The 72,089-nt window shown below is 36.7% G+C and overlaps 1 protein-coding gene, 1 long non-coding RNA gene and 4 pseudogenes across 2 annotated transcripts; 1 reads left to right on the top strand and 5 right to left on the bottom strand.

Moving 5' to 3' along the window:
- Positions 1-664, bottom strand: part of LOC148586055 (expansin-A9-like) — a 2,163-nt pseudogene extending 1,499 nt beyond the window's left edge.
- LOC148586054 (uncharacterized) lies at positions 594-1,796 on the top strand. The gene is made up of 3 exons (XR_015911834.1): positions 594-704; positions 1,443-1,493; positions 1,622-1,796. It is a non-coding gene; the product is annotated as an uncharacterized LOC148586054 (long non-coding RNA).
- An 859-nt stretch (positions 1,797-2,655) lies between these two features.
- On the bottom strand, positions 2,656-4,213 carry LOC132191580 (uncharacterized; annotated as a pseudogene).
- A 1,508-nt stretch (positions 4,214-5,721) lies between these two features.
- LOC132177133 (expansin-A9-like) lies at positions 5,722-14,281 on the bottom strand (annotated as a pseudogene).
- Positions 14,282-24,328: 10,047 nt separating this feature from the next.
- Positions 24,329-26,880, bottom strand: LOC132173608 (zinc finger BED domain-containing protein RICESLEEPER 2-like). Its single transcript, XM_088515229.1, has 2 exons — positions 24,507-26,880; positions 24,329-24,369 (listed from the first exon to the last, which is right to left on the bottom strand). The coding sequence occupies exons 1-2, from the start codon at positions 26,878-26,880 to the stop codon at positions 24,329-24,331; spliced, it is 2,415 nt and encodes an 804-aa protein (XP_088371355.1).
- Positions 26,881-49,986: 23,106 nt separating this feature from the next.
- Positions 49,987-65,323, bottom strand: LOC132189435 (protein FAR1-RELATED SEQUENCE 4-like; annotated as a pseudogene).
- Positions 65,324-72,089: the final 6,766 nt, after the last annotated feature.

Below are 72,089 nucleotides of genomic sequence, written 5' to 3'. Positions count from 1 at the left end.
TAACAACGTTGGCCGGCCATGGCAACATTTGGGCCTAGCTACTGCTATATATAGTTTATGTTTGGGAGTTGGTAGAAGATTATGTTTGTCCATAGAATTTTACAATTGGCCCAAATATTTTCATCCGAGTAATGTTACATAACACATTTTTATTTCAGAACGCTGATGTAGTAATTACAACTAACCATTGAATTTATTTATTTTTAATAAAGCTGATTAAATGGTTGATTAGAAATGGCAAGTTAACATTGTGAGATAATTATGAGATAAAAATGTGATTTGTAGTATTACTCTTTTCAAAATGAGGAAAAATGCCTACGTTATGTAAGAGAGAAGACCATTTCCTCTAATTCAATCTAAACTAATGTGTTCAAAATATATGTGATTTTAGACATTTTAAAAAATGCTCGTGAGAATCACTTGTTCTAATAAAAATATATGTCCAATTTGCCAAGAGAAAATAAGGTGAAGGAAAGAAAAGAACATACATTGTGTTGTTTTCGAGGGGTTTTATTTATTTATTTTATGTAAAGGAAATGGAGAGAAAAGAAAGAGAAGAAAATAATTGCAGTCTTTTGCAGATTGAGCTTGTTTGAAGGGCTTCTACAGTGCTACTGCAGACACATCATAATCAGTTGGTAACTACCCCAGCTGCTAGACCCATGTTGACAGTTCTTAAGGACAAGCTGTCTGCAACACTCAAGGTAATCATAGGCTTAGAGTTTTGTACAAAAAAGTTTTACAAGGTGAATGTTGTTTTTAGTATTTATACAATGAGAAATTATATGTTTAATCTGCATTTTATTACACATGTTAGGTGAAGGGCTTGAACAAACTTGTCTGTGGGGTTGCCAATCTCCATATTACACAGTCTTGGTCAATCTTTGTTGGTGTAAAATATGTAATTCATTAAGTTCCAATTTGTAGTCGTTTGTCTGTAGGGTATAACTATACTAGCGCAAGGAAGCAACAATGAAACCAGAAATGGGTGTTTTGTCTGATGCATAGACTGAGCCAAACAGGAAATCCATCGTAAACAAGTGTTTGTTCTTGCCTTGCCCTACTCCAGCATGGTTACTAACACCATTACTTTACTAATCTTGATGTCAAGGTTTCTTTCAAAGGTTTAATAAACATTAAAGCCTCTCATCACTTTTTATTATTAACTGACTAAATTTACTCCTAACTTGACATGTAACTGGTCACCCGGCCAAAACAAGGAGAAAAAACATTATATAGCCATTTAAGATATATGCAACAAGAACACTAAAACTGGTGTACATATAACTAACATGCAATAAGTGTGGAGATGGGAGGTGATTTTTGTTATTGTTTAATTATATTTATATATATTGATTCGGTATTATTATGCATGATATGATAAGAAAAACAGAGAAACTTAAGATGTATCCTCGACAAGATGATGGTTGAATTTCTGTCAGGAATGCAAAGATAGAATTGGTTTCAACCTTGCAGCTATGGATCATGTCAAGGTTCGTGTATTTGTTCATTGTCTCTTGCCTATATATTGTATTCAAAATGAGCTGCTTGGTCTAAAATATAAATGAAAAGAAATAAATAAATGACATAGCTAGGTTGATTTTCCAATTTGATATTTCAGCAACTGAGGGCTTCAATTTCTGATGAACTCTTTGGAGATGCAAAATCAAAGTTACTAGAGATCCGTGCACGATATTCAAAACGTTTAGATGAAAGGTTAGAGACGAGAGAAGAAAAACGGAAAAAGAAGAAACAAAAGAAATCAAAGTGATATGCATGCTTGGACATGATTTTGAGGCAAGGCAGGGTTCCAGATTCCTTGAAATATAATATCATCCTCAGCTGAACTATGACTTTGTGAATGCAACAAGATTGGAGTCAAACATCTTGGTTGAAAGCACATTTCTGCATGCATTGATAGTATGTATTGATGGGGCAGTTAAATTTTGATCCAAGTATAGTCTTTTGTTATTTATTTGTTTTACGATTGATCCGTATAAATAGTTTTTCTCTTTTGTGTGTTTTTTTTTTACGATTAGTAATTATTATTTTTTTCCTTCAATTTTGCCATGTAGATTGACTCCTATGTGTGGAAAATAATGGCTGATTATTTTATTAACTCTTGAAATAAAGATTACAATAACAGTAGAAATAAAAGACTAATTCAACTTAAAAACTACTCATGACTGTTCTCATCAGACTTCAAGACAAACTCCTGACCCAACTGAACTACCCCAAGCTTAAAGGGATAAACTAAACGAGCTAAAGCAATCTCAATTGCTTAGCTTTATTGGACTCAACAACCAAACTTACTTGTACGTGTAGCCATTATCCACACAACCATGTAGTGTTATGGATTTAGCACTTCATTACTTATTTTTTGCACACACTCGGAATTCACAGCGTGGACGGTGAACTTGCATTGAGTGCACTCAAGGGCCATGCCGTCGAATGTCTCGCCACACGCATCACATGGAGGGGAGTACTCAGTCGTTCGAACCAAAGTGACAGGGTGCTGGTGGTATTCATCATATTTGAAAATACTTCCAAACTTGACGTATGGATATTTTCCTAAAACGCATTTGAGATGAGCAGGAAAGTCACATTTTGCACAATAATAAAACCAATGCTTCGGATCCCTCTCTTTTTCGCAAATTAGACAATAATATTCTTTGGAATCTTCTTCAGCAACGTAGGTGAGTGCAAGAAAATGTTCATCATATTTATGCCTAGCTATGAGTGAAAGTGTTGCACATTCAAAACCCAAGGAGAAATCACAAGTAGTGCATACAAATACCCCATCCTTGGGTAGCCCATTATCGTGATCACAAGCACTGCACTTTTTATTAGACCTTGCAGGAAGGAAGAGTAAGTGTTGGTGACCATCATGTTTCAGGGTTTTTGGAATTGAACAACATTTAACGTCAAGATCATATGTACACGTGTCACATTTATAGATGAAGCCATGACGAATATGGCCACAAGCGAAACAAAAGAAACCTCCACTAGGATAAGGTGCCACTGGGAGGAGGGTGAGCGTGTGTTGATGAAGTATGTGTTTCTTGGTTTTTGGTAGTTGAGCACATGTAGTTTGAAGAAAGAAGTTGCATTGCATACAGTTGTAGAATGGGGCCGAGATTATAAAATGCATGCAACCATCACACAGCTTATCATGCAGGACTTCATCATGGCTAAGAATTAAATTATGTGGATGAATAAAATGTTGTATATCACTTGGGTTGATGATCTTCTCCATAACATCAACAGATTTCTCAGGCAATGACGACTCCCATCTATATGCCTTTGCGCAATATAAATGTGTCACAAAATCACATTCCTGACAAGAGAATGCTGCATACTTTGTCTTCACCTTTTGACCACATAATTTACAAACTACTTTGTTAAAATCCTTGACTCGACGATGAAGGGAATAGGTAAGAGTGAGGGTGTGATTGTGTCTTGAAATTATCACCGTGTGTGGAAATCCAGCACATTTGGAGTGAATGAAGAGTCGACATATGGTACATAATGAGGCAAAGTCTGTGCCTTCCCGACCACAGGCCTCACAAGTGAAGTGGATCTTCTTAAAGAACGGGAGGAATGCGTGTTGGCAGTCGTCGGTATTATTAACTTGACTCTGGGTAGCACATGTGATGTCAATTACAAAATCGCACTCCTCGCAATGCTAAAAGATATATGCTTGTACCACAGCTTTTACCACAAGCATTACAATTACCGGAATATAAACTTGGCCGCTGAAGAATAACGATGTGGTTTGGGTGTGAGGGGTGGAGCATCTCGCGGGGCAGCTGGGCGCATGATTTGTGAAGCTGGAAGTTGCATTCATCTGCAGAGCATTTGTATCCGGGACCTCTACTTTCTCCTTGCACACCATGCAAACAACTCCCTCGCCATCATTCTTTAGCTCTTCTGTGAAGATCAACTGCTCATGCCTGCGACTGAAATGAATAAAAAATGTTGACTCGTAGAGCTGAGTACTTCCGAAGCATGATACATGCAAGAGGAATCGGCAGTCTCTGCATTTGAAAGCGAGATACGGTACAATCGATTCCTTGCAGCCCTCACAAAGAAGTTCCTCCTTGCCATCATTTTTCACCTTTTCTAAGAACTTCAATGCATGGAAACCCCCGCTGCTTGTGTGGTAGAACGTTTGCAGTCTCAAGATCTCTCTTAAGAAAGGTTCAATCTCCATCTCTAGCTTTCGCACGCGCAAACAACGGAGTGGTAAGTGGTGAGTGGCAAGTGTTTGGTCGTCAAGAGGGAGCTCAAATTAGGTGGTAAGATTTTTGGCAGCTTGTGATAAACACAAAATATTTTGCATTTCCCCAACTCCACTACTTTATGCCCAAGAAGCTTCAAGGCGATCAAAGCAAAAGATTCGCATTTTCCAAAGTCCAGTACTTTGTGCATGCCAAAGCAACTTCATAGAGAAAAAGAAAAAAAAAAAAAAAAAAAAAAAACAAGTTGTGTATATATGCATTAAGTAATAAAATTCTAAACTTGTAAGCAACGCAGATACACATATATTGTGAGGAGGTGCAAGCATATTCTGATTTTGACTGCTTTTTTGTTTTTACAACTCCAAATTTATATTTTCAATTTCTATCTTTCATTCTCCGTTTTTTTTTATATCTTCATTTTATGCGATTACCGTGGCGTTTGCTTTTTACAAGGAAAAGATTATACCTTTGGATTTGTTGAGCCATATATATTGACAACTCTCAAATTAATTAGTTTCATAATTTCTATTTCTTTCCGATAATTCCATGGTATATCTATCTCATATCTTATCCTGCTATATATTGCCAAAATTCATGAACACAACTATATTTTCTGAATTCCAGTACCCCTACGTGGCACTTCAAGGAGAAAAAAGCAAAAGATTTGTACCGACCGAATTCCCACCCCTTTGTGCCAAGCAACTTCAAGGAGAAAAAGAAAAAAAAAAAAAAAAAAAAAAAAGCAAAAGATTTGCATTTGCCAAATTCCACCACTTTGCGCCAAGCAACTTCATTGAGAAAAAAGCAAACAGATTCTCATTTGCTGAATTCTACCCTTTTGTGCTAATTAAGCAACTTAATTCCGAGAGAAAAGAAAAAGTAAAAGATTTACATTTGCAAAATTCCACTCATTAATTTGTGCCAAGCAACTTCAAGGAGAAAAAAGCAAATTAAAGATTTGCAGTAGTGGCCGAATTCCATCACTTTATCCAAGTAACTTAGTTGGAGTTGAAAAGGAGAAAAAGAAAAAAATATTTAAGTCGCATATATATATATATATAGGCAGCAAGTAATAAATTCTAAACTTCTAAGCTACATATAGTCATATATATCTTGTGAGAAGGTGCAAGTATATTGCTTTTTTCTTTTTACAAGTCCAAAATTTTCTTTTTAACTTGTCGTAGTTTGCAAAACAAGTCAGATTCTTGTATCATGACAAATAAATCTATAACACATTTTATTCCCAGCAAACACAATTAGTGAAACCATGATTTGGGCCTGAACAGGATACCAGACCCCACCATTCCGGCTTACCATAGTCCTCTCTTTTCTCAAACTGGATGATTTAAGATTCACAATCCACCCAAGTTTGAAATAACACATTATATATATACTGTGTGAGCCTCGCTCACTGATTTATATTTTAATATAAAATTCATAACATTTGTTCTTATACTAATTTTCAATTACCACACCTTATCCAAAAATTTAAACAAATAGATAAAAATAAATTTAATCATTTAATTAAGAGTCGATGCAGCAAACTTTAAGCAAGCAAGAAGGAGAAGTGATCAAACAAGAAAAACTGCTGATGATGAGCTTTAACGTATTCTACTTGAAGTTCTTGCCCTTGAAAGTCTGACCAAATTGCCAATTCTTGGGGGCAATGTGCCACGAGGTTGAGTATCTCCCATCACTTGCTCTAACCCTGAAGGTCAATGACTCCCCTGCCATCATTGCATTGGTTTCCCACTTCTGACCCCAGTTTCGCTTCATTGCTGTCCATTTCAGCTTCCGATGACCCTTCACTTGCAAGCCTATCACATCTCCAGCTCCCCCAACATTCCATACTGCCACTAGGTTGAAATAAGGATTCCCTGTTACGGTGAATCGAATTCCACCTTTCTTGTTGCATGGAATGCTGCGCAGTATATATAAATATAGTTCTTCAAACATTTAGAAATCTTCCAATTTAGGAAATTTGAGCTTTATTTGCTATATATGATGTCATATGTAAAACACTAGTCCTACATTGGGAGAATGAATAGCTCACATCGAGTGAGTAGATTATAAATGAAATTGGTTTCTTACTATGTGAAATTAGACTTTATAAGTAATTCTAGGAAACTCCAATTAATTGCAATTTGACTAGTCATTTTTCAGTGATAATGCTAACTAGGGTTTTTCCTTGGTCATTCCAAATGGTATTTGTGAAATCACCACCCATCCTAAAGCTTAAGCTAATAGAAATGTATGAACTTAATTATTTAGTTTATATTATATTACTTTCTCTCAGGTTTGGGATTGAATTCTCCTTTAATAAATGAAACTTAACACATGAAATATTTAATTGAAATGTGAGGTAAATGATATGTTATACAAATAGGGGAAAAATACAGAAAACGAAAATGCTCCTAAGGTGTGTTACAACGTCATACAGGAGTACTATCGTCTCTGCCTAGTCTCTCTCTGCGGAAACTAGGGCAAGGGGTATAGTCTTTTACTCTAGGCAGGGTGAAGGGGTAGTTTGGAGGTAGGGAAGGATGGGGGATGACTTGGAGACACTGTGCGGAAGGTTTTCTCTCATAGGGGGGGAAAAGGTAGGCATAAAAATCTTGGAAGGAGAGGTTGCAGCGGACCGTGAGAAGGGCGAGCGATGTCTAGTGGGCAGAATTGGTGATGCACGAAAGGTTAACAAAGAGGCCTTTAAAACTGTTCTCTCGAGGATCTGGCGGATCTCAGGGACTGTTGTGTTTAACGAAGTCCAAGATAATGTATGGGTGTTTGAGTTAGAAGACATTGACGATAAGAAGCGGGTGATGGAGGGGAGACCTTGGTCGTTTGATCGTCAAATTCTGATTCTGAAGGAGTTCGACGGAAATGTTCCTCCGACACGGATGCCTTTCACTCACTCTCCCTTTTGGATTCAAGTGCATGACATGCCATTAATATGCATGAACAAAGGAGTCGGCTTGAAGATTGGTGAATCTCTGGGAAAGCTAGAAGATGTTGATGTGACCGGTGATGGAAGTGGGTGGGGAAGGTGTTTGCGAATTCGGGTGAATATCGACTTACGAAACCCTCTGGAACGAGGTAGGGCATTAACGTTGGGAGGGAAAGATCATTGGGTGACTTTCAAATATGAGAGGTTACCTCATTGTTGTTTTGATTGTGGCCGTATCCTGCATGGGGTGCAAGGATGCACGGTAAAGAAATCACAGAGGCGTCATGAAACTGAGGGGCCAAAACCGTGGGGTATATGGCTTAGGGCGAAGGAACTACGGTGGAGAATGGGTGGGGAATTAGGAGGCGAACATGTTCACGGGGCGGCCCGCCCAACTGACGGAGCATCCTGGAGAAACGATAATTCTCGTAAGGGAAGTCCCGTTGGTAGCGGAAACCCTAGTCGTGGAGGCAGTTACGGAATTGGAGAAAACGGTGGAGAAAGCGAATCTTACCATAAAGAGGCTAGGAGTGTTGAAAAATTTAATGAGGAGGCAGATTCTTCGGCGCAACAGCTGGATGATTTGCTCCTTGAGCTGGAGGAGAATCTGACTACAGATTCGTGTCCTCGTGGAGAAGGAAGGAAGGGCGGTGGGCACGTGGAAGCTATGAATGAAGACCTGTGTAATTTTCTGCATGCACCCATGCAACAGAAAGTCGTGCAGGGCCCTGGGGGAGTGCCACGCTCGCCTATAGCAGAAAAAGGGGAGGGGAATGGCACGACAGTGCAAAGGACAATGGTGATGAACGAGGAGAGTTATTTGGCAGTTCCTAATAGGAAAGAGACGGAGGGTGTAGTCAATACAATAACTGAAATGGTGATGGTAGAGGAAAAGGAAAAAAGGTCAGCTCTGGAGGGGGGGTCAGTGAGAAAATGGAAACAAAAAGCCAGGGGAGCTCCACAACAATCTAGACATCATCCCCAGCCAGGTATGGTTGAGAAGAAGAGGAAAAGTTCTACGGATGATATAGGCCATGGGGTGACGAAGATGAGAAGGAAGAGTAAAGAAGTACATTAGCCTGTACATTAGCCTGTTGAATAGTAAAGAAGTACATTAGCCTGTTGAATAGTAAAGAAGTACATGGCGGGAAAGACTCATTGAGAAGGAGGAGTAAAGAAGTACATTAGCCTGTTGAATAGCCCCGCCATGCCCAATGAGTCTCATTAGCTGGAACTGCCGAGGGCTTGGGAACCCTCAAACAGTTCGTGACCTTAGCCACATGGTTAGGGAAAAGAAACCCAACATATTGTTTCTAATGGAAACAATTTGTAGTAGAAAGAAAATGGAATGGATTAGGGTCAAACTTAGGTTTGTTGGATTATTTGCCGTTGACCCGGTGGGAAGGAGTGGTGGAATAGCATTATTATGGAAGGAAGAGCATGAAGTGGAAATACAAAATTATTCACGAAGGCATATTAACGCCATTGAGAAGAGGAATGAAGATGGCTTTATTTGGAAACTAACCGGATTCTATGGTAACCCGGATAGTTCAAAACGGAAGGAGTCGTGGGCATTGTTACAGCACTTGAAATCCTTCTTACCGGAGGCATGGATGTGTGTGGGTGATTTCATTGAAATCACCCATCAAGAAGAGAAGACGGGCGAAGCTAGACGACGTGAGACCCTCATGGCAGATTTCCGGTCAGCCTTGGAAGTGTGTAATTTGGGGGACCTTGGCTTCATAGGACCACGTTTCACTTGGTCAAATAGGCGTACGGATGGTGTCTTGACCCAAGTACGTCTTGATAGAGCAGTAGCTAATAGTAAATGGTGCCAACGGTTTGAAGAGGCAGAAGTTTACGTATTTGCAGCACGAGCATCTGACCACAATCCACTAATGGTCCAATTTGAAAAGAAACAACCCCGAAGCTATTCTGGTGCAAAGGGCTTTAAATTTGAGGACCAATGGTGGTTGGACCCAGATTGTGGAAATATAATAAAACAGGTTTGGGCTGGTCCGGTCTTGCATGGGGGAGGAATGACGGAAGTACAAAGCTGTTTGGAGTAATGTCAAAACCGACTTAAAAGTTGGAGCCGTCAAAAATATGGCAATGTGGCAAAGAAAGTAGAAACCAAGACCAAACAGTTGACTCAATTGCAACAGGGGGGCAGACCTGAAGATTAGGAGGAAATCAAAAAGTTACAGGCAGATATTGATCAGCTCCTAGAACATGAGGACATCAAGTGGAAGCAGAGAGCAAAACAGCACTGGTATCAGAAAGGGGATAGAAATACACCCTTTTTCCATGCATGGGCCAGTCACTGAAGAAGGATTAACTTTATTAAGCGGGTTTGTGATGAAGAGGGACGTGAATGGACCGAACAGGACGATGTTGGGCAAGCCTTTGTCAATTATTATCAACAGCTTTTTCATACCACTGGTCTAAGGGGTGTGGAGGAATGTTTGGAGGGGCTAGAAGCACGGGTTACCCCCGAAATGAATGGGTGGCTCTTGCGTCGTTTTGTGGCGGAAGAAGTAGACGTGGCTCTTGCTCAAATGGGCCCTTTGAAATCCCCTGGCCCAGACGGATTTGCAGCATGCTTCTACCAAAAATCGTGGGATATTCTCCGATCTAAGGTATGTGGTGCTGTGCTTGAATTTTTGAATGAGGGTATGTTTACTGATGAGATTAATGGAACTTATATTGCATTGATACCGAAAATAAAGAATCCTTTGCATATTATTGACTTTCGGCCTATTAGTTTATGCAATGTCTCTTATAAGCTTATTGCAAAGGTGCTTGCGAACCGTATGAAGAAGGTATTGGGAGATATCATATCTCCTAATCAGAGCGCCTTTATCTCAGGAAGGTTGATCACGGATAATGTGATTATTGCCTTTGAAGCCCTACATACGATGGATACACGGTTAAAAGGCAAGGAGGGCTATATGGTGTTAAAATTGGATATGAGTAAGGCCTATGACCGTGTGGAGTGGGGTTTTCTGGAGGCTGTAATGAAGAGGATTGGTTTTGCACCTAGATGGGTGCAATTATTAATGACCTGTGTGAAGACGGTGAATTATTCAATTTTGATTAATGGAAGGCCATACAGGAAAATTACCCCTTCTCGTGGGTTGAGACAAGGGGATCCGCTTTCACCGTACTTCTTTATCCTATGTGCAGAAGGATTAAGTACAGGGCTCAACAAGATGGAACAGGCGGGTGGAATTACGGGATTGCCCTTGACACGAGGAGGAACACGGTTGAATCATTTATTTTTTGCTGATGACAGTCTCCTTTTTTGCAAGGCGGACATGGTGGAATGGTATTGTATTCAAAAAGTGTTAAATGATTATGAACAAGCCTCTGGCCAGAAGTTAAACAGGGGGAAGACATCACTGTTCTTCAGCCGTAACACTCCAATGGATGCTAGAACACAAATCATGTCAGTTGCGGAAATAAATTCCACACAAAGATATGAGAAATATTTGGGGCTGCCGGCACTGATTGGTAAATCAAAAGTGTCGTCTTTGGCTGGAATTAAAGGGTGGATCTGGGAAAAAATGCACGGTTGGAAAGAAAAATTTCTCTCGCAAGCCGGAAAGGAGGTTTTATTGAAGGCAGTTGTGCAAGCGATCCCGACATACACTATGAGTGTGTTCCTGCTTCCCAAAACTTTATGTAAGGATATCAATTTGATGATGGCCAAGTTTTGGTGGGGGCATAAATCTAATGACAAAAAGGTGGCTTGGATGAGTTGGGAGAAAATGAGGAAAGCTAAGGAAAAGGGAGGAATGGGTTTCCGAGACTTAGAATGTTTTAATATTGCTTTGCTTGCAAAGCAAGGGTGGCGATTAACTCAAAATCCAGACTCTTTTGTGGCCAAAATTTTAAAGGAGAAATATCACCAAAATGGTACTTTTCTAGACACCCCGTTGAGCAAGAAGCCCTCATATGTATGGAGGAGCATTTGGCATGCAAAGACTTTGCTTAATGAAGGATTGGTGTGGCGAGTAGGGAATGGAAAGGGGATTAAAATTTGGGGGGATAAATGGTTATTTTCCCCAACGACCTATGCTATTCAATCACCGGTGCGTATTTTATCTGAAAATGCAAGAGTAAGTGCTTTAATTGATCAGGAGCTGCAATGGTGGAACATTCCTCTTATTAAGGAGATCTTTTTGGATGAAGAAGTACATCAAATCTGCAGTATAGCAATCTGTCCACAAACTCAGCAAGATCGGCTGGTATGGTCTGGTACTAAGAATGGGCTCTTCTCGGTCAAAAGTGTGTATCACTTGGCTATAGATTTATACAATAGAGGTGCAGGTGGTTGTTCTAGTGGGGATAAATTGGCACCTTTCTGGAAACGAATTTGGTGTATCTCTGCTCCAAGTGTGGTTCCGTTGTTCATTTGGCAAGCCTGTAACAACATCCTCCCTACTAAAGGAAATCTTTTTAAGCGGAAAATAGCCACGGATCCCTTGTGCCCGATTTGTTGTATGGAAGAGGAGACAGTGGGTCATGTCCTTTGGAGCTGCCCGGCGGCGCGTGATGTATGGATGGAGGGCAATGTTAAAATTCACAAGAGTAGCAGTGACGAGGATACCTTCTGCCATATTCTTCAAAAGTTAAGTGAAAGACTTACGGGGGATGATTTTGATTTGGTTGCCTGTGTTGCTCGACAGATATGGCTGAGAAGGAATAGGGTGGTTTTTTAAGCCCAGTTCTCTCCTTCGAAAACGGTGTTTCAAGCTGCCTGCGATCAGATGGAATTCCATAAGCAGGTTACAGAAGGAGGAAAGGGGGAACCAAAAGTGACCTGTGGAACAGAGGAAGAAAAATGGAAACCGCCACCTAGGGGAACCTTGAAAGTCAACTGGGATGCGGTAGTAGATGCTGGAAAGAAGTTGATGGGAGTTGGAGTGGTGGTTCGTGATTCAATGGGTGGTGTGCTAGCGTCCAAATGTATGACGAAGGCCTTTATTTATGATCCAGGTGTGGCGGAATCCATGGCTTTGCGGACAGCAGTGTTACTTTTGGGCCAGCTGGGTATTACGAAGATCATTCTGGAGGGAGATTCTTTAGAAGTAGTGCAAGCTATGAAACGAGAGGAAAGTAGTTGGGCTCGATATGGACCTGTGTTGGAAGAAACAAAAGAATTGCTGCAGGGATTTTGCTCATGGGAGATCTGTCATGCCCGTCGGTCTGCAAATGAGGTTGCGCATAGGCTTGCGAAACTAGCCGTATCTCAAAATGTAAATCATCTCTGGCTTTCAGAGGTACCCCCCTGCGTTGGGGACATTGTAATGGCTGATGCGATTTCTTCGAATTAATGAAAGCATTCTTTTTCCCTTGAAAAAAAACAAAACAAAAAAGGTGTGTTACAACGTCACTTTCCTTAAGAAAATATTTGCCCCCACCAGAATTGGTATGCAACAGGGTTTACAGCAAATTTTTCTCCAGGATACAATGGAGCCCAGAAACCTCTGTGTTTTTAACTGCGTTATGCACAAACGAAATTAAAACCCGAAAATACCCTTAGACTTTCTATTCTAATCAGAGACAAAAAATAAAAGGATAATGCTTATTTTAAAATTCAAACAAGGGTATTAAAGAGAATTGAATTGTCATAGATAATTATCTATTATCAGATAATTTTGAATTTCAAAATAAAACTGCTATTTTGAATTTCGAAGATAAAACTACTGTTTTGAATTTCGAAATAAAACTGCTGTTTTGAATTTCGAAAATTAAACTGCTGTAAACTGTTAATCCAATTGGCACTTAAATCTGACCGTTAGATTAAATAATTATTTAATCTCAATCGTTAGATCAACAATCCAGTAGATCTAACCATTGGATCTACTTAAGAAGCATCCTACGGTTTAGATCAAACCTCTAGATCGAACGATCTTGACCGTCCAAAAATGAATGGTCATGATCTGATCGCTCCAAGATAAGTGCCAAGTGCGCCATCAAGGCGCCACTAGCGCCCTACAGCCCACGCCACGCGCGCGCGTACGCGTGCGTCCGGTGCTTCGCACCGTACGGTAACATGCATTAGGGTGTACCCTAACATAGATCATTTAACAGCTTAAATTTGTTGGAACTTATAAATGCCAACAAAATCTTCATTCTTTCCAATGTGAGATAACTTTCATTCAATGCTCTTTAAAACCTTCCATTTAAAACATTCCCAAGACACAAAATAATATCTATATATATATTTATTTTGAAAATATTTCAACATGATAGAGACAATATTCAAACTCGAGATCGGTTTGATACCATATTAAATGCTCACCACCCACTTAGAAGCTTAAGCTAATAGAAATTGACGAATTTAATCATTTAATTTATATTTTAACAGTAATAGAGCAACCTCGTGGGCTAGTAATGCCATGTGGCCATGACAAGGACATTAGAGATTTAAAGGGGAGATATTAATTATAACATCCTAGTCCCACATTAGAAAGATGATCGTGGATGGTTTATTAATGAGCTCATAAGTGTTAAATCTCACTAAGCTTTATAATTAAGTGATTCTAGGTTGGAGTGAAAGTGCATATGAGACTATGGTTTTCTCTGAGTCGTTAATCATAAATGTTAAATCCCTTATAGTCTTTCATGTTTAACATCTCTTCGTTTTGTTGTTTCTTTGCCACAATGATATATATGTTTGTTAATCATTAAGGTTGATTTATATTTCAGTTCGTAAGACAAATGCGGTAAGTGTACAGAGAAAGGAAGCAGAAGATATGAGCCTGTGGTATTGGACTGGAACAACGCCAGCCTTGTACTCGGCAATTTTGGCGAACACAGGCTGTGCAATATCGAAATGGGGGTTGGGTGGGTTGCATCATCCCCCATTGTCACCAGCAAGATTGTAGTTTAGAGGGCAGTGGTTGGTGGCCGTAACAAAGAGAGATGGCTGCCCTGACTTGCACCATTGAGGGTCATTCACACATTTGATTTCGTAGCAGGCACCGCAACTCTGCCCGTTGTTGAACAAGACTGAGCTTATTGCTGCTGTGTCCATGCCATACCCTTGGTTTACCACGTCTTCGTAGCCACAAGGCCCCCCTACGCTCAAAACAAGTTAACAACGTTGGTTGGGCATGGCAACATTTGGGCCTACAAGTATAACCATAGTTTATGTTTGGGATTGGCAGACGATTTTGTTTGTCCACAGAACTTTACAATTGGCCCAAATCTTTTCATTGGAGTAATGTTTCATAACACATTTTTATTCCACAGTTATCTCACAATGTTGATGTAATAATTACAACTAACCATTAAATTTATTTATTTATTTAATAGAGACATATCAATTGGTTGATTGGAAATGCCAAGTAATTAGCATTGTGGGCAGGGACGGAGACAGAGTTTGGTATGGGTAGAGGCCAATAGACAAAAAAAAAAAAAAAAAAAATTAGCTAAAGAGTTAATTTGTCTGTAAAGAAGAAAAAGAAAACATAGGAAAAAAAAATCGGTTTTTTTGCTTAAAAAAAAGTCGTGTTGCTTATATTCGGCCTGGCGCATCTTTCGGCCTTTTGTTGCCCACTCATTTGGATTTCGTGGTATTGTTTGAAACTTAGACCCCTTTATGACCTATTAGTTGGCCCCATTATTTGGCCATTTGTTGGCCCTTTTTTTTAAAAAAAAATTATTTTTTATTATTATTTATTTTTTATGGCCTTAATATAAGACCTAACTTTAGTCCTTAGTTGGCTCTTATTTTAGCCCATAGTTAGTCTACAATTTTCGGTCTATTGTTGTTAAAGGCTCATCTTTGATCACCATGGTTGGCTATTGCCATCTCCAGCAAAAAAAATTAAAATACAAATTAAATTAAATTCAAGCTTTCATAATCTTTCACCTTAAGTTTGAGGGGATGTTAGAATATATTGTAAGATTTGATTATATTATGGGATTAATTTAAGCCTTAATTAATGGTAATTGATTTGATTGATTGTATTTAATTCTGATTTGATTTGATCACTTTTACCTCTCTAAGCTCCCAATAAATAAGGACTCTTTATATTATAAATTCATCGAGGAATAAGAGAAAAATGTACCTGTGTTTATTTTATTTATTCAGCTTTGTCTTTAATTTATTTTACAATTATCTTTTCTTTTAGAGCTAAGAGAAGAAAAACGGAATAAGAAGAAACAAAAGAAATCAAGTGATATGCATGCTTGGACATGATTTTGGGGCAAGAAAAACTGTATCAAGTGTATCCTGTGTTCAAGAAGACAATCGGCAGGAGGTTCTGTTTACTTCAAAGTTTCGTTCCTGTCTCTTTGAGGAATTTGAAATTTCTCAACGAAGTGTACAACGGTCATTAGCTGCCTTAACATCACATTTCTGCATGCATTGGATAGCATAGTCTTTTGTTATTTATTTGTTTTAAGATTTATCCGAATAAATAGTTCTCTTCTGTGTCTATTTTTTTACCATTAGTAATTTTTTTTTTTTTCCTAAAATTTTGTGATGTGGATTGACTCCTATGTGTGGAAAATAATGGCTAATGCTTTTATTGACTCTTGAAATAATTAAAGATTACAATTACATTATGAAAAACTCTAAACAGATAAATATCACAATTTTATGCGGAATTAACAGATATTTATCAAAACAAACATTCACCAAAATATGAACAATCACACACAAAGATTTTGGTGACGAAGAGGAAACCTTTTAGAAAACGTTCTAAAAGTAAAACCTCTCCGGGGCAGCCAAACCCAGGAAATCACTATCAAAAGATTATCCAGAGATTACAGACACTAGGAACACTTACAACCCTTTGCAAGACCTTGACTCTGTAAGATCGACAAGCCTCCAACTTGTCTCCTCGCTCACAATCTTCTTCAACGTGATTCTCCTTTATCGGACCCTTCCGATAGACTTCAATTAAGCACACAATCAATACTAACAAAAATCCTCTAAGAGGATTCAATTTGGCTCACAACAAAATAATCACTCAAGCACAGCCTCACACGAACTCTCTGGGGGTGAAAATTCGTGCTTCTCTATTCTATAATGATGTATATATACCCCCGACAAAACCCTAGACCTAACCCACTTAAAATCATGTTTTTGGGCCTAAAACTTACGGGGTGTCCGGACATGTTAATGGGCAGTCCGGACACGGCTTCGCGGAGCAAGATTTTAGTTTCTAAAAATGAGGTCCGGACCCGGGGAATTGCGGTCCGGACCCGGCCTGTCCAGCCTTCATCAACAGCTCCGATCGATGGGCGTTTGTGGTCCGATTGAGCTGAAATTTTGCAAGGACGTTCATAACACATGAATCTACATTATGAACAGTGGAGATTAGATTCTGAGCATTCTATATCAGTGTTTGAGCTGTGAACAGTAGCATCTGCATTTTGGAACTGAATTAAGCCAACACAAGAACTAACAAACTCCCCCTTTGGCAATTCAGTGACAACCAAAATTTCGAGCCAATCCCATCATCTCCCCATATTTACTCCCCCTTTTTGTCATAGAATGACAAAAGGTCTTCATGTTTCCTGAAACACTTCACAAAATACAGGCATATGTGGAACAAGAAGACATAAATAAAACTCATGAAAAAAAAATGACGTAGAATGCGTGATTATAAAGAAACATCAGCAAAACTCCCCCTCAATGTATGACTCAATTAACAACAGGAAACTGGAAATGCAAAGCATGTTTCTCCCCCTTAAAAGTTAAATGAACACACATGATAACACATCAATGACTCATGTATTGCACAATGAATATCCAAACATGCTCCAAATATGCAAAATATACATGAGACTAGAAATGGCTAGAAACTCATATTGCTTAACCCAAGCCAAGAAAATGTTCCATTCAACCTATGCTTGTGTGGTGTGTGGGTAAGCCATCCAAAGAGAAAAATTTTCAATTTACAAAATGAAGAGAAAGTTCACCACCATGAAGTTTTGACAAGTATATCAAATCAAAAGTCAAACCTTATCATATTAGGGCCTAGCCACTCTCATCCTATACATTTCTCTTTGTAAAATATTTTGCACAAGTTTGACACAGTGAAATAAATTCCTTTTCGAATATGATCTTTTGATTTTATTTGTTTCACTATTTTGTTTATTTTTCTCTTTGAGAAAGTGTCCTTAAACTTTTGGTGCTTATCACAAAAGAGAAAGCAGGAATTTTTAAGCCCTAGGTTCAACTAGCATATGGTCAATTTGAAAAATATGACTAGTCAAAAACCTCATATGGTTACCTAACAGACCTCACAAATAAAGTGAAACAAAACCTCAATTTAAGCTTAAATGTGCACAAAAGATAAAGCATGGGCAAAATGTACCACATAAGCTCAGGCTTTAGGTAACCACAAAAACAAGTTCATTGACACAAATTTTCATCTCATGCATATTAAGAAAATTCCAAGATGTAAGGAATTAAATCCATAAAAAGCAACATGAGAAATTAATGGACTATCTAGGTGCATAAGACAAAAGAAAGAAAAGAAAACAATCAAAGTAACATATTTTTGTCTTTTTGAAATTTTTCACAAAAGAAATGCACACAAAAGAAAAACAAATGCAAAACAAAGAAAAATGCAATGCAAAACAAAACAACATGCTTGAATTGAGATTACAACAGGCAAGACATGAATGTCCTTTAGCATTAAACTTTTATCACATCTTATAGGTCCCATTACTAAATAATGATTTGGTTTAATAACTATTTCTAGGTCTTCACAAGACATTACACATTCCTAAACATTTGATTAGCAAGTAGACAAAAATCTTGGTGGTCCGCACACAACATCTCATCTATAAGCTTTTCAAAGATCATGATATATGAATTTCTTGAAAAATCCTTTATGAATATGCCTCAAAACATGAATCTCAAAACAATCATGTATATACTCTTCATACAGAAAGTGTAACAACAAAAACAATGCAGTGCATAAACAATAAAGCAAAAAAAAAAGAAAAAAAAATGCAATGAAAAAAAAAAAAACAACATGCTCTAGGATATTACAAAATAAGCAAAACAATCAATCCTAGGCATGTTATTGACTCACCTAACTTTAGGTGAGATCACTACCACTCCCCCTCAATGGGTGAATGGTATCGTCCTTCCTAACCCACACTTGAGAAATCTTAGGTCTAGACTTATGACTTTGCTCAAACTTATCTAGCCTAGATAGCACTTCTCTCATCATTATGACCAAACCCTCACTCTCTTTCCTAAAATAGGAATTTTCACTTTTATGCTTATGGGATTTCAAATCAAAACACTTTGGTCGAATATGACCAACCTTTCCACAATGATGACAAGTGGGCACAAACCTTTTAGAAGGTAATTTTCTATGAGGATGCATGACTCTAAGCTTAGGGTAAGATGCATGATGCTTAACATAAATTTTCTTACCTTTCTTACCATGGAGAGTCGGAGCAACTGCATGATTTTCTTTCTTTGGAGCAGCTTTGAATTTCCAACAGTTTGGTCTAATGTGACCAACAATCCCATAATGATGGCATGTAGAAAAAAACTTACCTTGAGTTTGTTTAACTGAAGGAGTCTTAGAAAAATTAGCCTTAGTTTCTTTAACATTCACAGGCTCAACATTCAAGGACTCATTAGAAACATGTGAAGTAGATGCACCAACATTATCAACAATCATACTAGGCTTGTTAGGAACAAATTCTTTAGCACAAAGAAAACTTTTCAAATTATCACTAGAGAAATTTCGTGAGAGTTCCTTAGAAACATTCAATTCATTCTCAAGTGATAAAGACTTTTCAACAAGCACAGAAATCTCAGATTTCAAAGAATCAATCAAGATATGTGATTTAGACAAATCATTCGCCAAAGATTCTCTATCAGATTTCAAAGAATCAATTAAGACATGTGATTCAGACAATTCATTAACAATAGATTCATTCACATGTTTAAGATCTTGAAAATCCCCCAAACAATTTGTGTATTGATGTCTCAAAAGAGTGAATTTTTCCAACAAATTGTTGAAGGAGTTTATAAGATCATATTCCCTTTGAGAAGTATTCATAGCAAACAGGAGCCAACAGATCTCACTCAAGAATTTAATCCAAACAGAGTGAACCCGCTCTGATACCAAATGAAAAACGTGATTCTCCTTTATCGGACCCTTCCGATAGACTTCAATTAAGCACACAATTAATACTAACAAAAATCCTCTAAGAGGATTCAATTGGCTCACAACAAAATAATCACTCAAGCACAGCCTCACACGAACTCTCTGTGGGTGAAAATTCGTGCTTCTCTATTCTATAATGATGTATATATATCCCCGACAAAACCCTAGACCTAACCCACTTAAAATCATGTTTTTGGGCCTAAAACTTACGGGCTGTCCGGACATGTTAATGGGCGGTCCGGACACGGCTTGGCGGAGCAAGATTTTAGTTTCTGAAAATGAGGTCCGGACCCAGGGAATTGCGGTCCTGACCCGGCCTGTCCAGCCTTCATCAACAGCTCCGATCGATGGGCATTTGTGGTCCGATTGAGTTGAAATTTTGCAGGGACGTTCATAACACATGAATCTACATTATGAATGGTGGAGATTGGATTCTGAGTATTGTATATCAGTGTTTGAGCCGTGAACAGTAGCATCTGTATTTTGGAACTGAATTAAGCCAACACAAGAACTAACACAATATAAATAAAAGACTAACACAACACAAGAACTACTTGGAGATAAACTCCGTGACTCAAATGAAATCCAAGCTTAAAGGTTTAAACTAAAAGATAGCTGAAGCAACCAGAATTGCTTAGCTTTATTGAACCCAACAACCGGAACTTAATGGACTCATCAGCGACTGAACTTATCCATGCAACCTTGCAATGTTACGGATGTAGCACTTTATTACTCATTTCTTTCAAACACACTAAATTATACTTGTAGTTGACTTTGAACTTGCATTGAGTGCATTCTAGGGTCATGCCATTGAAAGTCCCACCACATGCATCACATGGAGGGGAGTACTCAGTCGTTTGAGTAAAAGTGACAGGGTGCTAGTGGTATTCATCCTCTTTGAAAGTATTTCCAAACTTAATGTATGGATATGTTCCTAAAGCGCATTCGCGATGAGCAGGAAAATCACATTTTGCTCAATAATAAAACCAATGCTTTAGATCCATTTCTTTTTCACAAATTAGACAACAATATTCTTTGAAATCTTCTTTAGCAACGTAGGTGAGTGCAAGGAGATGTTCATCATACTTGTGCCTAGTTATGAGTGGAAGTGTTGCACATTCAAAACCCAAGGCGAAATCACAATCATTGCATATAATGTTAAAGTAATGGTTAAGTGATTAAATTTACCTCTTCCTACCAGCTTAAGCTTCTGGAACAATTGGTGATTTAACATGGTATCAGAGCCAAAGGTCCTGAGATCGAACCTTGACTCCGTCAATTCACCCTCCATTTCAATTAAATATTTCACGTGTTGGATCTCACCTATTAAAAGGAAGTTTGAGCCCACACGTGAGGGGGAGTGTTTAGGAAAACTATATATAAATACCCCATTGTCCTGGAAAATGTGATCACAAACATTACAATTTTTATTAGAACTTATGGAAAGGAAGAGGGAGTGTTGGTGACCTTCATGTTTCAAGGTTTTTGGAATCGAACAACATTGAACAATTTGAACATCAAGATCATACTCACACGTGTCACATCTATAGGTGAAGCCATGGCGAGAATGGCCACAAGTGTTACAAACGAACACTCCTCCCTTGTAAGGTGCATGTTGGAGGAGGGTGAGTGAGTGTCGATGAAGTATGTGTTTCTTGTTTCTTGGTAGTTGAGCGCATGTAGTGTGAAGAACGAAGTTGCATTGCGTACAAACGTAAAATAATTAGTTTCATACAATCGTAATTCTTTTCTATTTCTTACCGATAATTCAATATATTATATATGTACATATAAAAGGGTTGTTAGATGGGCTCTGTTCCGGCAGGAACTCCCTCTCACGATAATAACAAGCATCCCCAAAAACAGGGGATCCGATCTTCGATTATACTGCAGTAAACACTTAAGTCAATCAAATTCTCATCCACAATAAATCTCACCCTATATGTAAATCAGAAGAAGATCAATGTACATAAAAGTCAACAGCTGTTTGAGAATGTGATGGGCACTTAGTGGGACCGATCTATCTTGTGGATGGAGATGAAGTGATCGATCATGCAGTTAGGAAACGGTTGATCCCCACCACCAATGCTGAGACGTCCACCTTTTCCATCTATGGCTTTCAGATATGGTTTTCTTTCTTTAATTTATTTCTGATGCCAACACTCTTTCTCACTCTCTCTCTCGTTTGTGTTTTGAGAGAAAATATATTTATATATATATACAAATTGGTGGTGAGATGGGCTCCGTTAAGATGTTTGTGAGCAAAAGACTTGCATTTGCGGAATTTCACCCCTTTTTGCGAAGCAACTTCAAGGAGAAAAAAGCAAAAGATTTCCATTTGCCGAATTCCACCTCTTTTAGCCAAGCAACTTCAGGGAGAAAAAAGCAAAAGATATGCATTTGTCGAATTCCATCCCTTTGTGCCAAGCAACTTCATGGGGAAAAAAGCAAAAGATTTGCATTTGCCGAATTCTACCCCTTTGTTTGTGCCAAGCAGCTTCAATGAAGTAAAAAGCAAAAGAGTTGCGGTGGCCGAATTCCACCCCTTTTCTTTAACACTTTACCATGGGCATGTTGGAGACATTATCACATGGGTCATTTTCTGTCAGATAAGACAGAATCGTTGACGGATGGCCGGGCAAAATTGCCAACGTCAAAAACTTCGAGATGTTTACATTTTTTAAATAGTCAAGGCAAGTATATATAGACATATCTTGTGAGGAGGGGCAAGTATATTGTGATTTTGAGTGCTTTTTTTTTCTTTTTACAGCTCCAAAATTTTCTTTTCAACTTCTATCTGTCATTTTCCATTATTTTTTAATCTTCATTTTATGTGAATACAGTGGCGTTTGTATTGTTAAGTATGACTTGAATTAAAAGTCATGGTGGGACCCAATATTTTGTCTCCTTCTTCAAGTAGGAGAGGTTTTTTGGTTCAACTGGTTTGCTCCTTTGCATGTGGGTTTTGGAGTCCTTCTCCTATGTGTAATAGGACTCCTTGTTTGACTTATAATAGAAGTCCTAGACCAACATGTAAAATGAGAGTTAAGCTTCTATATAAGGAACAAAGCACAAGGTGAATTTGTGTGTGTGCCAAAAACGTGAAGCACCAAAGGGAGGAGAAAAATGAGAGAAAAAGTGAGAGTAAGAAAGAAAGTGTTTTTTCCCTTTTTTGTTATTATTCTCCTTTGGGTAAAGTGAGAATTGGGTGTATTTGGGGCTTTGGGTTTGAGTGGTTTTCTTACCCTGTTACTCTCTTGTACTCATCTTTTGATAGTGAATTTTCTCCGGGTTGTCTCCGCCAGTGGATGTAGGCTTGTTAAGCCGAACCACTTAAATCTTTGTGTCGTGTGTGATTGCCTAATCTTTGTTATTCCGCATTCTTCTTATTTTTCGCATCTCACGGGTCTCGGGAAATAGGATTAATTTCCTAACATGTTTATTATGAGGTAAAGATTATATACCTGCAGTAAAAATTTTGAGCCATATTGACAACCCTCAAATTAATTAGTTTCTTACAAAAGTAATCTTTTTCTATCTCTTTCCGATGATTCCATATATATATATATATATTCAGCCATTTTGACTTCCATATATGATCACTTTCATATCAGATCGATTAACAGATTAATAGTCCATGCATGCTTCATAGTTGATGTATATCCAACGATTAGGGGTGAGTATCGGTCGGTATAATCGGTTACGGTATAAAAAAATCACTTTCGTTTTCCGCCCCGAAAAAGTCGGTTAAGTCGGTTAATTAACCGACTTCTACCGACCGAAATTATTACCGAAACCGACCGAAACCGACAAATTCGGTCGGTATCGGTCGGTAAATCTCGGTTTGGGCTGGGCCTATTTTTTTATTGGGCCTACTGTACATATCCGTTTTTGGGCCGAATTTTATGATTTTTAGGTTAAAACTTTGATCAGTTGATGGGCTTTGAATTTGAAAATTTTTTGCTGTTAAAAAATTGATGGGCTTTCAATTTTAACATTGTTTGCTTTTGAATTTTGTTCCTTTTTCTGGGTACTGCCTCTCTAGCCAGCTTACTTTGGTAAAAAAAATCAAAGCTTTCAAATGTTTTTTTACAAGTAAAATTTCAATTATAGATCAAAACTGAAATTTGATAGTATTGTGCAAAAACGATTTTTCCTCTATACAAAAGATTTGTTAAAACATCCAATACTTTTCAATCTATAAATCAAATAATAGAACAAGCAAACATAAACATAATAAGCCAAAGTTGCCAAAACAAATACCAAATAACAAGCAAACATATATATACATAATATCACATAATAAGCAAAAAATTCCCCAACAATTCCAAACTTCCAATCACTATAGCATCAATGAAATAATCAAATAATCAAATAATCAATTAAACAATCAAGCACATATATACACAATATCACATAATAAGCAAAAAATTCCCCAACAATTCCAAACTTCCAATCACTATAGCATCAATGAAATAATCAAATAATCAAATAATCAATTAAACAATCAAGCACATATATACACAATATCACATAATAAGCAAAAAATTCCCCAACAGTCCAATCATTATAGCATGAATGAAATAATCAAATAATCAAACAAACAATCAACTAATCAAGCAATCAAGCAATCAAGCAATCAAGCACACACAAATATGAAGAGTTCAAAACATAAACTCATAAACAAGTTAAGCAACTAAGTAGTCTAAATTCTAAAGGAAACCAACACATAAACTAGTTTTACAAAGTAGTCTCAAAATATTAGTCTTCTCAAAAGATCATAATTACTCCCAAGCTTCCCAAGCAAGTCAGCAACAGCCCTAACAACAGCCCATTAACCTTCAAAAGGCAAAGAAAAAGAATATATAAAGTTAATAAGTAAATAACCAACAAGTAAATAACCAATTAATTATATCAACTAAGAAAGTCAATAAAACCAACCAAACAACACCATGTGACATGTGAGAAAGTCTCAATCCTTAATCGGCCTCGTCAACATTAATAGTATTGGACATAATTTCTACCACAAGAAAAACAAGAAAAACATTAGAAAACTTAGAAAATGGAATTGGAAACAATTAAATTATTCAATGAAAGAACCAATTAAGTATATTTGAAATTCAGTGTAGTAAGTAGGAAATATTAATAATTTAATACCTAAATCTAGCTTGTAGCTCTCGCCATCATCAACCTTAGACAAGAATGTGTCACGCAAACTAACGGGAGAAGATCTCAACCAATTTTGCGTACAAACAAGTGCCTCAACTGTTTTTGGAGCCAAGGAACTCCTAAATGGATCAAGCACACGACCTCCGGTGCTAAATGCCGATTCTGAGGCAACTGTGGTCACTGGAATGGCCAACACATCCCGCGCTACCTTGGAGAGGATCGGAAACTTTGTTGAATTAACTTTCCACCAATTCAAAATATCAAAGGTTGTACTTGGTAATTCAACATCCTCTAAACAATATTGCTCTATCTCAGTTTTACAATCCATCAAATTTCTTGATGCTCGGAATGAATGAAACTCACTTAAGAAGTCGGCATCGTCGTCAAATGAAACGTTCTCGGATGATGTTGAAGCATGACAATGTGGAGCCTCTCGACTTTGTACCTCATCATTGACACTCATCATTGGCACATTTCCCCTAGTGCCCACATATTGGTCAAATATATTATTTAAGTCCTCCTTCAATTTATCAACAAGATTTTTCGCTAGTTCATGTGAAAGGTTCATTTGACACCAATATTCAAAAGCAACCAGCTTGTATCGAGGATCAAGAACAACAGCCACAAATAACAACCGGTTTATTTTCTCAAAGTTCCCCCAATATTTGTCATATTTTACTTTCATCTGCCTAGCCATAGCACTCACCAAAGGATCAAGACTTCCAGCATAATTTAGCACTTGCCTACGAACACTACAAAGTTGTTGGAAAAACAAGTTTGCAGTTGAATACAATGAACCAGAAATTTTCATAGTGACATCATAAAAGACCTTCAAAAAATGTACAAAGTGACGAACATTGTTCCAATCATCCTCCTTGGGAGGCCCCAACCCCTTTCTTCCTCCAACAGTTCGATTTAAATAACGCATAAGAGGACCATCTTCCTCTTGCAAAAGCTCAAATGCTCTTTTATACTTCTCTGCTACCTCCAACATGGAATAGGTTGAGTTCCATCTAGTGGGAACATCAAGGACCAAGGAGGCCTGACAAACAACCTTTTGTCTATCTGCACAAGACTTAAACCTTTCTAGTCTTTTGGGGGAGGACTTCACATACCTAACCACATTTCGGACCCTCTCAATTGAGTCATGAGCATCTTTTAAACCCCTTTGCACAATTAGATTAAGAATATGAGCACTACATCTCACGTGAAGAAATTCATTAAAACAAATAGTGTCCTCATCGTACATTGTTCGTTGTTTCAACCAATCTAGTGCCTTATCATTGGCGGAGGCATTGTCAACCGTAATTGTCAAAAGCCTACTAATGCCCCATTCTACTAAACACTCCTCCAATGCCCTCCCAATTGTGATACCCTTATGATCTGACACTTGACGGAATGACAACAATCTTCTATGCAATGTCCATTTATGGTCAATAAAATGTGCAGTCACACACATATAATTCATATTTTGAATAGAAGTCCATGTGTCGGTGGTCAAGCAAACCCTTTGATTAGTTGTCATAAACATATGCTTCAAATCACTCTTAGTCCTTAAATACGCTTTCACACAATCCTTCATCGTTGTAAAGCGAGAAGGAATGTTGAAGCGAGGCTCAACTACTTTCATGAACTTCTTAAACCCATTTCCATCCACAAACATAAAAGGTAACTCATCCTCAATAACCATTTCAGTAAGTGCAGCCCTTATTTTTTTCTCATCATACTTTGCAATCATCAATGCATTACCCTCCCCCTTCTTAGCCTCAAAGGTAAACATTTGTTGACTCTTATCTTGTCTAGTCTTATGGATCTTATACTTTGGGCAATTATTGACATGGTAAAGCATGGAGGAGGTCCCATTAATTTTAGGGTGACACTTGTAAGCAGACCCACAATAATTACAATGGGCCATAGGGTCATCTTGGGAAGAACTCTCATCCCTAGTGAAATGTTCCCAAGCTGCAGATGGTTTGGACATATTTTTTGGTTTCCTAGGTTGTGGTGGACGACCCCCACGACTCCCACGACTCCCATGACCCCTCCCAGTTCCTACAGAACTATCATCCCTTACATCACTACTTCTATGAACCTCCCCAGACTCATATGCAACATCTTCAACTTCCATGGGAGTAATTGGAATATCAAGAGATGGAGTATGAGAAGCACCACCTGATGTAGTCGGTGCCGGTGAAGGTACGGGTACCGCCGCAACAGTAGCAGGAGAAGACATTTCAGTAGCAGCAGCAGGTGAAGACCTTGCAGGTAAAGACTTTGCAGAAGCAGCAGCAACAGCAGCAACAGCAGCAGACTTTGCAGAAGCGGGTGAGTCTTTCGCAGAATTGGCAGCATGAGAATCCATCTGTGAGTCATTCATATAATGAGAAAAAAAAAACCCTCAATGATAAGTTGATAACCCTTTCCTCTCTTAAATTAGAAAAAAATATATATATAAAACCAAACAACCAAGCAACCCACTTCAAAGACAAGTGAACCTCACTAAACTTCACATCTACTTCAACCAAGTCTAAATTAGTAACTGCACTTCACTAGGATTTTAATTTTCAGCAGTGGGTTTGCATTTCCATTTTCCACCACTAGTTTTAAATTAATTGTCGAGCACTAAAGGGTTTGCTTGTGCTCACGGGAAACACAATAATTTGAGCAAATCAAACACTTTGTTTAATCATGTCAGTCCGCATGATAGAAAAAGAGACTTGTGAATGCCGCATAAACTAATAATCAAACATGAATGTGATGAATGGTAGATTGGAACAACACTTTTTAACACATTCAGAACAACACCCAAGTACCCAACCCAACTACCCAAGTAAAGATCTTTAAAGAAGAACAGAAAAGTACAGGGTGAAAAACATTATTAATCAAAAGATTGTTTTTTTCCTCAATATTGTTTCCTTCGTTTACAACTTTACATCATTACATGAATACATGGGTTTTAAATATAAGATAAATAGTTAACAATCAGGTAATCAGAACTCAGAAGCATACCTCGTTTTCGTTGGGAGAAATGGTGAACTGAGAAGACGACCGACGTCGGGGACCCAAGACAGACAGCGACCTTCGATGGCTAAAAGGCGGAGTAGCGGAGAGGAGGCGAAGAGATGAGAGGAGGGGACAGTGACCTTCGGCGGAGCCGCGGAGAGGAGACGAAGAGATGAGAGCCTGAGAGGACTGAGGAGGGTCACGACTCACGGACTCACGAGGGTGCGCTCAGTGAGGTGAGAGGTCTGAGACTCACTGAGCTGCGGCGCTAGGGTTGGGAACTTGGGGGAAATGGGTTAGGGCTGAGAGGGTTAGAAGAGATATATATATATGCTACTCAAAACGGCACCGTTTTGAGTAGGGTTTTTTAATATATTAATCAAAACGACGTCGTTTTGAATGTCGGTAGGAGTCGGGTCGGTAATGGCGAAAACCGACTTCCAGAAAATCCATACCGCCTGCCGACAGAAATATTTCGGAAGAAGGAAATCCCTGCCGCCTTCCGTCCGTCTGTTCGTCGGTGCCGGTCGGTCTCGGTCGGAACTCGGTCGGCACTCGGTCGAAACTCGGCACTCGGTGAATATGCTCACCCCTACCAACGATGAAATAAGTTAAATTTAGTGAGACTTTCTTTTGTTTAGACATCAATGGCTTGTTTTTATTTTTCTATATATTGTGACAATTGCTTCTTCTGAGAGGCCTTGTCATGGGGAGTTTCAGTGTCAATTTGATTAAGTGGCAAGTGTAATACTCAGTCTCATATTTTCAATATGAGTAGCCCATATTGCTTATTTACTAGGTAAAACTAACTTTATAACTGATTTTAAGGAAGTTCCAAATTGACAAGTCATTTTAGGATGAACTAGCATTTTTTCCTAGATGGTTATCACAAGTCTTGTCCTTAATTAATTGGTTTTAAAAAATAGAAGATTGAAGTGCTTGTATTTGAATGAATACAAAAAAGAAAACGGAAGCCATATATATATATATATATGAAACTATGTTTATTGGCACTAATCAAGCATCTCAACTTGGTGAGGCATCATTTTTTCAGATATCAAACTTTAGTCTAAGAGTATAATCTATAATGGATATAGTCACGATGTGTATTGGATGATCAAATGATAGGATAATATAATAATATCATCTTAATCCCGTTTCAAGACAACTATTTACTCAAAACTTGTCACAAACTTTTATTGACTCTTTACTCGATCTATGTACCTAAAATAGAGAAAATAAAAAGGCAGAGAGAATTTGAGTCTCAATTTGAAATAGATTAATGCTACTTTTCACATCTATTTCATATTGGTTGATGTTTTAATTGATTTCTTATATTAATCATTTAAAAGTTAAAACACGTAAACAATATTGGTTGAGCATTGCAACATTTGGGCCTACAGCTATATATTGTTTATGTTTGGAATTGGTAGAAGATTATGTTTGTCCACAGAATTTTACAATTGGCTCAAATCTTGGCAGATATAGCCCACTTAGAGTGATTAACTCTGGATTTGTCTTATAATTTTCGAAATGAGGATAAATGCGGAAATGCACATGTTGTATAAGAGTGAAGATAAAGTTTTCTTTCAAAATTTTCTCCAACCTAATGTCTAAAATGCAATAATTCTTACACATTTTCTTAAAAGAGTAATGCTACATGTTCAACTATTTTACAACTTTTAACACATATACATCAGTCACTAAAAAAATTAATTTTAACATCCTCTAATACACATTGACCCATGTTGAACGTTGTAAAATAGTTACAAGTCTAGCATTTTTCTTTTTAATAATTCATGTGAGAAACACATAATTCAATAAAAATACAAGTGAATCACATGCATTTTGGACATTTAGATTGAGTCGGAAAAAAATTCCTCTAACCCAATTCCACCTCTTGTGCCAAGGGGTTCCGTGCACAGCATTCAAAGCATTGAGATGAAAGGTTATAGACAATAGAGAAGAAAAAGAGAAAAAGAAAAAACGTAAGAAATCAAATGATATGCATGCTTGGACATGATTTTGGAGTCAAACATCCTGGTTGAAAGCACATTTCTGCATTGGATAGTATGTATTGGTGGGACAATTAAATTTTGATCCAAGTATAGTCTTTTGTTATTTATTTGTTTCAAGATTGATCCATATAAATAGTTTTCTTTGTTATGCATCTATTTTTTTTACCATTAGTAATTATTATTTTTTTCCTAAAATTTAGTGATGTAGATTGACTCCTATGTGTGGAAAATAATGGCATATATATGATTTTATTGACTCTTGAAATAAAGATTACAATAACAAATATAAATAAAAAGACTAAGACAACACAAGAACTGCTCTTGATAGTTCTTATCACACTTGGAGATAAACTCCTGACTCAAAAATCCAAGCTTAAAGTTTTAAACTAAAAGATAGCTATTCATGGGTTATTTCCAAAACCCTCGTCCAAGAGATTTGACGCTCCAAAAATAGAGACCAATCTTCCACAGATTTCTGATATGTATGTGGATGGGTTGAAGAAAGGGATAAAGTAGGAGCATTTTGGTAATTTATCGTTTGATTATCAAGGGGTTCCGCAGCAGTTTGAGAATCTCAACGGCGCGGAAGCAGCCACGTTGCCCTTTGGTTACGAGATGCCAGCGATGAACCTTCAGTGGGGGGGGGGGGGGGGGGGGGGGGGGGGGGGGGTGGTGTTGGGGGTGGGGGGTCCGGATTTCTTGTTGGATGAAATCTTCGAGTGCCCAGAACTTTTGAATGCGTTTGCGGCTAGGATGCAGAATGCTTGAGCTAGCCGTTTCGGGCATTTGACCCCGAATTTCTTGTGAATTACTAAATTAGGATGGTACCTTTCTTTTTTATTACAGAAAACTTTTGGTGAATATACCGGAGAGAACGGCTTTTGAGAGACCACTTACTAGTTGTGTTGCTTATGCTTTGAAAGTTCCTCACTTAGAGAGGGAGCAATTTGAGAGGCAGCATGGATGGACAATCAAGAAAATGGAAACAGAGGATCAGACTCTAGTCCAAGAATGTATTCCAGAAAACTTGGATCCTGCACCCTTTCGAGAGGAATAAGTCGAATTGAAAAAGTGGGGGATAACTATCGGAAGATGATGGAACTCAAAGTTCGTGCTGAAGCTGCAGATGTGGCAAAATCTCAGGTGCATGTTATTTCTGGTCTTATTTTTGGGTGGTTCTTTTGTCGCTAGGAATAAAAGATTCAGGTTACTGTAAGATGATTCTCTGTATTTCTCATAGCAGAAATGGGTCTGCATTCAGAGCTTTAGCTAATAACATCATGAGTTTCACTTTTCTTTTCCCATTTTTTGTCCTCTTAATAGTTTATTTATTGGAAATGAAAATGATATAAATTTAATTTTTGAGAAATCCAATCATATTATGTCACATTATGTTGTAAAAGTATTTTTTTTTTGTAAAATTTATTTGTAGGCATGCCATTTTTCTTAAAAATTAGCCTAAAACATACTTAAAGATCCTCTTTTTACTAGTGTAAATCTAAATATGCCTATTGCCTAATGGAATGCATTCTGCAGTAACTTCCTCTAATAATTTCTTTTGCATCACTCTTTCTCTAAGTAATTGCCTTATTTTACTTAATAAAAAAAAAAAAAAAAAAAGTAATTGCCGTGTTAAACCATGGTAAAATACCATCTATTTGGAGTAGAGATACTTCACACAACAATACTCTTCAAGTAGGCTTAAATATAGGGATGTGCACATCAACACCTGTCTATTCGTATTAACCTTTGCTGTTGATGTTACAAGAAAAATGAAAGAAACAAAAAGGCTTAAATCAACACCTTCAAACAGAAAAGGACAATTTCCGTTTGCCTGTACATTTGTATATGTAAGTGGGCACGTGGCGCAGTGCACTTTGGGGATATTTGAACTTGGATTGTGTTCCAAGTCATCCATGCACGTTTTTACAGCGCTTCATGAAAGAGTCGAGTGTTTTTTGCTTTGCGGGGCTGCTTCTTGGCTGGCTGGATGAAACTTCCAAGGTATTCTCATGGCCATCAAGCATCTAATTGTTCAGTAACTGAAATTCAGTTTACAAACTAAAAGGGGCATATCAAGCACTATAAAAATTAATCACCAACTGCAAATCACAAAAAATAAGATATTCTCCTCCCCCTGTTTTTATTTTTCTTTTTACCAGTAAAGTTGCAAAATGAAAACTTCTTTAACTTCGTAAATACTTCAAACCAAACTACTGAAGAGGAATGTAGCAACTCAATATAAAGAGCACAATACTGTGACTGCATATGTTATTGTTATTATTGATAGAGGTGTCAATACGGTTACGGTTATAATAACCGCTAACCATAACCGCCTTAGCAGTTAGTAGATTTCACTAACCGCAACTGCTAACCACCTAGCAGTTAACATTTAGCGGTTAGCTACTAACCGCCGGTTAGCAGTTAGTGAAATAGGTAACCGCCCGCTAACCGCTTTTTCAAAATTGGGTTTTTTTGGGCTTTTTTTCACTACTGTAGCATTTTTTACCCTCATTTGTTTTTTGTATTTTTAGTGTCTTCTTAGACCCAATTGTTATAAAAAGAGCCCATATTGAAAATCAAAAATATTTGACCCCAAATTTACATTTACTTGTACTTAATCATAACTGGTTAACTTAAAAAAAAAATTCAACACAACATATAAAAAAAGTTCAACACAACTGTCACAACATATTAAAATATATATATATATATATATATAAAGTTCAACACAACATAATCATATGATTTAATGATAATTCATCATATGATATAATCATATAAATTATAGTGATAATATTACTAAAATTAGAATGATAATACATTAATACTTCAATTGTGTTTATAAGTAACACATTATTTAATCTAATGTCTATTACTTAATTTGATATTATACGAATCATATTATCATTGTACATTAATAATATGATTCACTTGAATAAAATATTTGAATTATCATTGAATCATATAATTAAGTATTGATATTATACATTTATATTATTCATATGCATATATGTATGATTATAATTTATAACATATATAGACTTATAAGTTTATAACATACATTAGAATTAAGTCTCTAGGTACTTAAGTGTTGTATTAGTATGAATTGGTATACTTATGACTTATGTCATATTATATATGTATAATTTGTTATTATATAATCATATAAATTAGAATGATAATACATTAATACTTCAATTGTGGTTATAAGTAACACATTATTGAATCTAATGCCAATCACTTAATTTTTTTTCCAGATCACATATACAAGAGGAAAACCAAGAAGCATGTGTTTAGGCAGTGGGACCAGCCAACCCAATTGGCCTCTGAGAGAGTATTAAAATTCGTATTACTTACCAATTTCATATATATTATTTAGCGGCAAGAGGCTTAAAAAGCAAATATGTGCTCACTCTTAACAAAGAATGTAACAGAACACTTAAAAAGTAGTGCTACGCCCGCTATTCCAAACCTCCTAGGCTGCTTTATGTCATCTTTGTTTTACTTAAGGAATTTATTTTTAAACAAAAATTCAGCAATCCTTGTGGGAATGATCCTGTACTTGCACCATTTACTACTATGTTGACCTTGTGCACTTGCAGGAAAAACGTATAATTATTTACCTATTAATTTAGGTAGATATTTGCACAACAAGTTTTTGGCACCGTTGCCGGGGATTGTAGCGAATTTTGTTTAGATTTATTTTCCTTTAGCTGTGTTATTTTAATTTTCAATTTGCAATTTAGTTGTTAAAAAAAAAAATCAAAAATCAAAAAGATTTTTTGTTTTCCCTAACTTTTCTGTTTTCTGTTTCAGGTTGCGGATTGGCATTCTGTGATTGCGATCAATCGTCAACCAAGTGCGATCTAGCGCACTGCGATCGAACGCACCAACCTGCGATCGAGCGTAGTTCCAGGGAACTTCCAGACCAATAGCACTGAAGCTGCCTGACTGAAGAAGTAATTCAGTTGATGCAAGGTCGTCGATCTCAAGCCTCAACCGTTCTTCCACTCGATCCTGAAATTTAGCGGACAATTCGACAACGACCTAGAGACAAAGAAGAAGAGGAAGAAATTGATATGGAAGATTTGCAAGAGAATCCAATTGGGCCAAATCCACCACGGGTGAGGAGACCGATGAAGCAGGCATACGTTCCAGCAAACCTCCAGTAACCCTCATGCATAGCATATCAACCGAAGGTGGATGGCAACTATTATATCTCTCCTCAAATCCTTAATGCATTGACTCACTTCAGAGGCACAGCTACTGAGGACCCCAACCTGCATCTTAAAGAATTCTTTAATTTATGCAAGTTGCAGCATGTCCAAGGCCTAACTCCAAAGAGACTCAGGTTGATCCTCTTCCCTTTCTCTTTGAAGGATAATGCTAAATTGTGGTACAATTCCTTGCCTGTAGATTCTATCCATACTTGGGAAGAATTAACCACCAAGTTCCTGAAGAAGTTTTTCCCAGCTCAAAGGACAAGGAATTTAGAAGGGAGCTGCAATCGTTCCAACAAAGAGATGGAGAACCTTTCTTTGAAGCATGGGATCACTTCAATGCGATGCTCCTTAAGTGTCCAACTCACAACATATCTCAAGATGACCAAGTACAAATCTTTTATGAAGGGTTAGATGATTTTAACAAGGGTGTTGTAGATACAGCTTGTGGAGGAACACTTATGGAAAAGAGTAGAGAGGAAGCCATAGAGCTTTTTGAGATGTTGAGTGAACACACCCAACAATTCCCATCCAGAGGGAGGCAAGGTGTAAGGAGCAAAGGCAGGTATGAAGAAAATAGCGGAGTGCAAAATTAGATAGATGCCCTGCAGAAGACAGTAAATATGCTTGTAAACTCCATGACTCCTCAGAACATCTCTCCTATTCAGCCAGCAACCCAACTCCAGGTATGTGCCATGTGTTCTCATTTAGATCACACTACTAAGACCTGCCCCTTGTATTCATCTACAGATCAGGAGCAAGCCATGCTAGTTAAGAGTGTGCTGCGGCAGAACCATGCACTCGACTTGCAAGAGATGTTCTCAACCTTGAAGAAGTACGGGATGAAGTTGAATCCCTCCAAATGTGCATTTGGAGTCTCGTTGGGAAAATTCCCCGGTTACATGGTGTTGAGCTGAGGAATTTCTAAGATAACCCCGAGAAGATACAAGCTGTCTTAGATATGCAATCTCTAAAAAATTTGAAACAGCTCCAGCAATTGATGGGAAGAATAGTGGCACAAAATCGGTTCATTTCACAATCAACCAATAAGTGTCTTCCATTTTTTAAAGTCTTGCGAAAGGCCTTTGAATGGACAGACGAATGTGAAGAAGCCTTCGGACAGCTAAAAAAGTATCTAATGAGCTCACCTTTGCTAAGCCAGACGATGCTTGGAGAAGTACTGTATCTGTACTTAGCTGTGTCTCCCACGGCTGTGAGTGCAGCATTAATCTGAGAGGAAGAAGGAAGATACCCCAAGGTGGAGAAATTGGCTTTCGCCACCTGGGGGTGCCAATTTTTTAATCCGAGAGTAAGAAATTGGCTGCGAGTGCAGCAGAGCTTTAAGGGGCGCTGAAGAAAGATACCCCCAGCTGCAGAAATTGGCTTTTGCCTTGATTATAGCGTCCAGAAAACTCCGACCCTACTTTCAAGCACATACTATAAGGGAATTGACCGAGTATCCTTTGAAAAAAGTTTTAAGAAAGCTAGATCTATCGGGAAGATTAGCTAACTGGGCAATTGAGCTGGGAGAATTTAACATTGAGTTTCTCCTTCGGAATTCTCTCAAAGGTTAAGCACTGGTTGATTTTCTGGCAGGGTTCACTAATTTGCCGGATATGACCGGTTGGCCGAGTGATGAGACATATGTGATTTATGTAGATGGATCATCTACGAAGAAGCACGGTGGAGCTAGAATAGTGATGATTACTCTGGATGGGGAAGAGCTATGTAGTTCTTTGATGTTAAAATTTAAAACTAAAAATAACGAGGCCGAGTATGAGGCAGTTTTGGCAGGACTCGGTTTAGCTCGTGAAATGGGTGCCAAATTCGTAGAAGTGCGAAGCGATTCCCAAGTTGTCGTCGGTCATATTCGAGGTGAATTCGAAGCCAAGGGAGAAAAGATGAAGTTATACTTGTCTAAAGTACAAGAAATGCAGGGTTTATTTGAGAAGTTAAGTATTGTAAAAATTTTGAGACCAGAGAATGAAAGAGCAGACAGATTGGCCCAAATAGCCTCGACAGCGAATGGGGAGATTGAAGATGAGACGCTTGTCCAAATTCTTCTAGAGTCATCCATTACCGAGACGGTGTCGGTCTCGACAACCGAGAGTCGGCCATTCAGTTGAAAATAAGAGTTGAAAGGTTTACGATGGTAAATGGAATTCCTTACAAGAGGGGTTTCATGTTATCACTCCTCAAGTGTGTTTCGAAAGAAGAGGAAAATTATATTCTCAGAGAGATCCATAAAGGGATCTGCGGAAGCCATTTTGGAGCTAGAATGCTAGCGCACAAAGCAGTCTGAGCGGGTTTCTATTGGCCCAACATGAATCGAGACTCGGTGGAATTAGTCAGAAATTGTGACAAATGCCAGAGATTCACTAATGTCCCTCATCAACCCCCTGAAGATCTGAGTGCAATCTCTTCACCCTGGCCCTTCTCACAATGGATGGTAGATATAGTGGGACCATTGCCTCGGAGCAGGGGAGGTGTACGGTTTGCAGTTGTCGCTGTGGATTATTTCACTAAATAGGCAGAGGTTAAAGTCTTAGTAAATATCACAGCTAAGGCAATAGAACGGTTTTTATGGAAGAACATCATATGCCGGTACGACATTCCCCATGCATTCGTCACGGATAATGGCAAGCAATTCGACTGCGACTCATTCCGAGACTGGTGTGCCAAGCTCCGGGTAAGGAACTACTATTCATCTCCGGGGCATCCCCAGGCTAACGGGCAAGTGGAGGCCACCAACAAAACGATTTTCAAAATCTTGAAGAAAAAACTTGATGATCCTAAAGGAGATTGGGTTGAAGATCTTCCAGAAGTTTTGTGGGCGTACCGGACAACCTGAAGAGCTCCAACCGAGAAAACACCAAATGCCTTGGCATTCAGAACAGAGGCGGTCATTCTGGCTGAGGTAGGCTCATACAGCTATTGTGTAGAGACTTTCCAGCCCGAGACCAACAACGAGGGTTTACAGCTTCACCTGGACTTGCTACAAGAGAAGCGGGATCTAGCCCAAATGACTATGTCAGCATACCAAGCAAGAGTGACTCGGTATTTTAACAGGAAGGTCAGACCTCGAAGCTTCAAAGTTGGGGATATGGTCTTAAGTAGAATCACGTTGGCAACCAAGGACCCAGCTGAGGGAAAGCTGGCTTCTAATTGGGAAGGACCCTACAGGGTAATTGAGTACAAAAGGGTAGGAGCATACCATTTGGAGGATTCTAGAGGTAAGGCTCTTCCGAGGCCTTGAAATGCTGAGCACCTTAAAAAGTACTATGTTTAAAATGTTGTAATATGTGGTTTCTTTCATTATTTTTATTTCAATAAATAAAGCATCTTGGAGTTAAGCAGCATTCGAAGTTCATAAGTACACATCAAAAGGTTTTATGAGTCTTGGAAAATACAGCTAAAAGGGCTTTTCCGAGCCTTAATGAGATGCAAGCAAAAAAAGCTTTCTCTTAACTTAATAAAACCCAGAAATCAAAAACCTAAGAAATTCCTCGAGACCTAACTCGAAGAAGCATAACTAAGGTTAAATCAAATTTCCCGAGACCTAACTCGGGCTACCATAACTATGGTTAAGTCTGAGGTTAAGTCAAAAAAAAAAAACCTAAGAAATTCCATGACACATAACTCTGAGAAGCATAACCAAGGTTAAATCAAATTCCCCGAGACCTAACTCGAAGAAACATAGTTATGGATTCTTTCAAACTACCGTAACCAACAGGTAAACATCAAAAGGTTATTATTCGAGACCTTATGTTAGGCTTACGTTATTCTTCCAAAATATTAAACACAAAGAGTATACATAGAAACTCATTTCATTAAAAAAGTTGAGATATACACAAAGAATCCTTAACTATGGTGATACATCATTCTTCTTTGGGCACGAAAGTGGGAGCGACCACAGGGGCCTCGACAGATGAGGACTCTGCAGTATCAGCCTCGGCAGATTGTGCATTACCTAGGGTAGACTCGCTACCTTGGCGATGTTGATCTGAGAAGGGGTCATAGAAAAATTCTTTTAGCCCTGCTGCATCGGGCATTTGTTCTTGGTCCAGGTTAACCAGCTATGCCATAGCTGCATTTGAACAAGGGATGTCCTCGATCTTCACCTTGTCAAGATCTATTCTTCGTGTTGAATCCTTTGCCCATGCTCATTTTCGAAGCACAGGATAAGCCCGTCGGCCCAGGCAGAGTTTCGAACCCATGAAGCAAAGGACAACTGACATAGGTAATTGGCAGCTCGGGTTTTGGCTTCTTTCAGCTGAGCCCTCACCTAGACATGCTTGCCTTTGAAGAATTTGATTTTCTCCTTGGCAACCACCTTGGCCTCATTCCCCTTCACCACCAAGGCTCTCTAATCCAAGATTTCATCTTGAGCCAATTTCAGCTGATCCGAGACCCCCGTGTGCGTTTCTTCCAGCTAGTTCAGGTCTTCTTTTTTGATAGAATTGTCCTCCTGAAGTCAGTTTACTTCAGCTCGGAGACCTTCAATCTTAGTCGACAGCTCTATGACCTTTGACTCAGCCCTTGCCCGAGCAGTAGCCGCCTCGAAAGTCTCGGCTTTCATTATTGACAGTTGTTGACCTAAGAGCAGCAACTCTTCATCTTGCTTGGCCACCATCTCTTTTAGCCTGGCATTCTCAGCTTCCAGACCAGTAACCTTGTCTTCGAGACTGCTTGTCTTAGTGGCCAAGTCCTTGGCCGCCTTTCGGAAGTAGCAGTACAAGATCAATGACTTCATGATGCTCTGTAACAAGAATTTCATCAGTATGTATACATAAAGTGAAAGGAGGAGAAAAATATTATACTTACAAAAAGTTGGAAGAAAATCATCTGCTCAGTCACGCTTTGAGCAAATGTGTCACGTTCCATTGTAAGGCTCTCGTGTGGAATCAAATCCACCAATGCTAAGAAAAGGATGCCCTTTTGGTCACCACTGAACTTTACAAGGGGCCCGCTGACAATCCAATATACCCCTTGAGGTCTCATTTGCGAGACGGAAGAAGATGAGGTCTCGACAGCAGACACTTTCTCAGCAGCCGAGGCCCTCTCTGCAACATCAGCCTTCTTGGCACGTGTGGGTGTCGGCGGCTGAGCCTTTGCATGTTTTGAAGCACAGGCTTCCGGTTCCTCAACAATAGGGAATAGAGGGCGAGCCTCCTCGGCAGCTACAGTAGGCCCCTCGGTCCTTTCACGCACCATCCCTACGGAACTATCTGATTGTTCTTCTAACTTTTTCTCACCCAAGATGTGTTGGATATAGGAGCCGAGGGGTTGGAGTGATATAGACTCAATCGGGATTGCGATCCCGACCACAGCTCCAACCGAGGCCAAGGGAGTAGCGTTTAACGGCCACGCCGGGACAGGCTCGTTTGCAAGGATGGCCTCAACCTCTGCCACTAGTTTCACCACAAGTCTGGGACCGGTCTTTCGCCTGGCAGCCAAGAAGCTGGCAAATTGATCTTGCACCTTTGCTTCTGCCGCTTTTATCAGTTTCCTCTTTTTCAGTTGAGGGGCTTCGGGCTCATCTAGCAAGCGCAAAGCCCTGGCTACCTGAGGAGGAGTGTTGAGTTTTTTAACCCTAGTATCCATTTTCAAAGGCCACGTACTTCGGAATTATGGAGCAACAGGTTGGACCACTCCCCCACTTATCTTTAGATCCCCACCTGTACGAAGTAGGAAATTCTTTTCTTTAAGTGGCTCGATTATTTTGCCTTTATCTTTACCTTTACCGAGCCTGAACTTCCGGGGGGTGGCTCCTCTGGTGTTAGCTGTCGGAGGGTCTGAGACAACAAGCTTTGGGTCCCAGACGATCACGGAAGCAAGCCTCTTTTTTGCTTCACCAACACCTCCTTCCGAGGCCATACTCATTAATATCGAATAGTTCAATAGACTCTGGTGTTTCTGAGTCCACCTTAAAACATCGTTCACCCGGCGCTGCTCATCATTGGTGAGGATTGGCTCTTTAGACGCATTCCTTGCAGGAACGCATGTTTCTCGAGGCACTCTCAGACCTTTGGCAACTGCAGTAGGATGGAACTCCCACTGACCTGTAGCGAAAAGTATTTCCTTTTCCACGCGTGGTTGCTGGAATACTTTCCGTCTACATAGACGAATTTCCACCGTCGAGACTGGAAGTTGTATAGGCCTTCGCACTTCAGGTTCTTTTCGAGCCAATATACCCATAAAAACTCTCGTGCAAAAAGAAACTGCCCTGGTCCGAGCGCCATGGGCCAAAGCATGACGCAGGCATAGTAGAACCTCCATGCGTTAGGCACAATCTGATGTGGAGCCAGGTTCACATAGCTTAGCAGCTCTCGTACTACCAGTGGGAAGGGCAATCAGAAACCGAAAAGAAACATGGTCTCGAAACGAGGGAGATGGTGTAGCTATTAAACCATCTCTAGAAGCCCAATCCCCGTAAAGAAAAATGGTATATAGGGTTCATAAAGCACAGGGGTATTACAAGAGGTGTAAAAATATATTCTCGGTAAAGAGAGTTTCCGGGTTAACTCGTAAAGGATTCTTTTCAAAAACGGCATTCAAGGTTTGAGTTCAAAACAAGAAAAAAAATTCGATTGTCAGATTTTTGGCCGAACCGACCTATATGAAATAAATATCGCACTTTGTAAGCTAGACAAACAAAAAATAATAATAATAATAATTCTAACTTTCGTTCGTTTTGGGTCAAAAAAATGCGAAAGTTTATTCATGGTTATGGTAGCGTCCGTTCCTTTCACAGGGAAGAAAACGAGAAAAAACTTGAACAACAGATTTTCGATCAAAAAATCTGAATAAGATAAATATCGGACTCTCTGCGCTAGGCCCAAAAAAAAAAAAAAAAAGACTTGCGAATTTTCAGCGGTTATGGGTCACGAAAATGCGAGAGTTCCTCTAAGGTTTCAACAGGTTTTAATTCGGGGTTTCAATGGGTGTGATTCGGGGTTTCAACGAGGTTTCATTTGAGATTTCAATGGGGTTTTGAGGATTTAGCGGTGCTTTTTTGGGTTTCATCGTTGATATTTGGATCACAAAAATTCAAAAATGCAAATGTTCATTTATGCTTATGCTAGCATGCGTTCTTTTCGAAGGGAGGACATTGACCTTATAGCCTCGAAAGGAGGGAGATGGTGTAGCTATTAAACCATCTCTAGAAGCCCAATCCCCGTAAAGAAAAACTGTATATAGGGTTCATAAAATACGGGGGTATTACTTCAGGTATAAAAATATATTCTCAGTAAAGAGAGTTTCCGGGTTAACTCGTAAAGGGTTCTTTTCAAAAAGGGCATTCAAGGTTTGAGTTCCAAACAAGAAAAAAAATTCAATTGTCAAATTTTCGGCCGAACCGACCTATATGAAATAAATATCGCACTTTGTAAGCTAGACAAACAAAAAATAATAATAATAATAAGTCTAACTTTCGTTCGTTCTGGGTCAGAAAAATGCTAAAGTTTATTCATGGTTATGGTAGCGTCCGTTCCTTTCACAGGGAAGAAAACGAGAAAAAACTTGAACGACAGATTTTCGGTCAAAAAATCCGAATAAGATAAATATCGCACTCTCTGGGCTAGGTCAAAAAAAAAAAAAAAAAAAAAGTCTTGCGAATTTTCAGCAGTTCTGGGTCACGAAAATACGAGAGTTCGTCTAAGGTTTCAACGGGTTTTCATTCGGGGTTTCAATGGGTGTGATTCAGGGTTTCAACAAGGTTTCATTTGAGATTTCAATGGGGTTTCGAGGATTTAGCGGTGCTTTTTTGGGTTTCAACGTTGATATTTGGATCATAAAAACTCAAAAATGCTAATGTTCATCTATGCTTACGGTAGCATGCGTTCTTTTCGTAGGGAGGACATTGACCTCATAGCCTCGAAAGGAGGGAGATGGTGTAGCTATTAAACCATCTCTAGAAGCCCAATCCTTGTAAAAAAAAACTGTATATAGGGTTCATAAAATACGGGGGTATTACTTGAGGTATAAAAATATATTCTCAGTAAAGAGAGTTTTCGGGTTAACTCGTAAAGGGTTCTTTTCAAAAAGGGCATTCGAGGTTTGAGTTCCAAACAAGAAAAAAATTTCGATTGTCAGATTTTCGGCCGAACCGACCTATATGAAATAAATATCGCACTTTGTAAGCTAGACAAACAAAAAATAATAATAATAATAATTCTAACTTTCGTTCATTCTGGGTCAGGAAAATGCAAAAGTTTATTCATGGTTATGGTAGCGTCCGTTCCTTTCACAGGGAAGAAAACGAGAAAAACTTGAATGACAGATTTTCGGTCAAAAAATCTGAATAAGATAAATATCGCACTCTCCGGGCTAGGTCAAAAAAAAAAAAAAAAAAAAAAAAAAAAAGTCTTGCGAATTTTCAGCAGTTCTGGGTCACGAAAATACGAGAGTTCGTCTAAGGTTTCAACGAGTTTTCATTCGGGGTTTCAATGGGTGTGATTCGTGGTTTCAACGAGCTTTCATTTGAGATTTCAATGGGGTTTTGAGGATTTAGCGATTCTTTTTTGGGTTTCAACGTTGATATTTGGATCACAAAAATTCAAAAATGCAAATGTTCATTTATGCTTACGGTAGCATGTGTTCTCTTAGAAGGGAGGACATTGACCTTATAGCCTCGAAAAGAGGGAGATGGTGTAGCTATTAAACCATCTCTAGAAGCCCAATCCCCGTAAAGAAAAACTATATATAGGGTTCATAAAATATGGGGGTATTACTTGAGGTATAAAAATATATTCTCGGTAAATAGAGTTTCCGGGTTAACTCGTAAAGGATTCTTTTCAAAAACGGCATTCAAGGATTGAGTTCAAAACAAGAAAAAAAATTCGATTGTCAGATTTTCGGCCGAACCGACCTATATGAAATAAATATCGCACTTTGTAAGCTAGACAAACAAAAAATAATAATAATAATAATTCTAACTTTCGTTCGTTTTGGGTCAGAAAAATGCGAAAGTTTATTCATGGTTATGGTAGCGTCCGTTCCTTTCACAGGGAAGAAAACGAGAAAAAACTTGAACGACAGATTTTCGATCAAAAAATCTGAATAAGATAAATATCGCACTCTCTGGGCTAGGTCAAAAAAAAAAAAAAGTCTTGCGAATTTTCAGCAGTTCTGGGTCACGAAAATACGAGAGTTCGTCTAAGGTTTCAACGGGTCTTCATTCGGGGTATCAATGGGTGTGATTCGGGGTTTCAACGAGGTTTCATTTGAGATTTCAATGGGGTTTTGAGGATTTAGCGGTGCTTTTTTGGGTTTCAACATTGATATTTGGATCACAAAAATTCAAAAATGCTAATGTTCATTTATGCTTACGGTAGCATGCGTTCTTTTCGAAGGGAGGACATTGACCTTATAGCCTCGAAAGGAGGGAGATGGTGTAGCTATTAAACCATCTCTAGAAGCCCAATCCCCGCAAAGAAAAACTGTATATAGGGTTCATAAAATACGGGGGTATTACTTGAGGTATAAAAATATATTCTCAGTAAAGAGAGTTTCCGGGTTAACTTGTAACGGGTTCTTTTCAAAAAGGGCATTCAAGGTTTGAGTTCGAAACAAGAAAAAAAATTCGATTGTCAGATTTTCGGCCGAACCGACCTATATGAAATAAATATCGCACTTTGTAAGCTAGACAAACAAAAAATAATAATAATAATAATAATTCTAACTTTCATTCGTTCTGGGTCAGAAAAATGCGAAAGTTTATTCGTGGTTATGGTAGCGTCTGTTCCTTTCACAGGGAAGAAAACGAGAAAAAACTTGAACGACAGATTTTCGGTCAAAAAATCTAAATAAGATAAATATCGGACTCTCTGGGCTAGGTCAAAAAAGAAAAGACTTGCGAATTTTCAGCAGCTCTGGGTCACGAAAATACGAGGGTTCGTCTAAGGTTTCAACGAGGTTTCATTTGAAATTTCAATGGGGTTTTGAGGATTTAGCGGTTCTTTTTTGGGTTTCAACGTTGATATTTGGATCACAAAAATTCAAAAATGCTAATGTTCATTTATGCTTACGATAGCATGTGTTCTCTTAGAAGGGAGGACATTGACCTTATAGCCTCGAAAAGAGGGAGATGGTGTAGCTATTAAACCATCTCTAGAAGCCCAATCCCCGTAACGAAAAACTATATATAGGGTTCATAAAATACGGGGGTATTACTTGAGGTATAAAAATATATTCTCGGTAAATAGAGTTTCCAAGTTAACTCGTAAAGGATTCTTTTCAAAAAGGGCATTCAAGGTTTGAGTTCCAAACAAGAAAAAAAATTCGATTGTCAGATTTTCGGCCGAACCGACCTATATGAAATAAATATCGCACTTTGTAAGCTAGACAAACAAAAAATAATAACAATAATAATTCTAACTTTCGTTCGTTCTGGGTCTGAAAAATGCGAAAGTTTATTCATGGTTATGGTAGCGTCCGTTCCTTTCACAAGGAAGAAAACGAGAAAAAACTTGAACGACAGATTTTCGGTCAAAAAATCTGAATAAGATAAATATCGCACTCTCTGGGCTAGGTCAAAAAAAAAAAAAAAAGTCTTGCGAATTTTCAGCAGTTCTGGGTCACGAAAATACGAGAGTTCGTCTAAGGTTTCAACGGCTTTTCATTCGGGGTTTCAATGGGTGTGATTCGGGGTTTCAACGAGGTTTCATTTGAGATTTCAACGGGGTTTTGAGGATTCAGTGTTTCCTTTTTGGGTTTCAACGTTGATATTTGGATCACAAAAATTCAAAAATGCAAATGTTCATTTATGCTTACGGTAGCATGCGTTCTTTTCGAAGGGAGGACATTGACCTTATAGCCTCGAAAGGAGGGAGATGGTGTAGCTATTAAACCATCTCTAGAAGCCCAATCCCCATAAAGAAAAACTGTATATAGGGTTCAAAAAATACGGAGGTATTACTTGATGTATAAAAATATATTCTCGGTAAAGATAGTTTCCGGGTTAACTCGTAAAGGGTTCTTTTCAAAAAGGGCATTCAAGGTTTGAGTTCCAAACAAGAAAAAAAATTGTATTGTCAGATTTTCGGCCGAACCGACCTATATGAAATAAATATCGCGCGTTGTAAGCTAGACAAACAAAAAATAATAATAATAATAATTCTAACTTTCGTTCGTTCTGGGTCAGAAAAATGCGAAAGTTTATTCGTGGTTATGGTAGCGTCCATTCCTTTCACCGGGAAGAAGACGAGAAAAAACTTGAACGACAGATTTTCGGTCAAAAAATCTAAATAAGATAAATATCGGACTCTCTGGGCTAGGTTAAAAAAGAAAAGACTTGCGAATTTTCAGCAGCTCTGGGTCACGAAAATACGAGGGTTCGTCTAAGGTTTCAACGGGTTTTCATTCGGGGTTTCAATGGGTGTGATTCGTGGTTTCAACGAGGTTTCATTTGAGATTTCAATGGGGTTTTGAGGATTTAGCGGTTCTTTTTTGGGTTTCAACGTTGATATTTGGATCACAAAAATTCAAAAATGCTAATGTTCATTTATGCTTACGGTAGCATGTGTTCTCTTAGAAGGGAGGACATTGACCTTATAGCCACGAAAAGAGGGAGATGGTGTAGCTATTAAACCATCTCTAGAAGCCCAATCCCCGTAATGAAAAACTATATATAGGGTTCATAAAATACGGGGGTATTACTTGAGGTATAAAAACAGATTCTCGGTAAATAGAGTTTCCGGGTTAACTCGTAAAGGATTCTTTTCAAAAAGGGCATTCAAGGTTTGAGTTCCAAACAAGAAAAAAAATTCGATTGTCAGATTTTCGGCCGAACCGACCTATATGAAATAAATATCGCACTTTGTAAGCTAGACAAACAAAAAATAATAATAATAATAATTCTAACTTTCGTTCGTTCTGGGTCAGAAAAATGCGAAAGTTTATTCATGGTTATGGTAGCGTCCGTTCCTATCACAGGGAAGAAAACGAGAAAAAACTTGAACGACAGATTTTCGGTCAAAAAATCTGAATAAGATAAATATCGCACTCTCTGGGCTAGGTCAAAAAAAAAAAAAAAAAAAACAGTCTTGCGAATTTTCAACAGTTCTGGGTCACGAAAATACGAGAGTTCGTTTAAGGTTTCAACGGGTTTTCATTCGGGGTTTCAATGGGTGTGATTCGGGGTTTCAACAAGGTTTCATTTGAGTTTTCAATGGGGTTTTGAGGATTTAACAGTGCTTTTTTGGGTTTCAACGTTGATATTTGGATCATAAAAATTCAGAAATGCAAATGTTCATTTATGTTTACGGTAGCATGCGTTCTTTTCGAAGGGTGGACATTGACCTTATAGTCTCGAAAGGAGGGAGATGGTGTAGCTATTAAACCATCTCTAGAAGCCCAATCCCCATAAAGAAAAACTGTATATAGGGTTCATAAAATACGAGGGTATTACTTGAGGTATAAAAATATATTCTCGGTAAAGAGATTTTCCGGGTTAACTCGTAAAGGGTTCTTTTCAATAAGGGCATTCATCGTGGCCCTTGGTGGTAGTCTGGCCAGCCTCAAAGGCCAAACAATTTTTTTAAAAAAAAAAAAAAAATTTGGCTTTGGCCACTGAGACCGGCGGTCTGGGGTGGCCGAAGCCCCGACTTGGGTGGTCTGGCCACCCCTTTTATAATTATTTTTAAAATATCTATAATACTTTATGATTTTTTTTATTAATAGGATAGATGTCTTATTTATGGTCTCAATATCTTTCTAAAGAGATCCTGACCATTAACTGGATATTTTCCTGTCCAAAATGGGTAGGAAAGGATCCTATTCCATATATGTTTAGGCTTTAAATAAAAGTATTATTTATAGGGTTTACCAGTAATTGTTTTTATCTTGGATGTTTGATTCCAAAAAAAAAAATGTATTGATTCTTATTTTTTATTATATAAGAATATTTTGATAGGACAACATTAGCATTGTTTGATAAGATTTTATTAACAAGATTAAGAAGATTTTGTCTCTTAAATACATTATTTGTTATTGTTTATTTATTTGATTGAAACCTTCTTCTTCTTCTTCTTCTTCTTTTTTTTTTCTTTTTTTTTGATAATTATTAGAATATGCTATGTTGACTTGAAGCTCTTTCTTGTCAGAAAATATTTTTTCTTTTTAATGCCTTGTTTTATGTCTATAAGTCTTTTTAGTAAAGATTAAAATAAATAAGAACATGTACATAACATCATCCAAATAAATCTTCATCAATTCCCAATGGGTTTGGCCGGATCACCCCATTTGTGGCTGGGTTGGCCGAAGCCACCCATGGCCCTTGGGGTGATCCAGCCACCCCCAATGGCTAAATCTAAAAAAAATAAAAAAAATTCAATTGGCCCTAGGGAGTGGTCCGTGGGGCTTCGACCACCCCAGACGGCCGGTCTGGGGTGGCCGAAGCCACCCCATGGCCCAACGGGGGTGGTTCGACCACCCCCCAAGGGCCAAACGGAAAAAAAAAAAATAAAATAAAATAAAATAAAATAAAATAAAATAAAATTGTTTGACCTAACCATCCCCGTTGGGCCTGGGGTGGCAGAAGCCATCCCAAACCAGCCATCTAGGGTGGCCAAAGCGAGTTGTTTCAAGAAAAGAAACCTTCAACTTGTGCTTTTTATGACAAGATCACTTATATCCGCAATAATATCTATATATATGCGTCTTACTTGATAGAGTAACCAAGGAAGGTACACTAGAAAAATCTAATACAACACCTTGTCTGGCCAACTTGCAAACAAATTTGCATCTATAAATGTAAAACGAATAAAACACTAAAACACTTTATTTCCTTACTGGGGGGTAAGGAAATAAATTCAAGGGGCTGCCTCCAATTTTGATCAAAAGTAAACAATTATGATGGAATGTATATGACGCACCACATTTCTATTGAATTAGGTATCATATTTAGAAGTGCTGCATGCTTCAGTAAGCATTAACAATACACAAACATTCAAAATTTTCTACCATCTTTTTTGTTTTTGTTTGCATATTCTTTAATAATTTTGAGCATCCAAAGCAAGCTACAATGATTATAACCCATATTTACAAATTGCACAAAATCATTGTCTATTTCCCAACCTAGGAAAAAATGGTTATATTTGCATCTCTCTCTCTCAATGCATGTTCATAGACAATTTCTCAGTATGGGATAAAAAGGGGCACATAGGCTTGCTCCCTCACTCACTCCTAGCCCTACCCACGATTAGGCATTAAGCTAAAACACTTTGGAAACACTTAATATGATTGGTCCATGATTGTAAATTAACAACATTCGAGACATTTGAAAACTTTTATAATAATATCAAGAAGTTGAACAACCATGTTCATAGTAGAAGTCACCAATCCCCAAGAGCACTGCCCAGAAGCCCTTGTTGGAGGCCAAGGGATCCACTCCTATTTTAGCACACATTTCATGGAACTTTCATTCGTTCTGGGTCAGAAAAATGCAAAAGTTTATTCATGGTTATGGTAGCATGCGTTCTTTTCACAGGAAAGAAAATGAGAAAAAACTTGAACGACTGATTTTCGGTCAAAAAACTTGAATAAAATAAATATCGGACTTTCTAAGCAAGACATAGAAAGAAATTTGAATTATTAGTCGTTCTGCGTCAAAAAAATTTCAGACGAAAAAACCTGAATAAGATAAATATCGGACTTTCTAAGCAAGACATAAAACGAAATTCGAATTTTTAGTCGTTCTGCGTCACAAAAATGCGAAAGTTCATTCATGCTTACGATAACATGCGTTCTTTTCGAATGGAGGAAAACATGAAAAAAATTGAATATCTGATTTTCGCCTGAACCAACTTGAATGACATAAATATCGGACTTTCTAAGCTAGACAAAAGAAAAAAAGAAAAAGAAAAAAAAAAAGACTTGCGAATTTTCAGCCGTTCTGGGTCACGAAAATACGAGAGTTCTTCTAAGGTTTCAACGGGTTTTCATTTGGGGTTTCAACGAGGTTTCATTTGAGATTTCAATGGGGTTTTGAGGTTTTAGCGGTGCTTTTTGGGGATTCAACGTTGATATTTGGATCACAAAAATTCAAAAATGCAAATGTTCATTTATGCTTACAGTAGCATGCGTTCTTTTCGAAGGGAGGACATTGACCTTATAGTCTCGAAAGGGGGGAAATGGTGTAGCTATTAAACCATCTCTAGAAGCCCAATCCCCGTAAAGAAAAACTGTATATAGGGTTCATAAAATATGGGGGTATTACAAGAGGTATAAAAATATATTCTTGGTAAAGACAGTTTCCGGGTTAACTCGTAAAGGGTTCTTTTCTATAAGGGCATTCAAGGTTAGAGTTCCAAACAAGAAAAAAAATTCGATTGTCAGATTTTTCAGCCGAACCGACCTATATGAAATAAATATCGCACTTTGTAAGCTAAACAAACAAAATAATAATAATAATAATAATAATAATAATAATAATAGTAATTCTAACTTTCGTTCATTTTGGGTCAAAAAAATGCGAAAGTTTATTCATGGTTAAGGTAGCGTGCATTCCTTTCACAGGGAAGAAAACGAGAAAAAATTTGAATCCAACAATGCAAAAGCAGCATAGATGAAAGAAAGTAGCATATGAAACTGGTTGATTTTAATGCATTATTGAACACTAATCAACTTGGTAAGCATATGAATAAGGATTACCATGTAGTAGATTTTGAATATAAGAATCACTTAAAAGTAGTTGGCAACATGTGGTCTTGTTATATATGGTCTATTAGTATGTGTCTTATCGTTAGATATAATTTGGTTTTTAAGATCATAGTACATTCCAATCTATGGGCTCTATATGGGAAGAAACTGAGGTATCAGATTTTTTTATTTTATTTTATATATATAGGAAGGATGGGCTTCTGTAAAAGCACTAGTAAGAGAAAAATGTGGTCAGCAGTAGCCCAAACAACAACTGTTTATCAATAATACAACTCTGTTGTTAAATGGACCTGAAAAAACCTCTAAATTTAATCTGAAACTCAAACCTGCTAAGCAGGAAATGCAGAAGCAAGAGGAAGAAATTATCTAATTTGTTTAAAAGAGACACAAATCACATGTTAAAGCAAAATTACGAGGGCAAATGGATGGGAAGTTAAAAAGCCAAGAGAGACGGTCTTATGTACATAAGAAACATAGGGACATTTCACAAGGAAGTTGAACAACCAACTATGGCGAAATGACAGGGATATCGAATAAGGAAATTTTAGATCAGATTACATGAAGTCAGTTACTGAAATGTCTTACCCCATCTTCTCCATACAAAAGAGCATGGATTCTGACAGTTGGATCTTCTAGGGTCAGCTTGATCCTGTAAGTCCCAAGTGGAGAGCGGAAGTCCTTAGGCTGCCATGGAAATGCTGCAACCACTCGAGCTACACACTTGGATTTAGCTGTTACCTGTAATGAAAGTGAGCATCACTAGGAATTATTACAAAAACATAATCATAAAAAAAGTGTCGATCACTGTATGGCTCTAGGATTGAAATTCTAACAAATAAATGTGAAAGTGACAAAAGGGCGCAAGCTTACGAAAAAAAAAACAATATTGGTCTAAACATTGCCATGTAATGAAAGCACTTACTTGAAACAACACCACCAGCATAAAAGTAATGTATTTGATTCAACTATAATGTAAACAAATGCTAAGAAATAATATTGGCCAGAAATGATATTTAATCAAAGTTGAATATCATAATATATCATTAAAGCCATAATTATTAGAAATAAATCCGTTATTGAGGTTGAATGATGTTCAATTATGAAAAAAAAAAAAAATTACTTGATTATTGAATAGAAATTGGAGGTGATTTCCAATTAATATTGGCCAAAAATGATGTTTAATCAAAGTTATTCAAGATTCTAATATATTAGAGTGAAAGGGGCATAAAGTCATGTGATATATGATTAAACCAATAGCATCAAGGTCATGTTGGCAATGTAGTCTAATATGTTCCACTAATGCCCCAAGTCAATATGTTCCATACAAATTAAAACATCTATTCCAATACAATTCCAACTATAAGGTCATCCATCGGCACTAAATTAAAGAAGAATTGCATTCTAGACTCATCATTACTTTGTTTGTGAGCATAGCAACATCTATTCCAATACAATTCCAACTATAAGGTCATCCATCGGCACTAAATTAAAGAAGAATTGCATTCTAGACTCATCATTACTTTGTTTGTGAGCATAGCAACATCTATTCCAATACAATTCCAACTATAAGGTCATCCATCGGCACTAAATTAAAGAAGAATTGCATTCTAGACTCATCATTACTTTGTTTGTGAGCATAGCAAGCATATTCATTTTCAGTTAAAGCTGGATCCTTTGGAAGTAACTTTTAGAGATGACAAATCAATACGTTCTTTTCTCTAATAGAAACGGCCAATAAAATTACCTTTTTATTGACCAAAACAGTTCCCTTGAGGAACGGTTGTTGCTAAAGAGATGAATCTAGATCAGCGAAGGCTAAAAAACAGCCAAAAAGGAGTGAGAAAGAACAGAAAATATTCTGAGCCCAAAATGTCAAAGACCATTTAAGTGTCACTATGTACTTTAATAGCGCCTCGTCACATCAATGTTCTCATTGTGGTTCATTGCATGCAGGAGGACACATGGTAGAAAGTCCAAAAGAGTTACTAAGAAATGTGTTTATTATCTTTGACGAATTTCGGTTTGATAAATATTTTATTTCTTTCCTTTTTGAAAAAAATATAATTAAAACTATAAATGAAAAAGGGTATAATTTTAAAAAATCTTATTAAACAATCACCAGATGGGGTTGTACCATGAAGATCCCCTCACGTACAAAAAAATAAAAAAAATAAAAAAGAGAGAGAATAAAATAAAAAAATTAAAGAAAACATAGGTTTCGGTAAAACAAATGGGTTAAATACCTAATACACCATAGAGTTTCATTTCTTTATTTTTTCCCCCCTATGGTTTGATTTTTATCACGGAGGTCCATGTGGTTTTCATAAAGACCAAATTAGTCCTTCCGTCCGTTGACCGTTAGTTGACTTAACGGAATTCCACGTCACTGACACGTTGACCAATTAAAATTTGACACCTGGCCACCCCCATTTAATTACGTGCCACATCATCACTGATGACAAAGCCACTTATACCAAGTATCAAGTTTTAATTGGTTCACGTGTCAGTGACGTGGAGTTCCGTTAAGTCAACTAGCGGTCAACGGACGGAATGACTAATTTGGTCTTTATAAAAACTACATGGATTTTCTGTTATAAAAATCAAAACTTGGGGGGGAGGAATAAAGAAATGAAACCCTAAGGGGTATTAGGTATTTAACTCATTTGTTGTACCAAAACCTATGTCTTCTACATGTTTTTATTTTATTATTATTTTTTTTTTTTTTGTTTCATATCAATAAATGATTTGTACTTTAGGTCAACTATAATTATCTATAATTTGTTTTTTTTACCACATGGAGTGATTTATAATTTAGGACAACCACAATCACTACAAAAAAATTACTATTTTCTGACGTGGCAAAAAATAGCACGTCAGAATTTTCTATCGTGTTGAAATAGCATGTCAGAAAATTCTGACGCGTCAAATTAGCGGCTCAAAAATTTCTGACGTGCTAAATATAGCACGTCAAAAAAAAAAAAAAAGGCCGAAATTTTGAAAATTTTCCCTTTTTTCCCTCAACTTTTTTCCTCTTTTTATTCTTCCCTCCTCATTTATTTTTCCCACACTCTTTCTCTCTCCTCTCTCAATCTCCCTTCTCTCCACGGCAGATCGAAGAAAGCATAAGAAGGAAAAGAAAAAGAAAAGGAGAAGAGAAGAAGAAAAAGAAAGGGAGAAGAGAAGCAAAAAAAAAAAAAAAAAAAAAAAAAGGTGAAGAGAAGAAGAAGAAGAAGAAGAAGTAGAAGAGAAGATAAGAAGAGAGAGAGAGAACAGTGAGAGCTGGAGAAAAGAAGAGAGCGAGAGAGAAAATTGAGAAAAGAAGAGAGGGAGTGGCCATATATAAAAATGTGTTTCATGGTGCAGAGATGGTGTGCAGAGATCTCTGCACCATGGTGTAGAGAAACACAAATCTGCACGGCAGCGTGAGGGAGCTGCCGTACAAAAGAATTCCAAAAAAGTAAATAAATTTTTTAATTGAAAAAAAAAAATTCCAGAAAAAATTTTTTTAAAAAAAAGAAAAATTAATTTTTTATTTAATTTTTCAATTTTCTAACGTGGGAGACAGTAGAACGTCAGAAAATTCTGACGTTCTACCCACTGGCACGTCAGGAAAAAAAATTTCCTGACACCTATGCTTCTGACAATCAACGCGCGTCAAAAACGCCAAGTCAGAAAAAAATTTCTGACGTGTTAGACTCCCTGATACGTCAGAAAATTCCAGTGAGAAAAAAATTGTTTTTTTGTAGTGAATGACCAATTTTTCATTTATCCCTTTAATTTTTCTTGAAGATTTTTGTTTTTCATATCCTTTAATTTTTCTTTCGTTGTATTAAATTTTGTTCTTTCTTTTTTTTTTTGTGTTGTATTTTTTTTTCTTCCTTTCTTTATAGTCTATTTTCATATTTTTAATTTTTCTATTTTTTTGTTTTTATTTTTACTTGATTTTCTTAAATTGTTTCTATCTTTTTAATGTGCTCGTATTTATCTCTTAATCAATCATCACATTTCACTTATGTTGCGTTTTTTTTTTTTTTTTTTTTTTTGGTTCTTCTGTCTTTTTATTTCCTTCAAATTTTTTTTTTTTTTTTAATTTTTAATTGTACGTCTTGCTTCTTTCATTTATCCTTTTAATATTTGTTTTACCAAAATAATGTCTTCTACAATTTTTTTTTTTTTTTATAGGCCAACTACTTCATGAAAATTGATTTGACCTATAAATTATTTTTTATAGTAGGAAAGTGATTTGTAATTTAAGCCAACTACAAGACTTATAAATTATTTGTTATAATTTAAGCCAACTACAACTACAAGACCTATAAATTATTTGTAATACATAGGGAGTGAATTTTAATTTAGGCCAACAACATAAAACAATTTTATATTTATTCCAAAATTAAATAAAACATCAAATTCTCACGTAAAAAAATAAATAAATAAAAAAGAGAGAGAATAAAATAAAAAAATTGAAGAAGACATGGATTTCAGTAAAACAAATGGGTTAAATACCTAAATACACCCTAGAGTTTCATTTCTTTATTTTTTTATCCTTAAGGTTTGATTTTTATCACAGAGGTCCATGTGGTTTTGATAAAGACCAAATTAGTCATTCCGTTCATTGACCGTTAGTTGACTTAACGGAATTCCACGTCACTGACACGTTGACCAATTAAAATTTGGCACCTACCCACCCCCATCTGGCCGGATGGGCTCAGCCAACCCCAAATGGTGAGCCACCCCCAAATTTTTTTCTTTTTGAAATTTTTTTTTTTTAGTTTTTTAATTTAAAAAATTTAATTAGGTGCTGCATCATCACTTATGACATGGCCACTTATGCCAAGTGTCAAGTTTTAATTGGTCCACGTGTCAGTGATGTGGACTTCCATTAAGTCAACTATAGGCCAACGGACGGAATGACTAATTTGGTCTTTATCAAAACCAAGAACACAAAAAATGAAAAAACACACCAAAAAACTCAAAAAGCACTATAAAAATTCGAAAAACCTCCGAAAACTCATAAAACGTCCAAAAACACAAAAAGCCTAAAAAAAAAACTCAAAAAAAAAAAAAAAAGCACTCCAAAAACTACAAAAATAACAGGGAAAAAAAAAAAAAACACCAAAAAAAGCACTTAAAAAACACGAAAAACCACCAAAAACACGAACAAAATAAAACCTTCAAACTCAAGGAACACAGCTCTAAAACTTATAACCCTAAAACCAAACCCCAAACCCCAACGTTGCCCTAGAGATGTTTTTTAGTGAGTTTAATCTGATTGTGTTTTTTTTGCTTCCTCGCCGGTCGCCATCAACGTTGCCCCAAAGATGTTTTTTTTTTTAATTAATTAATTAATTAATTTTTAAATTAAATTAATAAAAAATTAGATAGGTTGACTCTGGACTAATTATATATTTACTATAATAAAAATATGTGCAAATATATAGTATATAAACCAATTTGATATGTCAGTAATAGCACAAAAAGTTAAAAAAATAAAAAAATAAAAAATAAAAAATAAAAAAAAGAAGTACAAAAGTAAATGAAACTGCCCTTGAACCACAAGAGATGGATTTAAAATAATGATAAATAATAAAAAAATAAAATAAAATAAAATAAAATAAAACAGCTATAAAGATAAGATAGCCTCTGTGCATTTCTGTGACTACAACTTGAAAGTCAGACTTTGAATTAAAGCAATGAAAATGAAAAGATTGCTTGAGAATGATGCAACAGGATATGAAATATAAAAAGAAGGTGAAATTGTCGGTCTATTCTTCCTTTTATACAACAATTTGAGGAATTAGTTGATCCTGGAGAAACTGCTGCCAGTTGGGATTAAGAGACAGCATTCAGGTGAAGGTAGACACTAGACAGTAGTGAGTAGGCTGCATCTTTCATCGTCTTCAATTGGCATGCAAATGTTGATATGTCACAATTTATATGTTTCTATGATTGATTTGTAAGCCTCTCAAACACTCAAATTATATTCAAAGTGAAGTCTTCACCATGTAGATCCAGATTTCTGCTCCTTGAATATGAATTTTATTTTATTTTTTTATTCCTTAAATTTTTAATATCATTGCTAATAATAGTTCTCATATTGATGCTCTGTGGTTTTCGGCCAGCACGCGATCGGCTTTCTTCCGGCTGCTGTTATCTGCTTAGTGTGTTTTTCCTATTTGTTTTTTCTTGTATTGTTGACTTTATTTTGCTGTATTTCTGTTTTCCCTTTATTTGTTCTTTACTTTCCTATTTTATTTTCATGTACGTTTTTCTTTCCTATTTTTTGCTTATAATAAGGCTCTGTCCTTTCTTGTTTGATCTGCCCGTTTGAATCTTGATGCTCTATGGGATATTTGCTTTTGGTCTAATCCTTGGGTTGTGGATGTGAACGATATTCTAGCTTATGGATCAAGGATGATGAGTTTTGGCATGGAGGTTCTTTACTCTCATGGTCGAGGAATAAGCGCTACCTATGCATTGAACTGTGTCTGTTTGGTGCAAATCTGAGATTAAACCTATTGAATACTCATGGGTTAGCAGATGGTGTTGTCAAATTGGTATGTTGGTACTTTTGCTGCCTGTAACTTTAGCTTCGGCTATGATTTGCTTCAGAGCTTTTTGCTCTATTTGTAAAAGCTTTTGCTCGCGACCATTTTATCAATAAATAAGTATGAAATGTTTCCCTTAAAAAAAAAAAAAAAAAAAAGTTCTCATATTGGATTTGTTTAAGAGTAATGAATACCATACTACAATCTTACTGTGCTAATATGACATTGTCAAATTCACCATTATACTTTTATTTTTATTTATTTTTAACAATGACAAATGGTGATTGATATTTGACAATATCACATTAAACATAGTAAAATAATGGTAAGATGGTATATAGCATTACTTTTGTTTTAAATTCAATTACTATTGAGGCCCAAACCTTCTACATCTAGGGACTAGGGATGACAATTTCTTCCCCTTAAGCCGGGATCTGTCCAACCCATATCTATACTTTTTATTATTAAATAGTACAAATTTTACTTAGCGCCGGATGTTTTATTACTCTTATAATTGTTAAAAAGGCGGAAATGGTGGAGATGGAAATGCATCTAGAAAATTGATCTTAAAGGTCTTGGCAAGGGGAGGGGTTCAACAGTGGGGGGAATTGGGGGACTTTTATTCCTCCAGACTGCATGATGTTTAAGAGTAATGCTCAAGAGCAGTATTCTATCAGCAATCTGTCCGCACCTTGCTGAGCTGGCATGGTCAACTCAACCATAGTTATCAACTTTATTAAAAAAAAAAACAATCACACGTGCAGGTTAAGATTTCAAATTTTCATTTCGTCTCCCAAATCCCCCAAAACGTTTCCCTCTCTTCCTCTCCCACGTTGCTCCCGCCCTTCCCTCATCTGCCGCCGCTGCCAACCTCCAAGCACTGCTGCCACCGAATGCCACCCATGCCACCACCGAACGTCACCAGCTCGAAATCCGGCCAACCTCCACCCGCCACAACGACCAGCGTCGCCCACCATCGCCCACCATCCAAAAATCGGCAAGTCACCAGCTGAAGTTTTAGGAGGTATTTTTTCATTTTTGAGTTGAACGAGTGTACTTCCTGCAGAGAGATCTTTGGTTTGGGTTTGGGTCTTGTTATGAGCACAAATACCTTGTTCGTATCACAGGTTTGTCTATTTCTCCCAAACCCCCAAAACTCTTCCCTCCACCCAGCAGCGCGGGCCACGACCAAGCAGTGCCTCCAACCACCACCAATTTCCGCCAAACGCCAGCCATCTCAACCTCATGCGGTTTGCTCGCCTCCACCCACCGAACGACGCCCACACCAAAGGTCTTTTTTTTTTTCTTTTTTTTTTTTTTAATTTTGATTCTTTAGGTTTTATGGTTCTCTCATCTAGGTTTTGCTTAGTGATTTTTGCATCATTGTATTTTTGTGGGTTATGTTTTGTATTCAATTGAGGTTTTTCATTTTGATTCTTTATGTTTTTTGGGGTTCTTATGTTTTTCATTTTGACTCTTTCTACACTGCAATACCCATATTTTGTCCACACTACACATAGTGATTATTTCAAAATGTATGTAATAGCTAATTTGGTTGAATATTGTAATTGGAGGGAGGTGATTGCCATCTTTGTAGATGATGATTATAGCAGAGGTGGAATTTCTGTACCGGGTGATGCCTTGGCAAAGAAACATGCCAATATCTCTTACAAAGCCCGCCTTTCCATCGAACGCCCCCAACAGTAAAATTAATGATTTTCTGGTTGGAGTAAACCATGTTAAATTTAACATTCACCGGCTTGTTTTTGGCATGATTTATGGTATGGTGATACTTTTATGAAAGACCTTTTTCCTGACCTTTTTTTTTTTCTTGGCTTTGGACAATGATGCTTCAGTTGCTTTATACTTAGGTAGCCCAATGATCTAGGGAATGTGATGTTGGAATCCTCATTTTGTTCTTGGTTTTTAAGATTGGAAATTGGAAATTGGAAATTGTGAGCATATTTTTTGACATGTATTCTAAATTCCCTTCTAGTAGAGGTGAAGATAAAATGTATTGGAGATTGTTAAAGACCTAACACCATAGTGGTCAAAACCATGTCAACACTAGATTGTATGAATATGTGGTGATTAGGATAAGTGGTGGGTTGTTAAATTTGAATTTAATAGAAAGGAAAAAGTGATTTGCCCTTTTTTTTGATTGGTTGTCTAGCAGATGGAATGGAAACAAATTCCTTTGATAGATCTATGTACACCTTTGTATCTTGTTCTACATCATTTTCACCTTAGCTTGTATCTTTTGTGTAGGTACAGACAGGAAAATAATGTTTACAAATAGCAATGCATCCAATGGACATTTCCTATGTTATTGTGGAATTCTTGCTTATGTAAGGACCTCTTGGACAAAAAAAAACTTCTGTAGAAATGGACACTTACGAAAAAAGAATGCGTGCTGAAATGACACAACTACACGACACAGGAGATAGAATGCGTACTGAAATGGAGAATCAATCTGTCCAATTTCAGTTGAATTTAAGAGTTGTATCAAACTAGAGCAAAGTTGTACTAGTCTAAGGAGAAGATGTATCAGGCTGCTTTAGGTTTTATTTTTTTATTTTTATTTTGATGATACTATTTTATGTTAGTGGTTACAGTCAATATAGTGATAGTAAGCTGATGTTAAGATGAACTTATTTATCGTGTTGTAAATTAACCAACAATCACATTGATCAACAATTTGGAGAGTGAATGTACTTCAATTAAAGTTCATGTATGTTGCCTTGATTGATTGAGAAGCAAAATTCTGCATATAACTTCAGCATATATGCATTAGCATTGTGAGGTGGCCAAAATATGTGCAATGGTGGAAATTGGAATTAATGCTACAACAATTGTAATTAGATGTAAAAAGGTGAGAATAAATGGAGGAAATTAGAAATGCTATAGCAAGTCAGCGACCTCATAAACCCCAGATAGACAATACATTTTGTACACAATCTCATTAGATTCCTCCGACTAGTTGGTGCGCTAATGGATTACATTAGTATGAAATCTGCATAAAATCTCAAAAAACCAGGCACATGAGTCAACCCTAACTTACCAGTCTAATCCTCAACATCTTTTTAAAATATTATCAAGTGTCAAATAAACTAATATGAACAGAATTAAAGAAGAATTGAAGTCTGCATAAAATTTGTACTTAATAATCATAATCAACCAGCACACTCAGGACATCCAATTACAAGCACTCCTCAGCCAATGGAGAAAAAATGCAGAATTTTGTTTCTTAACTTCTTGGATATCACATTTATATAACTTCCCCTTGCCACGTAATTCCCCAAACATTCAAACAAATCCAATCAAAGTTCACCTTTACACAAAAAGTGAGGCATCTTCTACAAATATCTACAATATTGTAAATGCATGGAATCATTTACAATAAAATTAAATCCACATTCATTAGTTTATACAATACCAAAAAAGTGTCAAAACATCAAAAAATATGCATTCTAACTTGTAGGCCTTCCATTCTAATCACCGTTCCAATAGCGCAAGTTGCCACATATCCTACAAAGTCCAATTTCAAGATTTCAGATAACAGTATAAACCAAATCTCATAAAATATTTATTTATTTTCATTTTTAATACCTAAGTAGTTGCACTCTCTTGAGTTTCAAAAACATCACTGTGTGGAACATCATCTCCATGGGAAGTCTTTAAGTAAAAAACAGGAAAAATGTTAAGAAATGCACAATTTTTTTTAATAATAATAATAATTAAGCAATATGAGAAGGAAAGTAAGTAACCTTCTTTTCTCGTTTCCTTTGATTGGGATTACTGCTTTTCATTGTCGATTTTTCCACCGCAGACATCTTCCTTTTATGCGGTAACCTTCCTCTTTTTTTAGCTACATTAGGACTATGAACTTCATCACCATCTACTGCCAACTCAACATCATCAATGAATTCATTACATGCTAAAGATACGTCTGGAAGTGCAAGAGAAGGTGGACTTGAACCACGTAATTCCTTCATTAACATATCAATATGCTTATTAACTTTTGTGTAGTGATCCACGTTTCTTGCAGCGACCTCTGCTAATGTAAGCATATATGTTTGCACAAGTTGTCATATCTTTCTACTTCGGGGTTGGCACTCAACGTATCAAAACTACTTTTAATTAAAGTATATCTTCGCTTCACATCCTTCCTCCAACGATCAAGATAATATTTGGGTGGCAAAGATGTAATGTTATGTGCACACAATACAGAAAAGACATGTCTGCACACCATGCCTCTTGATTCAAATGAGTCACATGTGCATTTTACTTCAAATTCATCTTCAGCTCCATTGAAGTAGACAACATATGTTACTAATTTCACATAAGCATCTTCAACTACTGCATTTTGAACTTTTACCTGTTCAATTACTTGGTAGGTGTAAATTGAACCCTCTTTAGTCAAAAGGAAGACAGTACAATAAATTATGTGCATTATCTCAACCTGAACTTCTTTGAATTTGGTATTGGTGTAAAGTTTTTGAAATTGTTCCTTAAAATGATAGAAGGTTAGACATCGAACCTTAGTAGTAAAAGACTTAAAATCTACATGAGTCTCATTCTCAACCTTCTTCCGCAAAGCAAGATCATATTGATCAACAAATTGCTTCAAAGTGGTAGATGGATGCAGATAGCCATCAAAAAAGGCATTCATACTTTCACTCCGCTATGTAGTCCTCATACCAGCCCCAAACACACCTTTTAGATATGCCGGTACTCAAAAAGTCCGGTCATTATATAACTGGTGCAACCAATCATGATCATTAAGGTCATAACTATCTAGTAGACTTTTCCATTTTACCTCAAAGTCACCACATGTTTGAGACTCATAAACACATTTATGTATGGCACTCTTAATGGCAACATAATTTGAACATGATTTAAATTTGTCTGGAATTTTTTTTAAAATGTGCCATAGACAATATCGGTGTCGGGTTCTTGGGAAAACTCTTGCAATTGCATTTTTCATAGCCCGATCTTGATCTGTTATAATTGCAATGGGCGCTTGGCCATTCAAGTAATTCAACCAATTCTCAAACAACCATACAAAATTTTCTGTATCCTCATTAGATATTAATGCTGCCCCAAAAAGGATTGACTGACCATGGTGGTTCACTCCCACGAACGGAGCAAATGGCATACCATATTTGTTAGTTAAGTATGTCGTGTCAAATGTCACAACATCCCCAACACTTTCATACGATGCCCTACTTCTTGCGTCAACCCAAAATACATTTTTCAATCTAGAATCATCATCAGCATCAACTCTAAAGTAGAAACCACTATCGGTTGCTTGCATCCTATTCAAATAGTCTAGAAGTACTTTAGCACCTCCTTGGCCAAGCCGAATGCGCCTTTCCTTGTTAATGAAGTTTCTACAATCTTTTTCTATAAAAGGAAGATTCTCATACCTCCCAGCTTCAACAGCAAGAGCATTATAACTCTGACTCAGTTTAATCTCAGACATATCATTTATTATAATCTTTCTTCTCACGTTAGAATTCAAATTCCTATTGCATTTAAAATATCTTCCCGTCTTTGGGCTTAAATCATGATTGTGGTCAATAACTACACTAGTCACATACCACTGTCCTTCAACAAACTTTGCATTCAACTTCGCCTTACAATCCGTTTTTATTGTGGGATTTGGCTGGCTTGTTTTGGGTTGTGGCTTGCCTTGACGTCCACATGCAAGGGTGACACGTGTGCTTTCCCTAGTGATTTTGTCTCTAGTGACTTTTTTTATTACCACTCCAAAACCTTTTTTCGACCAAACCGCCTATAATATGAGCGAAGATCTTCCATAGAGCTAAATGCCATACCTCGCTGAGGTTGCTCAACATTTTCGTCTTCACTTACGAGCTTCCACTCAAACTTGCCCTTGCCCTTGCCATTATTATCGTCCTCATCACTTACAGTTTCATTTTCATCTACAACACAAAAAAAATAATAATAATTAAACAAATAATAAATGATGCGTAAAATGTATGAATAAGAGAATAAGAGAATAAGAGCCAAACAAACCATTTTCAATGACAATTTGAGGGGGCAGATCATCACCAACGGGAATATGTGTACGTAAATCTTCCTCTTCGCATTCATTTTCCAAGTCAATCTATGAATTATTACAAGAAAAAAAAAATTCAAATTAGAAATATTAACCTAAAGTTAATATAACAACTACCAAATTAGGTGGTGTTTCCCTAATGCTTGGAACAGTATTGGATTCATGCATATATTTGAAATTTTCGTTACTGCTGAAGAACTAGACAAATAGAATGTTTTGATCTATGTTAAAAAAATCTCATTTTAATGACCTGGATTTTACCTCGCCAGAATAGAGCTCTGCACTTCTTTTTTTTTTAATTTATTTATTTATTTTTATTCAGTTAAAAATCCATGCTTTTGGTTAGGGCTGCTGAAGGAGGCAGTGTATTTGTTACTCTTAAAAGAAAGGGCACTTCAGCTACCAGTGGCGAAGCCAAAACTTTTGTTCATGGGGGGCAAAATACAACTAACGAAATAAATTTTTTTTTATCAATTTTAATTTTATATTTCAATAGTAAGTGATTGAGTTCAATCTAATTAGGGGGTAGCATGAGAAATTTCAAAATTTATTTATGGAATTGGATGTCTTGCAGTTAGAATTCATTGTATATTAATGAATTACTTCTTTCCATCTTAATCAATAAATTAAATCTATTGAGGGTTTCAAAATCATCTAAGTATCATCTTATGAGTTAGAGTTTCTAGATGCACAATGATCATCCATTTTTAATGCGGTATACATGCTGGAAAGAAATTTTTTTTAAAAGAGTTGTTTCCATATAGCATTTAAAAAATCAATTTTGCTTAATTTACATTGCTGGAGATAGAGATTATCCAAAAAAATTAATTATATAATGCAAAAGCTATTCCTGCAAATATGTTTTTAACACTTTAAAGTTTAATTGTGTATATCCAACAATTAACTATGGAGTAGCTTTAATTAATTATAATGTCACATTTATCCATCTTCGGAAAAAAAAAAAAAAAAAAAAAAAAAGAAAATTAAATTGACGTGGAAGTTTTAGCTTCCATTTCCAAAAGAAAAAAATATAGCCACAAATAAGTCTCGTGGCTTGTGCATTATAATTAATTGTGATGTCTTGTGAATTGTGAACAAATTGAACAATGTTTCATCACTTCAAAAAAAAAAAAAAATAATAATAATAATCTTAATGACTTTAAGACATCCAAACACTCTTCCTTCTTCGTTCTTGTTTCTTTTTGGGCCCTTCCTTCTTTATTCTTGAAGTTGAAGACCGAAGTAAGTTTCTCTTTCTTTGTTCTAGAGTTTCTTTTCTTCTTCTTTTCTGAGCTTGTTCTTGAAAGACTTGAAGGCTGATTTTCCTTCTTTGTTCAATTGTTCATCTAAGTTTTAATTTACTAAGGACTCTAAAGAGTGAAGATTGAAACAACAGCAACAAATTTGCTGGTCTAACGTTAATAGCTGAAGGATCCTACGGGTTCCCCTGAATTAGTGGTGGAGAGTTTTGAGGGTAGGCAAGTTAAGGGAAAACAAAAACATTTCACTGGTAAATTAAAGAAGTTTTTGGAAGTTGAGGGGGGCATGTGCCCCCTCTCGACCCTGCTGGCTCCGCCAGTGCTTCAGCCCTTGTAGAGATTATTGGTGATGATGCAAATTCTTAACCATTTCTAATGGTACAGAGATTTCTCAGAAAATTATTATTGTTTTTGCACTCAGGTATGGGTGTCAGATTTGGGTATGTACATAAGTTCAAAAGTTCTATTTCCAAAGGTTTTCCACCACATTTTTTGCAATTTCTTCCATCCAAACACACAAAAATTTTATTGTACAAGAAGGGCAGTGTGTGAGAGAGCATTAGATTTAGGGGACAAATGTAAAATGGTAAAAGGGAAAAACCTCTTGCTTGGAGTTGGGGATGCTAAAGGGATTTTGACTTACGAGGATCGATGATAGTGGATACCCACTCACTCATGGAAGTGACCTTAACAAAAAGTCAAAAAGAGAGGCTAAGGGCCGAAAGGCTCGAAATTAAGAGTGTTAATTATTTTATTAATAGAGGTTTATGTTTAACTTATTTATTGTTATTTGTTATATTTATTTTAATTAATTTTTTTTTTATTTTTTTTCAATAAATAAGCTACACATTAATTTAGTAAGCTTCGATTAATAATATAGTTTGTACTCCTAGCATTTCTTTTGACTATAATATACTTACAAATTTATATGACATCCCACATTTTAAAGATATGGGTGCTACGTGACAATCCATATTTAAGTGACTGATATAGTAAATGTAACATGAACTAGCATATCAATTTGTAAATATTTGTAATAAAAATTATACTACTGCTAACAACATTATTTTTTCTAAGACATTTAAAAATAAATCAAAAATAAAAGAATAAACCTCTTGTGCGGTCCGGCTGCAAAAGGTGTATTTTGCAGTAACCAATACAACAGATACACCTAAGCTAGATGCACTTAATAAAATAGAAACCAAAACACTGGAACAAAAACTCTTAATAGACCCATTTTTAAAACAGCTACACCTTCCTATTTGCTGCCGCCTCTGCCCAACGCTGCCGCCACTGCCCAACTCCAAATCGTTTTGTTTGTTGGCTTGTTCCTTCCAGAAAGGTGAGCTTGTTACAATTTTTTTTTTTTTTTTTTTTGGCAGTTATCCTGTTTGGTTTGTTTCACTGCCCAAGCTCTGTTATTTTTATTTTATTTTATTTTATTTTATTTATTTTATTTTTTTGTTGAATGAATATTGCTTGGACTTGCTTCTATTTGATACTGATAGATTAAATTTAGTGGGTCAATTTTTACCTCGTAATGACAGTCATTTTTGGATTAAAAGAATGGATCTTTGCTCACAGTTTTGTTGTTATTCAAAATTTTAAGTCTTCTGGGTTTGTTTAAATCTGAACAATGTATGAAGTTAAGGAGCAAGAAAGTCAACCACTTGGTGAGCTTTTAAACATTTATATGCTTAATCAAATATATGATGAATGAGAAAGAAATTGCTCAAGCCCGTTTACAATTTGCTCAAGCCCGACCAGAAAAAACCAGACAAACCAGTCCTGCTGGGTGTTCAGCCAGACCAGAAAAAAACAAGAAACAACCCCAATTAGCCAAAACAAAACCCAAACTCCAAATCAAGAGAGACCCAACAAAATCAACGAATAACATTTTTGCTGCCGCTCAGAACGCCAACCCAAACGCTACTACCGCCCAACTGGTACCTAGAACGCTGCTGGGCGTTCGCCAGACCCACGGCGCCGTGGGTTTGGCGAGACCCCATCGTGTTCGCCGCAACCCATTGTGTACATGGAAAAATCGACGAACCCATTCATGTGCGCCGCAAATTCGAAAACCACGAACGAAAACTCCAGAGAGGGAGAAACATATTTTATTTTATTTATTTATTTAATTTTTTTTCTGAAAGAGATGTTAAGATGAAAAAGGTTGGAATGGTGTTTCAGAAAGAGATGTTTAGAGAGGTAGAGCCGTTCAGATGAAAGAGATGGTGTTTCAGAGAGAAGAGGAAGAGAACAGGAAGAGTATTTTTGATTTATTAAAGAGACAAAAAAATTTATTAGGTGTTTCAGTTATATTGTGTATTTGTGCAATAAGGTAACGTGTCAATCAACCATTGGGTGCTGCAAAAGGTTGGAATTGCAGATCGACCGCATAGTAGGGTCTCTCAAAATAAAAAGGTAGTTATATCGAGTGTTATAGTCCTAACAAAAAAACATATATTCCTCTCTCTCTCTCTCTCTCTCTCTCTCTCTCTATATATATATATATATATATATATATATAAAGAGAAATATATATTGATATACAATGTGAGTAAAAAGGGAGAGTGAGATTCGAAGCAAAAAAAAATGGAGAGTGAAATTCGAATTAATGACTTTTATTTCATGAGACGTGATTTTCAGTCAATTAAATTATCCCTTGAAAAACCATATATTCATGCATATAAATAAGAGTATAGACACTTTTCAAGTGTACTAAGCCAAGCAAAGAAGTTGCTTAAAAAAATAAAAAAAAAAACACCAAAATCATTCAATATGGGAGAGGGGAAATGCTGAAATGAGGATAAACACAAAAGCAAAAGCATCCTGCATCTATTAGTTAGAAAGGTGTACTGAAAGTCTGAAATGTTTCTTTACCGATGAATCGCAAAAGAACCTTTTTCTTGCTTCGTTTGGATTCACTTTAGCTCCAAATCTCACGAGCTAGTACATGCATGATGCACCTTTCTTCTTGACAAGGCCAAGATGCTAAACTTGGCGAGGAAGTTGCTCAGCAAAAGAATAATAATAAAAAAAAAACTAAAGCAAGAAGTTAAACACCAAAGCATCTATTTGTTTGAAGAATATTATATCTTTATTCTATAATTGTTTAATAATGATGATATGACACTATTAATCGGTTATTATATATAGTTTTATTTAAATAATAATTAATTCAATAATTAGTTGAGAATGTTATCTCGTCCTTAAATGAATGTTAAATCAAATTAATTACAGTATCTAACATTTTTTTCTTGTGAGAAAGGTATTCATTTGTACCAATTTTATTTACCAATTGTTAATGCAATAAACATCTACGGAGACCTCAAGTTGCCTTTTGACGAAGAACTTCGCTTGCACCTACAAAATAAAGGAGGAGTTGGTTATACGGCCACCAATTTGGAGACCAAAGACGCTTCAACAGTCAAGTTAATAAAGAGATTGAGGGAGAGTTGATCGTTTCAGTGTATCCCATGGGGTAGTGGTGCATGAGTGCATCCTGCTATTGGTCTTGGGCATGATGTAGAGTTATCCATATGTACATCTTTTTAAGCCTATTTGAACTCTTTTGGCAGTTGGACTTCAAAACCCCGTTGTTGTGTTGTAACACCCCTTCCTTAAATCCTAGTTGTAAGATAACTTAGTAAATTGGTATTAAAGTCACTTAGTAATGCATCATGTGGTAATGTCAGCACTATATGAACATCATGGGTTTAAGCCCCCGGGGGGGGGGGGGGGGGGGGAAAGAGAGAGGAAGATAAAGAGAGAGAGAGTTTAACACTTTGGTCCTATGTTGAGAAAATGAGTAGCTCATATAGAGGGTGAGTGGTTTATAAAAGATACTCATAAGTTCTAAGTTCCACATATAAGTTCCACATAATTTACTTATTAAGTAAAACTAGGCTTTTTAAGTAATTCTAATAAAGCTCTATAAATGTAACTACTAACTAGCATTTTTTTTTTTGATCGTTACATTTGTGGTATGATCCACCAATAAATCGCAAAAAGAACCTTTTGCTAGCTTCGTTCGGATTCACTTTAGAGCATGGAAATCACAGTGTATGCACCTTTTTTCTTGACAAGGCTTAAAGTTGCTCAAGAAAAAAAAAAACAAAAAAAATTAAACAAGAAGCATTTACTAAGTAAGAAAAGTAATCCCATGTTTGATTTTTATTTTTATTTTATAGTTGTTCAACAATGTTAATGTTGCACTTCAAATTAACCATCACTTTTTTTATATTAAAAAAAAAAATAACAATAGTATGTTTCTTAATATTTTTTTGCTGAGCAAAAAATGGTAGGTTGGAAAGATCAATTGTGGTTATCCTACCTAGGCGTGACTATAGTAGCACCTACCCGCTAAGAGCCGCATATGAGGAGCCTAAACGGTGAAAACTGCATGCGCTCCCTCAAGTCCGACTGAGCCATAACCTGATCCAGTCCCACTAGGGAATCAATAAAAATTCAAGTCGGCTAATACTAATCAGGCATATATGAAAATTCTCCATTGTAAAAATTTGAACCCACACCTTAATATATGTTCTAACTACTTAAAAATTTTCTTAAGTCATTTAACCAGCACCGTTGATGGTTTAACAATAGTTAGATGAGAGTACGAAATAGTGTTATTAAATGGATGTGAGATAAAATTTGCTTGTTTGGATTTCACTTTAGCTCAAAATCTCACTGCATTTCAACTCTTTTCTTGGAGTAATCCTATATATATATATACATATATTCTCACTCCACTTTTCTATTTTCACACTTTGTAAGTGAATTGTAAAATTATTATTAAATTGAAGTTTAATAGTGATATATGATAAATTTTAAAAATGAAAATGAAAATAAAAAAGTGAAATCTTGTATAGATTGCTAGAAGACTGAAATAACGACACCCAATCTTGTATAGATTTGTGTCGTCTTCAATTGGCATGCAAATGTTGAAATGTCACAATTTATATGTTTCTATGATTGATTTGTAAGCCTCTCAAACACTCAAATTATATTCAAAGTGAAGTCGTCACCATGTAGATCCAGATTTCTGCTCCATGAATATGAATTTTTCCTTTTGTTTTATTTTATTTTTTATTTTTTTATTGCTTAAATTTTTAATATCATTGCTAATAATAGTTCTCATATTGATGCTATGTGGTTTTCGGCTAGCACGCAATCGGCTTTCTTCCGACTGTTATCCGCTTAGTGTGTTTTTCCTATTTGTTTTTCCTTGTATTGTTGGCTTTATTTTGTTATATTTCTGTTTTCCTGTATTTGTTCTTTACTTTCCTATTTTATTTTCCTGTACGTTTTTCTTTCCTGTTTTTTGCTTATAATAAGGCCCTGTCCTCTCTCGTTTTATCTGCCAGTTTGTATCTTGATGCTCTGTGGGGTATTTGCTTTTAGTCCAACTTTTGGGTTATGGATATGAACGAAATTCTAGCTTACGGATCAAGGATGATGAGTTTCGGCATGAAAGTTCTTTACTCTTAGGGTCGAGGAATAAGCGCAACCTATGCATTGAACTGTGTCTGTTTGGTGCAGATCTGATGTTAAACCTGTTGAATAGTCATGGGTTAGCGTATGGTGTTGTCAGATTGGTATGTTGGTATCTTTGCTGCCTGTAACTTTAGCTTCAGTTATTATTTGTTTCAGAGCTTTTTGCTCTGTTTGTAAGAGCTCTTGCTCGCAATCGTTTTATCAATGAATGAGTATGGAATGTTTCCCTTTATATATATATATATATAGTTCTCATATCGGATTTGTTTAAGAGTAATGAAATACCATACTACTATCACTGTTATCACACTATGCTGATGTGGCAAAATTCACAATAACAAATCTAAGGATGATTGACAACATCACATTAAACATAATAAAATAATGGTAAGATAGTAGGATGGGACGTAGCATTACTCTTATTTTAAATTCAGTTACTGTAGAGGCCAAAACCTTCTACATCTAGGGATAGGGATGACAATTTCTTCCCCTTAACCCGGGATTTGTCCCACCCATACCTCTTCTTTTTATTATTAAATAGTACAAATTTTACTTAGCGCAGGATGTTTTATTACTTTTATAATTGTTAAAAAGGCGGAAATGGTGGAGATGAAAATGCATCCAGAAAATTGATCTTACAGGTCTTGGCAGTGGGGGAGGGGTTCAACGGTGGGAGAATTGGGGGACTTTTATTCCTCCAGACTGCATGATGTTTAAGGGAGACTTTCTTGATCTGGTTGGGCAGTGAGTGAGAGAGCATTAGATTTAGGGGACAAATGTACAATGGTAAAAAAGATAAATCTCTTGCTTGGAGTTGGGGATGCTAGAGGGATTTTGACTTACGAGGATCGATGATAGTGGATACCCATGTTGAAAAATTGGCTCATAGTAGTAAAAAAGGAAAGACTTTGTCTCTTTTGTCAAACTTGTCATGCTCCTCTTCTCGAAATACACACTTCTCCAACAATGAAGTCTCTGCACCTAAGAGTTATAGCCGCACTTAGCCTTGTATTAACTCTTTAGTTATTCCTTTTGTCAACAAAAGAAGCAGCTGCATTATCTCCTTCATTATTTCTTCATTTGTCAACAAAAGGAGCAAGCAACTAATGGAGTAGCCATTGTTTTTTGACTTCTTGCACAATATGGTTATAAAACATTTGAAATTAGGAAGAATCAGTACTGTTTTGAGTGTAAAGAACATTTGGGTGTATTTAGAGATTTGGGTTGTGAGTGTTTTAACACTCTTTTGTGTCTCCATTTTTTAAATAAGTGAAATCTCTCTACTGTTGCACCATGAATGTAGGCAAGTTGTCAAATCACGTAAATCTTGTGTTCTTGTTGTTATTAAATATTATATCACGTTTGTTCCGCTTGATTGATTGTGTGAGAGATTCGCGACCTTTCGCACAACAACCCACTCACTCATAGAAGTGACCTCAACAAAAAGAGAGGCTAAGGGCCGAAAAGAGCGTTAATTCTTTTATTAATAGAAGTTTATGTTTAATTAATTATTTTGTTTTTTCGAATAAATGAGCTACACATCAGTTTAGTAAGTTTCTGTTAATAATATAGTTAGTACCCCTAGTATTTCTTTTTACTATAATATACTTACAAATTTATACGACAGCCCACATTTTAAAGATATGGGTGCTACGTGACAATCCATATTTAAGTGACTGATATAGTAAATGCATATGAACTAGCATATCAATTTGTAAATAATTTGTAATAAAAATTATACTACTGCTAACAACATTATTTTTTCTAAGACATTTAAAAATAAATCAAAAATAAAAAGGGAGTTATATCGAGTGTCATAGTCCTAACAAAAAAACAGATATTCCTCTCTCCCCCTCTCTCTCTCTCTCTCTCTATATATATATATATATAAAGAGAAATATATATATATTCATATACAATGTGAGGCAAAAGGGAGAGTGAGATTCGAAGCGAGGAAAAATGGAAAGTGAAATTCGAACTACTAACTTTTATTTCATGAGATGTGATTCTCAGTCAATTAAATTATCCCTTAGAGAGCATATATTCAGGCATATAAATAAGAGTATAGACACTTTTCAAGTGTACTAAGCCTAGCAAAGAAGTTGCTTAAAAATAAAAAAAATATATAAAAAAAACACCAAAATCATTCAATATGGGAGAGGGGGAAATGCTGAAATGAGGATAAACACCAATGCAAAAGCATCCTGCATCTATTAGTTAGAAAGGTGTACTGAAAGTCTGAAATGTTTCTTTACCGATGAATCGCAAAAGAACCTTTTTCTTGCTTCGTTTGGATTCACTTTAGCTCCGAATCTCACGAGCTAGTACATGCATGATGCACCTTTCTTCTTGACAAGGCCAAGATGCCAAAAGAATAATAATAAAATAAAATAAAATAAAAAAAACTAAAGCAAGAAGTTAAACACCAAAGCATCTATTTGTTTGAAGAATATATTTTTATTCTATAATTGTTTAATAATGTTGATATGACACTATTAATCGGTTATTATATATATTTTTATTTAAATAATAATTAATTTAATAATTAGTTGAGAGTGTTACATCGTTCTTAAATGAATGTAAAATCAAATTATAGTATCTAACATTTTTTTCTTGTGAGAAAGGTATTCATTTATACCAATTTTATTTACCAATTGTTAATGCAATGAACATCTAACATCTATAGAGACCTCGATCAAGTCGCCTTTTGAGAAAGTGCTTCACTTGCACCTACAAAATAAAAGGAGGAGTTGGTTATACGGCCACCAATTTGGAGACCAAAGACGCTTCAACAGTCAAGTTAATAAAGAGATTGAGGGAGAGTTGATCGTTGCAGTGTATCCCATGTGAGTAGTGGTGCATCCTGCTATTGGTCTTGGGCATGATGTAGAGTTATCCATATGTACATCTTTTTAAGCCTATTTGAACTCTTTTAGCAGTTGGACTTCAAAACCTGTTGTTGTGTTGTAACGCCCCTTCCTTAAATCCTAGTTCTAAGATAACTTGGTAAATTGGTATTAAAGTTACCTAGTAACACGTTATGTGGTACTGTCAGCACTATATGACGTGGCCCTTACTAGAACATCATGGGTTTAAGGAGGGGGGAGGGGGATAGAGAGAGAGAGAGAGAGAGAGTTTAACACTTTGGTTTTATGTTGAGAAAATGAGTAGCTCACATAGATGGTGAATGGTTTATAAGAGATACTCATAAGTTTTAAGTCTAACATAATTTACTTATTAGGTAAAATTAAGGTTTTTAAGTGATTCTAATGAAGT

The sequence above is a fragment of the Corylus avellana genome, chromosome 4 (genome assembly GCF_965113065.1).
Source record: "Corylus avellana chromosome 4, dhCorAvel1.hap1.2, whole genome shotgun sequence".
Taxonomy (NCBI): Eukaryota; Viridiplantae; Streptophyta; class Magnoliopsida; order Fagales; family Betulaceae; genus Corylus; species Corylus avellana.
This window is presented reverse-complemented; position numbering and strand designations above follow the sequence as displayed.

Coding starts and splice junctions, on each gene's coding strand:
- LOC132173608 (XM_088515229.1), bottom strand. CDS start 26,880: ATGGATTCTCATGCTGCCAATTCTGCGAAAGACTCACCCGCTTCTGCA. Junction 24,370..24,506: donor GAGCTACAAGCTAGATTTAG/GTATTAAATTAT, acceptor TTCTTGTGGTAG/AAATTATGTCCAATACTATT.